Source organism: Peromyscus maniculatus, chromosome 11 (genome assembly GCF_049852395.1).
Source record: "Peromyscus maniculatus bairdii isolate BWxNUB_F1_BW_parent chromosome 11, HU_Pman_BW_mat_3.1, whole genome shotgun sequence".
NCBI classification, from domain to species: Eukaryota; Metazoa; Chordata; class Mammalia; order Rodentia; family Cricetidae; genus Peromyscus; species Peromyscus maniculatus.
Window position 1 is genome coordinate 1,601,917 of NC_134862.1, and position 72,089 is coordinate 1,674,005.

Below are 72,089 nucleotides of genomic sequence, written 5' to 3' on the forward strand. Positions count from 1 at the left end.
TATTGGACTGAAGAGAAGCTCCTGTTTTACTCAGTTTCCAATACTGAGTTGAACTAGATATGCCCCGTTTGTGTAGGAAGCACAGTTCTTTTGTTCTGAGCTAGCTCACTTACGTGCCCTATAGTTAACACAGCAGAGTGAAAGAATGCTGTTTTCTCTAAAACAGAGTGTTTTTCTTGCATGGCACACTAGGGTTTATAAACTTCCTAAACGGAGTTGAATCACGTTGAGCTTCATGTTCTAGCAGCAAGTGTACATTCAGGCTAAGAACAGCACTCTTGTGCTATTCTTGCTATAAACAGTGCAAATAGCATTCGCGTCTGTTCCCAGCCAGTACAGTGTATTGGACTGAAGAGAAGCTCCTGTTTTACTCAGTTTCCAATACTGAGTTGAACTAGATATGCCCCGTTTGTGTAGGAAGCACAGTTCTTTTGTTCTAAGCTAGCTCACAGTACGTGCCCTATAGGAAACACAGTAGAGGGAAAGAATGCTGTTATCTCTAAAACAGAGTGTTTTTCTTGCATGGAAAACTAGGGTTCAATTAAACATCCTAAACGGAGTTGAAACACGTTGAGATTCAAGTTCTAGCAGCAAGTGTTCATTCAGGCTAAGAACAGCACACTTGTGCTTTTCTGTCCATATACAGTGCAAATAGCATTCGCGTCTCTCCCAGGCAGTACAGTGTATTTGACTGAAGAGAAGCTCCTGTTTTACTCAGTTTCCAATACTGAGTTGAACTAGATATGCCCCGTTTGTGTAGGAAGCACAGTTCTTTTGTTCTGAGCTAGCTCACTGTACGTGCCCTATAGTTAACACAGCAGAGTGAAAGAATGCTGTTTTCTCTAAAACAGAGTGTTTTTCTTGCATGGCACACTAGGGTTTATAAACTTCCTAAACGGAGTTGAATCACGTGGAGCTTCATGTTCTAGCAGCAAGTGTTCATTCAGGCTAAGAACAGCACTCTTGTGCTATTCTGGCCATAAACAGTGCAAATAGCATTCGCGTCTGTTCCCAGCCAGTACAGTGTATTGGACTGAAGAGAAGCTCCTGTTTTACTCAGTTTCCAATACTGAGTTGAGCTAGATATGCCCCGTTTGTGTAGGAAGCACAGTTCTTTTGTTCTGAGCTAGCTCACAGTACGTGCCCTATAGGAAACACAGTAGAGGGAAAGAATGCTGTTTTCTCTAAAACAGAGTGTTTTTTTGCATGGAAAACTAGGGTTCAATTAAACATCCTAAACGGAGTTGAAACACGTTGAGATTCAAGTTCTAGCAGCAAGTGTTCATTCAGGCTAAGAACAGCACACTTGTGCTTTTCTGTCCATATACAGTGCAAATAGCATTCGCGTCTCTCCCAGGCAGTACAGTGTATTGGACTGAAGAGAAGCTCCTGTTTTACTCAGTTTCCAATACTGAGTTGAACTAGATATGCCCCGTTTGTGTAGGAAGCACAGTTCTTTTGTTCTGAGCTAGCTCACTTTCGGGCCCTATAGGAAACACAGTAGAGGGAAAGAATGCTGTTTTCTCTAAAACAGAGTGTTTTTCTTGCATGGCACACTAGGGTTCAATTAAACTTCCTAAACGGAGTTGAATCACGTTGAGATTCAAGTTCTAGCAGCAAGTGTTCATTTAGGCTAAGAACAGCACACTTGTGCTATTCTGGCCATATACAGTGCAAATAGCATTCGCTTCTGTTCCCAGCCAGTACAGTGTATTGGACTGATGAGAAGCTCCTGTTTTACTCAGTTTCCAATACTGAGTTGAACTAGATATGCTCCGTTTGTGTAGGAAGCACAGTTCTTTTGTTCTGAGCTAGCTCACTTACGGGCCCTATAGGAAACACAGTAGAGTGAAAGAATGCTGTTTTCTCTAAAACAGAGTGTTTTTCTTGCATGGCACACTAGGGTTCAATTAAACTTCCTAAATGGAGTTGAATCACATTGAGATTCAAGTTCTAGCAGTAAGTGTTCATTCAGGCTAAGAACAGCACACTTGTGCTATTCTGGCCATATACAGTGCAAATAGCATTCGCGTCTGTTCCCAGCCAGTACAGTGTATTGGACTGAAGAGAAGCTCCTGTTTTACTCAGTTTCCAATACTGAGTTGAACTAGTTATGCCCCGTTTGTGTAGGAAGCACAGTTCTTTTGTTCTGAGCTAGCTCACTGTACGTGCCCGATAGGAAACACAGTAGTGTGAAAGAATGCTGTTTTCTCTAAAACAGAGTGTTTTTCTTGCATGGCACACTAGGGTTCAATCAAACTTCCTAAACGGAGTGCTATCACGTTGAGATTCAAGTTCTAGCAGCAAGTGTTCATTCAGGCTAAGAACAGCACACTTGTGCTATTCTGGCCATATTCAGTGCAAATAGCATTCGTGTCTGTTCCCAGCCAGTACAGTATATTGGTCTGAAGAGAAGCTACTGTTTTACTCAGTTTCCAATACTGAGTTGAACTAGATATGCCCCGTTTGTGTAGGAAGCACAGTTCTTTTGTTCTGAGCTAGCTCATTGTACATGCCCTATAGGAAACACAGTAGAGTGAAAGAATGCTTTTTTCAATAAAACAGAGTGTTTTCTTGCATGGCACACTAGTTTTCAATTAAACTTCCTAAACGGAGTTGAATCACGTTGAGATTCACGTTCTAGCAGCAAGGGTTCATTCAGGCTAAGAACAGCACACTTGGCTTTTCTGGCCTAATGCAGTGCAAATAGCATTCGCGTCTCTCCCAGGCTGTACAGTGTATTGGACTTAAGAGAAGCTCCTGTTTTACTCAGTTTCCAATACTGAGTTGAACTAGATATGCCCCGTTTCTGTAGGAAGCACAGTTCTTTTGTTCTGAGCTAGCTCACATACGGGCCCTATAGGAAACACTGTAGAGGGAAAGAATGCTGTCTTCTCTAAAACAGAGTGTTTTTCTTGCATGGCACACTAGGGTTCAACTAAACTTCCTAAACGGAGTTGAAACACGTTGAGATTCAAGTTCTAGCAGCAAGTGTTCATTCAGGCTAAGAACAGCACACTTGTGCTATTCTGGCCATATACAGTGCAAATAGCATTCGCATCTGTTCCCAGCCAGTACAGTGTATTGGACTGAAGAGAAGCTTCTGTTTTACTCAGTTTCCAATACTGAGTTGAGCTAGATATGCCCCGTTTGTGTAGGAAGCACAGTTCTTTTGTTCTGAGCTAGCTCACTGTACGTGCCCTATAGGAAACACAGTAGAGTGAAAGAATGCTGTTTTCTCTAAAACAGTTTGTTTTTCTTGCATGGCACACTAGGGTTCAATTAAACTTCCTAAACGGAGTTGAATCACGTTGAGATTCAAGTTCTAGCAGCAAGTTTTCATTCAGGCTAAGAACAGCACACTTGGGCTTTTCTGGCCATATACAGTGCAAATAGCATTCGCGTCTGTTCCCAACCAGTACAGTGTATCGGACTGAAGAGAAGCTCCTGTGTTACTCAGTTTCCAATCCTGAGTTGAACTAGATATGCCCCGTTTGTGTAGGAAGCACAGTTCTTTTGTTCTGAGCTAGCTCACTGTACGTGCCCTATAGTTAACACTGCAGAGTGAAACAATGCTGTTTTCTCTAAAACAGAGTGTTTTTCTTGCATGGCACACTAGGGTTCAATTAAACTTCCTAAACGGAGTTGAATCACGTTGAGATTCAAGTTCTAGAAGCAAGTGTTCATTCAGGCTAAGAACAGCACACTTGTGCTATTCTGGCCATATACAGTGCAAATAGCATTCGCATCTGTTCCCAGCCAGTACAGTGTATTGGACTGAAGAGAAGCTTCTGTTTTACTCAGTTTCCAATACTGAGTTGAGCTAGATATGCCCCGTTTGTGTAGGAAGCACAGTTCTTTTGTTCTGAGCTAGCTCACTGTACGTGCCCTATAGGAAACACAGTAGAGTGAAAGAATGCTGTTTTCTCTAAAACAGTTTGTTTTTCTTGCATGGCACACTAGGGTTCAATTAAACTTCCTAAACGGAGTTGAATCACTTTGAGATTCAAGTTCTAGCAGCAAGTTTTCATTCAGGCTAAGAACAGCACACTTGGGCTTTTCTGGCCATATATAGTGCAAATAGCATTCGCGTCTGTTCCCAACCAGTACAGTGTATCGGACTGAAGAGAAGCTCCTGTGTTACTCAGTTTCCAATACTGAGTTGAACTAGATATGCCCCGTTTGTGTAGGAAGCACAGTTCTTTTGTTCTGAGCTAGCTCACTGTACGTGCCCTATAGTTAACACAGCAGAGTGAAACAATGCTGTTTTCTCTAAAACAGAGTGTTTTTCTTGCATGGCATACTAGGGTTCAATTAAACTTCCTAAACGGAGTTGAATCACGTTGAGATTCAAGTTCTAGCAGCAAGTGTTCATTCAGGCTAAGAACAGCACACTTGTGCTTTTCTGGACATATACAGTGCAAATAGCATTCGCGTCTCTCCCAGGCAGTACAGTGTATTGGACTGAAGAGAAGCTCCTGTTTTACTCAGTTTCCAATACTGAGTTGAACTAGATATGCCCCGTTTGTGTAGGAACCACAGTTCTTTTGTTCTGAGCTAGCTCACTGTACGTGCCCTAGAGGAAACACAGTAGAGTGCAAGAATGCTGTTTTCTCTAAAACAGAGCGTTTTTCTTGCATGGCACACTAGGGTTCAATTAAACTTCCTAAACGGAGTTGAATCACGTTGAGATTCAAGTTCTAGCAGCAAGTGTTCATTCAGGCTAAGAACAGCACACTTGTGCTTTTCTGGACATATACAGTGCAAATAGCATTCGCGTCTCTCCCAGGCAGTACAGTGTATTGGACTGAAGAGAAGCTCCTGTTTTACTCAGTTTCCAATACTGAGTTGAACTAGATATGCCCCGTTTGTGTAGGAAGAACAGTTCTTTTGTTCTGAGCTAGCTCACTGTACGTGCCCTATAGGAAACACAGCGGAGTGAAAGAATGCTGTTTTCTCTAAAACAGAGTGTTTTTCTTGCATGGCACAGTAGGGTACAATTAAACTTCCTAAACGGAGTTGAATCACGTTGAGATTCAAGTTCTAGCAGCAAGTGTTCATTCAGGCTAAGAACAGCACACTTGTGCTATTCTGGCCATATACAGTGCAAATAGCATTCGCGTCTGTTCCCAGCCAGTACAGTGTATTGGACTGAAGAGAAGCTCCTGTTTTACTCAGTTTCCAATACTGAGTTGAACTAGATATGCGCCGTTTGTGTAGGAAGCACAGTTCTTTTGTTCTGAGCTAGCTCACTGTACGTGCCCTATAGGAAACACAGCGGAGTGAAAGAATGCTGTTTTCTCTAAAACAGAGTGTTTTTCTTGCATGGCACACTAGGGTTCAATTAAACTTCCTAAACGGAGTTGAATCACGTTGAGATTCAAGTTCTAGCAGCAAGTGTTCATTCAGGCTAAGAACAGCACACTTGTGCTATTCTGGCCATATACAGTGCAAATAGCATTCGCGTCAATTTCCAGCCAGTACAGTGTATTGGAATGAAGAGAAGCTCCTGTTTTACTCAGTTTCCAATACTGAGTTGAGCTAGATATGCCCCGTTTGTGTAGGAAGCACAGTTCTTTTGTTCTGAGCTTGCTCACTGTACGTGCCCTATAGGAAACACAGTAGAGTGAAAGAATGCTGTTTTCTCTAAAACAGAGTGTTTTTCTTGCATGGCACACTAGGGTTCAATTAAACTTCCTAAACGGAGTTGAATCACGTTGAGATTCAAGTTCTAGCAGCAAGTGTTCATTCAGGCTAAGAGCAGCACACTTGTGCTTTTCTGGCCATATACAGTGCAAATAGCATTCGCGTCTGTTCCCAGCCAGTACAGTGTATTGGACTGAAGAGAAGCTCCTGTTTTACTCAGTTTCCAATACTGAGTTGAACTAGATAGGCCCCGTTTGGGTAGGAAGCACAGTTCTTTTGTTCTGAGCTAGCTCACTTACGTGCCCTATAGTTAACACAGCAGAGTGAAAGAATGCTGTTTTCTCTAAAACAGAGTGTTTTTCTTGCATGGCACACTAGGGTTTAATTAAACTTCCTAAACGGAGTTGAATCAAGTTGAGATTCATGTTCTAGCAGCAAGTGTTCATTCAGGCTAAGAACAGCACTCTTGTGCTATTCTGGCCATAAACAGTGCAAATAGCATTCGCGTCTGTTCCCAGTCAGTACAGTGTATTGGACTGAAGAGAAGCTCCTGTTTTACTCAGTTTCCAATACTGAGTTGAACTAGATATGCCCCGTTTGTGTAGGAAGCACAGTTCTTTTGTTCTGAGCTAGCTCACTTACGGGCCCTATAGGAAACACAGTAGAGGGAAAGAATGCTGTTTTCTCTAAAACAGAGTGTTTTTCTTGCATGGCACACTAGGGTTCAATTAAACTTCCTAAACGGCGTTGAAACACGTTGAGATTCAAGTTCTGTCAGCAAGTGTTCATTCAGGCTAAGAACAGCACACTTGTGCTTTTCTGTCCATATACAGTGCAAATAGCATTCGCGTCTCTCCCAGGCAGTACAGTGTATTGGACTGAAGAGAAGCTCCTGTTTTACTCAGTTTCCAATACTGAGTTGAACTAGATATGCCCCGTTTGTGTAGGAAGCACAGTTCTTTTGTTCTGAGCTAGCTCACTTACGTGCCCTATAGTTAACACAGCAGAGTGAAAGAATGCTGTTTTCTCTAAAACAGAGTGTTTTTCTTGCATGGCACACTAGGGTTTATAAACTTCCTAAACGGAGTTGAATCACGTGGAGCTTCATGTTCTAGCAGCAAGTGTTCATTCAGGCTAAGAACAGCACTCTTGTGCTATTCTGGCCATAAACAGTGCAAATAGCATTCGCGTCTGTTCCCAGCCCGTACAGTGTATTGGACTGAAGAGAAGCTCCTGTTTTACTCAGTTTCCAATACTGAGTTGAGCTAGATATGCCCCGTTTGTGTAGGAAGCACAGTTCTTTTGTTCTGAGCTAGCTCACAGTACGTGCCCTATAGAAAACACAGTAGAGGGAAAGAATGCTGTTTTCTCTAAAACAGAGTGTTTTTCTTGCATGGAAAACTAGGGTTCAATTAAACATCCTAAACGAAGTTGAAACACGTTGAGATTCAAGTTCTAGCAGCAAGTGTTCATTCAGGCTAAGAACAGCACACTTGTGCTTTTCTGTCCATATACAGTGCAAATAGCATTCGCGTCTCTCCCAGGCAGTACAGTGTATTGGACTGAAGAGAAGCTCCTGTTTTACTCAGTTTCCAATACTGAGTTGAACTAGATATGCCCCGTTTGTGTAGGAAGCACAGTTCTTTTGTTCTGAGCTAGCTCACTTACGGGCCCTATAGGAAACACAGTAGAGGGAAAGAATGCTGTTTTCTCTAAAACAGAGTGTTTTTCTTGCATGGCACACTAGGGTTTAATTAAACTTCCTAAACGGAGTTGAATCACGTTGAGATTCAAGTTCTAGCAGCAAGTGTTCATTTAGGCTAAGAACAGCACACTTGTGCTATTCTGGCCATATACAGTGCAAATAGCATTCGCTTCTGTTCCCAGCCAGTACAGTGTATTGGACTGATGAGAAGCTCCTGTTTTACTCAGTTTCCAATACTGAGTTGAACTAGATATGCTCCGTTTGTGTAGGAAGCACAGTTCTTTTGTTCTGAGCTAGCTCACTTACGGGCCCTATAGGAAACACAGTAGAGGGAAAGAATGCTGTTTTCTCTAAAACAGAGTGTTTTTCTTGCATGGCACACTAGGGTTCAATTAAACTTCCTAAATGGAGTTGAATCACGTTGAGATTCAAGTTCTAGCAGTAAGTGTTCATTCAGGCTAAGAATAACACACTTGTGCTATTCTGGCCATATACAGTGCAAATAGCATTCGCGTCTGTTCCCAGCCAGTACAGTGTATTGGACTGAAGAGAAGCTCCTGTTTTACTCAGTTTCCAATACTGAGTTGAACTAGATATGCCCCGTTTGTGTAGGAAGCACAGTTCTTTTGTTCTGAGCTAGCTCATTGTACGTGCCCGATAGGAAACACAGTAGTGTGAAAGAATGCTGTTTTCTCTAAAACAGAGTGTTTTTCTTGCATGGCACACTAGGGTTCAATTAAACTTCCTAAACGGAGTTGTATCACGTTGAGATTCAAGTTCTAGCAGCAAGTGTTCATTCAGGCTAAGAACAGCACACTTGTGCTATTCTGGCCATATTCAGTGCAAATAGCATTCGTGTCTGTTCCCAGCCAGTACAGTATATTGGACTGAAGAGAAGCTACTGTTTTACTCAGTTTCCAATACTGAGTTGAACTAGATAAGCCCCGTTTGTGTAGGAAGCACAGTTCTTTTGTTCTGAGCTAGCTCATTGTACATGCCCTATAGGAAACACAGTAGAGTGAAAGAATGCTGTTTTCAATAAAACAGAGTGTTTTTCTTGCATGGCACACTAGTTTTCAATTAAACTTCCTAAACGGAGTTGAATCACGTTGAGATTCACGTTCTAGCAGCAAGGGTTCATTCAGGCTAAGAACAGCACACTTGGCTTTTCTGGCCATATGCAGTGCAAATAGCATTCGCGTCTCTCCCAGGCTGTACAGTGTATTGGACTGAAGAGAAGCTCCTGTTTTACTCAGTTTCCAATACTGAGTTGAACTAGATATGCCCCGTTTGTGTAGGAAGCACAGTTCTTTTGTTCTGAGCTAGCTCACATACGGGCCCTATAGGAAACACTGTAGAGGGAAAGAATGCTGTCTTCTCTAAAACAGAGTGTTTTTCTTGCATGGCACACTAGGGTTCAACTAAACTTCCTAAACGGAGTTGAAACACGTTGAGATTCAAGTTCTAGCAGCAAGTGTTCATTCAGGCTAAGAACAGCACACTTGTGCTATTCTGGCCATATACAGTGCAAATAGCATTCGCATCTGTTCCCAGCCAGTACAGTGTATTGGACTGAAGAGAAGCTTCTGTACTCAGTTTCCAATACTGAGTTGAGCTAGATATGCCCCGTTTGTGTAGGAAGCACAGTTCTTTTGTTCTGAGCTAGCTCACTGTACGTGCCCTATAGGAAACACAGTAGAGTAAAAGAATGCTGTTTTCTCTAAAACAGTTTGTTTTTCTTGCATGGCACACTAGGGTTCAATTAAACTTCCTAAACGGAGTTGAATCACGTTGAGATTCAAGTTCTAGCAGCAAGTTTTCATTCAGGCTAAGAACAGCACACTTGGGCTTTTCTGGCCATATATAGTGCAAATAGCATTCGCGTCTGTTCCCAACCAGTACAGTGTATCGGACTGAAGAGAAGCTCCTGTGTTACTCAGTTTCCAATACTGAGTTGAACTAGATATGCCCCGTTTGTGTAGGAAGCACAGTTCTTTTGTTCTGAGCTAGCTCACTGTACGTGCCCTATGGTTAACACAGCAGAGTGAAACAATGCTGTTTTCTCTAAAACAGAGTGTTTTTCTTGCATGGCACACTAGGGTTCAATTAAACTTCCTAAACGGAGTTGAATCACGTTGAGATTCAAGTTCTAGCAGCAAGTGATCATTCAGGATAACAACAGCACACTTGTGCTATTCTGGTCATAAACAGTGCAAATAGCATTCGCTCTGTTCCCAGCCAGTACAGTGTATTGGACTGAAGAGAAGCTCTTGTTTTACTCTGTTTCCAATACTGAGTTGAACTAGATATGCCCCGTTTGTGTAGGAAGCACAGTTCTTTTGTTCTGAGCTAGCTCACTGTACGTGCCATATAGGAATCACAGTAGAGTGAAAGAATGCTGTTTTCTCTAAAACAGAGAGTTTTTCTTGCATGGCACACTAGGGTTCAATTAAACTTCCTAAACGGAGTTGAATCACGTTGAGTCAAGTTCTAGCAGCACGTGTTCATTCAGGCTAAGAACAGCACACTTGTGCTATTCTGGCCATATACAGTGCAAATAGCATTCGCGTCTGTTCCCAGCCAGTACAGTGTATTGGACTGAAGAGAAGCTCCTGTTTTACTCAGTTTCCAATACTGAGTTGAACTAGATATGCCCCGTTTGTGTAGGAACCACAGTTCTTTTGTTCTGAGCTAGCTCACTGTACGTGCCCTAGAGGAAACACAGTAGAGGGAAAGAATGCTGTTATCTCTAAAACAGAGTGTTTTTCTTGCATGGAAAACTAGGGTTCAATTAAACATCCTAAACGGAGTTGAAACACGTTGAGATTCAAGTTCTAGCAGCAAGTGTTCATTCAGGCTAAGAACAGCACACTTGTGCTTTTCTGTCCATATACAGTGCAAATAGCATTCGCGTCTCTCCCAGGCAGTACAGTGTATTTGACTGAAGAGAAGCTCCTGTTTTACTCAGTTTCCAATACTGAGTTGAACTAGATATGCCCCGTTTGTGTAGGAAGCACAGTTCTTTTGTTCTGAGCTAGCTCACTTACGTGCCCTATAGTTAACACAGCAGAGTGAAAGAATGCTGTTTTCTCTAAAACAGAGTGTTTTTCTTGCATGGCACACTAGGGTTTATAAACTTCCTAAACGGAGTTGAATCACGTGGAGCTTCATGTTCTAGCAGCAAGTGTTCATTCAGGCTAAGAACAGCACTCTTGTGCTATTCTGGCCATAAACAGTGCAAATAGCATTCGCGTCTGTTCCCAGCCAGTACAGTGTATTGGACTGAAGAGAAGCTCCTGTTTTACTCAGTTTCCAATACTGAGTTGAGCTAGATATGCCCCGTTTGTGTAGGAAGCACAGTTCTTTTGTTCTGAGCTAGCTCACAGTACGTGCCCTATAGGAAACACAGTAGAGGGAAAGAATGCTGTTTTCTCTAAAACAGAGTGTTTTTCTTGCATGGAAAACTAGGGTTCAATTAAACATCCTAAACGGAGTTGAAACACGTTGAGATTCAAGTTCTAGCAGCAAGTGTTCATTCAGGCTAAGAACAGCACACTTGTGCTTTTCTGTCCATATACAGTGCAAATAGCATTCGCGTCTCTCCCAGGCAGTACAGTGTATTGGACTGAAGAGAAGCTCCTGTTTTACTCAGTTTCCAATACTGAGTTGAACTAGATATGCCCCGTTTGTGTAGGAAGCACAGTTCTTTTGTTCTGAGCTAGCTCACTTTCGGGCCCTATAGGAAACACAGTAGAGGGAAAGAATGCTGTTTTCTCTAAAACAGAGTGTTTTTCTTGCATGGCACACTAGGGTTCAATTAAACTTCCTAAACGGAGTTGAATCACGTTGAGATTCAAGTTCTAGCAGCAAGTGTTCATTTAGGCTAAGAACAGCACACTTGTGCTATTCTGGCCATATACAGTGCAAATAGCATTCGCTTCTGTTCCCAGCCAGTACAGTGTATTGGACTGATGAGAAGCTCCTGTTTTACTCAGTTTCCAATACTGAGTTGAACTAGATATGCTCCGTTTGTGTAGGAAGCACAGTTCTTTTGTTCTGAGCTAGCTCACTTACGGGCCCTATAGGAAACACAGTAGAGGGAAAGAATGCTGTTTTCTCTAAAACAGAGTGTTTTTCTTGCATGGCACACTAGGGTTCAATTAAACTTCCTAAATGGAGTTGAATCACGTTGAGATTCAAGTTCTAGCAGTAAGTGTTCATTCAGGCTAAGAACAGCACACTTGTGCTATTCTGGCCATATACAGTGCAAATAGCATTCGCGTCTGTTCCCAGCCAGTACAGTGTATTGGACTGAAGAGAAGCTCCTGTTTTACTCAGTTTCCAATACTGAGTTGAACTAGTTATGCCCCGTTTGTGTAGGAAGCACAGTTCTTTTGTTCTGAGCTAGCTCACTGTACGTGCCCGATAGGAAACACAGTAGTGTGAAAGAATGCTGTTTTCTCTAAAACAGAGTGTTTTTCTTGCATGGCACACTAGGGTTCATTCAAACTTCCTAAACGGAGTGCTATCACGTTGAGATTCAAGTTCTAGCAGCAAGTGTTCATTCAGGCTAAGAACAGCACACTTGTGCTATTCTGGCCATATTCAGTGCAAATAGCATTCGTGTCTGTTCCCAGCCATTACAGTATATTGGTCTGAAGAGAAGCTACTGTTTTACTCAGTTTCCAATACTGAGTTGAACTAGATATGCCCCGTTTGTGTAGGAAGCACAGTTCTTTTGTTCTGAGCTAGCTCATTGTACATGCCCTATAGGAAACACAGTAGAGTGAAAGAATGCTGTTTTCAATAAAACAGAGTGTTTTCTTGCATGGCACACTAGTTTTCAATTAAACTTCCTAAACGGAGTTGAATCACGTTGAGATTCACGTTCTAGCAGCAAGGGTTCATTCAGGCTAAGAACAGCACACTTGGCTTTTCTGGCCTAATGCAGTGCAAATAGCATTCGCGTCTCTCCCAGGCTGTACAGTGTATTGGACTTAAGAGAAGCTCCTGTTTTACTCAGTTTCCAATACTGAGTTGAACTAGATATGCCCCGTTTCTGTAGGAAGCACAGTTCTTTTGTTCTGAGCTAGCTCACATACGGGCCCTATAGGAAACACTGTAGAGGGAAAGAATGCTGTCTTCTCTAAAACAGAGTGTTTTTCTTGCATGGCACACTAGGGTTCAACTAAACTTCCTAAACGGAGTTGAAACACGTTGAGATTCAAGTTCTAGCAGCAAGTGTTCATTCAGGCTAAGAACAGCACACTTGTGCTATTCTGGCCATATACAGTGCAAATAGCATTCGCATCTGTTCCCAGCCAGTACAGTGTATTGGACTGAAGAGAAGCTTCTGTTTTACTCAGTTTCCAATACTGAGTTGAGCTAGATATGCCCCGTTTGTGTAGGAAGCACAGTTCTTTTGTTCTGAGCTAGCTCACTGTACGTGCCCTATAGGAAACACAGTAGAGTGAAAGAATGCTGTTTTCTCTAAAACAGTTTGTTTTTCTTGCATGGCACACTAGGGTTCAATTAAACTTCCTAAACGGAGTTGAATCACGTTGAGATTCAAGTTCTAGCAGCAAGTTTTCATTCAGGCTAAGAACAGCACACTTGGGCTTTTCTGGCCATATACAGTGCAAATAGCATTCGCGTCTGTTCCCAACCAGTACAGTGTATCGGACTGAAGAGAAGCTCCTGTGTTACTCAGTTTCCAATCCTGAGTTGAACTAGATATGCCCCGTTTGTGTAGGAAGCACAGTTCTTTTGTTCTGAGCTAGCTCACTGTACGTGCCCTATAGTTAACACTGCAGAGTGAAACAATGCTGTTTTCTCTAAAACAGAGTGTTTTTCTTGCATGGCACACTAGGGTTCAATTAAACTTCCTAAACGGAGTTGAATCACGTTGAGATTCAAGTTCTAGAAGCAAGTGTTCATTCAGGCTAAGAACAGCACACTTGTGCTATTCTGGCCATATACAGTGCAAATAGCATTCGCATCTGTTCCCAGCCAGTACAGTGTATTGGACTGAAGAGAAGCTTCTGTTTTACTCAGTTTCCAATACTGAGTTGAGCTAGATATGCCCCGTTTGTGTAGGAAGCACAGTTCTTTTGTTCTGAGCTAGCTCACTGTACGTGCCCTATAGGAAACACAGTAGAGTGAAAGAATGCTGTTTTCTCTAAAACAGTTTGTTTTTCTTGCATGGCACACTAGGGTTCAATTAAACTTCCTAAACGGAGTTGAATCACTTTGAGATTCAAGTTCTAGCAGCAAGTTTTCATTCAGGCTAAGAACAGCACACTTGGGCTTTTCTGGCCATATATAGTGCAAATAGCATTCGCGTCTGTTCCCAACCAGTACAGTGTATCGGACTGAAGAGAAGCTCCTGTGTTACTCAGTTTCCAATACTGAGTTGAACTAGATATGCCCCGTTTGTGTAGGAAGCACAGTTCTTTTGTTCTGAGCTAGCTCACTGTACGTGCCCTATAGTTAACACAGCAGAGTGAAACAATGCTGTTTTCTCTAAAACAGAGTGTTTTTCTTGCATGGCACACTAGGGTTCAATTAAACTTCCTAAACGGAGTTGAATCACGTTGAGATTCAAGTTCTAGCAGCAAGTGTTCATTCAGGCTAAGAACAGCACACTTGTGCTTTTCTGGACATATACAGTGCAAATAGCATTCGCGTCTCTCCCAGGCAGTACAGTGTATTGGACTGAAGAGAAGCTCCTGTTTTACTCAGTTTCCAATACTGAGTTGAACTAGATATGCCCCGTTTGTGTAGGAAGAACAGTTCTTTTGTTCTGAGCTAGCTCACTGTACGTGCCCTATAGGAAACACAGCGGAGTGAAAGAATGCTGTTTTCTCTAAAACAGAGTGTTTTTCTTGCATGGCACAGTAGGGTACAATTAAACTTCCTAAACGGAGTTGAATCACGTTGAGATTCAAGTTCTAGCAGCAAGTGTTCATTCAGGCTAAGAACAGCACACTTGTGCTATTCTGGCCATATACAGTGCAAATAGCATTCGCGTCTGTTCCCAGCCAGTACAGTGTATTGGACTGAAGAGAAGCTCCTGTTTTACTCAGTTTCCAATACTGAGTTGAACTAGATATGCGCCGTTTGTGTAGGAAGCACAGTTCTTTTGTTCTGAGCTAGCTCACTGTACGTGCCCTATAGGAAACACAGCGGAGTGAAAGAATGCTGTTTTCTCTAAAACAGAGTGTTTTTCTTGCATGGCACACTAGGGTTCAATTAAACTTCCTAAACGGAGTTGAATCACGTTGAGATTCAAGTTCTAGCAGCAAGTGTTCATTCAGGCTAAGAACAGCACACTTGTGCTATTCTGGCCATATACAGTGCAAATAGCATTCGCGTCAATTTCCAGCCAGTACAGTGTATTGGAATGAAGAGAAGCTCCTGTTTTACTCAGTTTCCAATACTGAGTTGAGCTAGATATGCCCCGTTTGTGTAGGAAGCACAGTTCTTTTGTTCTGAGCTTGCTCACTGTACGTGCCCTATAGGAAACACAGTAGAGTGAAAGAATGCTGTTTTCTCTAAAACAGAGTGTTTTTCTTGCATGGCACACTAGGGTTCAATTAAACTTCCTAAACGGAGTTGAATCACGTTGAGATTCAAGTTCTAGCAGCAAGTGTTCATTCAGGCTAAGAGCAGCACACTTGTGCTTTTCTGGCCATATACAGTGCAAATAGCATTCGCGTCTGTTCCCAGCCAGTACATTGTATTGGACTGAAGAGAAGCTCCTGTTTTACTCAGTTTCCAATACTGAGTTGAACTAGATAGGCCCCGTTTGGGTAGGAAGCACAGTTCTTTTGTTCTGAGCTAGCTCACTTACGTGCCCTATAGTTAACACAGCAGAGTGAAAGAATGCTGTTTTCTCTAAAACAGAGTGTTTTTCTTGCATGGCACACTAGGGTTTAATTAAACTTCCTAAACGGAGTTGAATCAAGTTGAGATTCATGTTCTAGCAGCAAGTGTTCATTCAGGCTAAGAACAGCACTCTTGTGCTATTCTGGCCATAAACAGTGCAAATAGCATTCGCGTCTGTTCCCAGTCAGTACAGTGTATTGGACTGAAGAGAAGCTCCTGTTTTACTCAGTTTCCAATACTGAGTTGAACTAGATATGCCCCGTTTGTGTAGGAAGCACAGTTCTTTTGTTCTGAGCTAGCTCACTTACGGGCCCTATAGGAAACACAGTAGAGTGAAAGAATGCTGTTTTCTCTAAAACAGAGAGTTTTTCTTGCATGGCACACTAGGGTTCAATTAAACTTCCTAAACGGCATTGAATCACGTTGAGATTCAAGTTCTAGCAGCACGTGTTTATTCAGGCTAAGAACAGCACACTTGTGCTTTTCTGGCCATATACAGTGCAAATAGCATTCGCGTCTGTTCCCAGCCAGTACAGTGTATTGGACTAAAGAGAAGCTCCTGTTTTACTCAGTTTCCAATACTGAGTTGAACTAGATATGCCCCGTTTGTGTAGGAAGCACAGTTCTTTTGTTCTGAGCTAGCTTACTTACGTGCCCTATAGTTAACACAGCAGAGTGAAAGAATGCTGTTTTCTCTAAAACAGAGTGTTTTTCTTGCATGGCACACTAGGGTTTAATTAAACTTCCTAAACGGAGTTGAATCACGTTGAGATTCATGTTCTAGCAGCAAGTGTTCATTCAAGCTAAGAACAGCACTCTTGTGCTATTCTGGCCATAAACAGTGCAAATAGCATTCGCGTCTGTATCCAGTCAGTACAGTGTATTGGACTGAAGAGAAGCTCCTGTTTTACTCAGTTTCCAATACTGAGTTGAACTAGATATGCCCCGTTTGTGTAGGAAGCACAGTTCTTTTGTTCTGAGCTAGCTCACTTACGGGCCCTATAGGAAACACAGTAGAGGGAAAGAATGCTGTTTTCTCTAAAACAGAGTGTTTTTCTTGCATGGCACACTAGGGTTCAATTAAACTTCCTAAACGGCGTTGAAACACGTTGAGATTCAAGTTCTGTCAGCAAGTGTTCATTCAGGCTAAGAACAGCACACTTGTGCTGTTCTGTCCATATACAGTGCAAATAGCATTCGCGTCTCTCCCAGGCAGTACAGTGTATTGGACTGAAGAGAAGCTCCTGTTTTACTCAGTTTCCAATACTGAGTTGAACTAGATATGCCCCGTTTGTGTAGGAAGCACAGTTCTTTTGTTCTGAGCTAGCTCACTTACGTGCCCTATAGTTAACACAGCAGAGTGAAAGAATGCTGTTTTCTCTAAAACAGAGTGTTTTTCTTGCATGGCACACTAGGGTTTATAAACTTCCTAAACGGAGTTGAATCACGTGGAGCTTCATGTTCTAGCAGCAAGTGTTCATTCAGGCTAAGAACAGCACTCTTGTGCTATTCTGGCCATAAACAGTGCAAATAGCATTCGCGTCTGTTCCCAGCCAGTACAGTGTATTGGACTGAAGAGAAGCTCCTGTTTTACTCAGTTTCCAATACTGAGTTGAGCTAGATATGCCCCGTTTGTGTAGGAAGCACAGTTCTTTTGTTCTGAGCTAGCTCACAGTACGTGCCCTATAGGAAACACAGTAGAGGGAAAGAATGCTGTTTTCTCTAAAACAGAGTGTTTTTCTTGCATGGAAAACTAAGGTTCAATTAAACATCCTAAACGGAGTTGAAACACGTTGAGATTCAAGTTCTAGCAGCAAGTGTTCATTCAGGCTAAGAACAGCACACTTGTGCTTTTCTGTCCATATACAGTGCAAATAGCATTCGCGTCTCTCCCAGGCAGTACAGTGTATTGGACTGAAGAGAAGCTCCTGTTTTACTCAGTTTCCAATACTGAGTTGAACTAGATATGCCCCGTTTGTGTAGGAAGCACAGTTCTTTTGTTCTGAGCTAGCTCACTTACGGGCCCTATAGGAAACACAGTAGAGGGAAAGAATGCTGTTTTCTCTAAAACAGAGTGTTTTTCTTGCATGGCACACTAGGGTTTAATTAAACTTCCTAAACGGAGTTGAATCACGTTGAGATTCAAGTTCTAGCAGCAAGTGTTCATTTAGGCTAAGAACAGCACACTTGTGCTATTCTGGCCATATACAGTGCAAATAGCATTCGCTTCTGTTCCCAGCCAGTACAGTGTATTGGACTGATGAGAAGCTCCTGTTTTACTCAGTTTCCAATACTGAGTTGAACTAGATATGCTCCGTTTGTGTAGGAAGCACAGTTCTTTTGTTCTGAGCTAGCTCACTTACGGGCCCTATAGGAAACACAGTAGAGGGAAAGAATGCTGTTTTCTCTAAAACAGAGTGTTTTTCTTGCATGGCACACTAGGGTTCAATTAAACTTCCTAAATGGAGTTGAATCACGTTGAGATTCAAGTTCTAGCAGTAAGTGTTCATTCAGGCTAAGAATAACACACTTGTGCTATTCTGGCCATATACAGTGCAAATAGCATTCGCGTCTGTTCCCAGCCAGTACAGTGTATTGGACTGAAGAGAAGCTCCTGTTTTACTCAGTTTCCAATACTGAGTTGAACTAGATATGCCCCGTTTGTGTAGGAAGCACAGTTCTTTTGTTCTGAGCTAGCTCATTGTACGTGCCCGATAGGAAACACAGTAGTGTGAAAGAATGCTGTTTTCTCTAAAACAGAGTGTTTTTCTTGCATGGCACACTAGGGTTCAATTAAACTTCCTAAACGGAGTTGTATCACGTTGAGATTCAAGTTCTAGCAGCAAGTGTTCATTCAGGCTAAGAACAGCACACTTGTGCTATTCTGGCCATATTCAGTGCAAATAGCATTCGTGTCTGTTCCCAGCCAGTACAGTATATTGGACTGAAGAGAAGCTACTGTTTTACTCAGTTTCCAATACTGAGTTGAACTAGATATGCCCCGTTTGTGTAGGAAGCACAGTTCTTTTGTTCTGAGCTAGCTCATTGTACATGCCCTATAGGAAACACAGTAGAGTGAAAGAATGCTGTTTTCAATAAAACAGAGTGTTTTTCTTGCATGGCACACTAGTTTTCAATTAAACTTCCTAAACGGAGTTGAATCACGTTGAGATTCACGTTCTAGCAGCAAGGGTTCATTCAGGCTAAGAACAGCACACTTGGCTTTTCTGGCCATATGCAGTGCAAATAGCATTCGCGTCTCTCCCAGGCTGTACAGTGTATTGGACTGAAGAGAAGCTCCTGTTTTACTCAGTTTCCAATACTGAGTTGAACTAGATATGCCCCGTTTGTGTAGGAAGCACAGTTCTTTTGTTCTGAGCTAGCTCACATACGGGCCCTATAGGAAACACTGTAGAGGGAAAGAATGCTGTCTTCTCTAAAACAGAGTGTTTTTCTTGCATGGCACACTAGGGTTCAACTAAACTTCCTAAACGGAGTTGAAACACGTTGAGATTCAAGTTCTAGCAGCAAGTGTTCATTCAGGCTAAGAACAGCACACTTGTGCTATTCTGGCCATATACAGTGCAAATAGCATTCGCATCTGTTCCCAGCCAGTACAGTGTATTGGACTGAAGAGAAGCTTCTGTTTTACTCAGTTTCCAATACTGAGTTGAGCTAGATATGCCCCGTTTGTGTAGGAAGCACAGTTCTTTTGTTCTGAGCTAGCTCACTGTACGTGCCCTATAGGAAACACAGTAGAGGGAAAGAATGCTGTTTTCTCTAAAACAGTTTGTTTTTCTTGCATGGCACACTAGGGTTCAATTAAACTTCCTAAACGGAGTTGAATCACGTTGAGATTCAAGTTCTAGCAGCAAGTTTTCATTCAGGCTAAGAACAGCACACTTGGGCTTTTCTGGCCATATACAATGCAAATAGCATTCGCGTCTGTTCCCAGCCAGTACAGTGTATCGGACTGAAGAGAAGCTCCTGTGTTACTCAGTTTCCAATCCTGAGTTGAACTAGATATGCCCCGTTTGTGTAGGAAGCACAGTTCTTTTGTTCTGAGCTAGCTCACTGTACGTGCCCTATAGTTAACACAGCAGAGTGAAACAATGCTGTTTTCTCTAAAACAGAGTGTTTTTCTTGCATGGCACACTAGGGTTCAATTAAACTTCCTAAACGGAGTTGAATCACGTTGAGATTCAAGTTCTAGCAGCAAGTGTTCATTCAGGCTAAGAACAGCACACTTGTGCTATTCTGGCCATATACAGTGCAAATAGCATTCGCATCTGTTCCCAGCCAGTACAGTGTATTGGACTGAAGAGAAGCTCCTGTTTTACTCAGTTTCCAATACTGAGTTGAACTAGATATGCCCCGTTTGTGTAGGAAGCACAGTTCTTTTGTTCTGAGCTAGCTCACTTACGGGCCCTATAGGAAACACAGTAGAGTGAAAGAATGCTGTTTTCTCTAAAACAGAGAGTTTTTCTTGCATGGCACACTAGGGTTCAATTAAACTTCCTAAACGGCATTGAATCACGTTGAGATTCAAGTTCTAGCAGCACGTGTTTATTCAGGCTAAGAACAGCACACTTGTGCTTTTCTGGCCATATACAGTGCAAATAGCATTCGCGTCTGTTCCCAGCCAGTACAGTGTATTGGACTGAAGAGAAGCTCCTGTTTTACTCAGTTTCCAATACTGAGTTGAACTAGATATGCCCCGTTTGTGTAGGAAGCACAGTTCTTTTGTTCTGAGCTAGCTTACTTACGTGCCCTATAGTTAACACAGCAGAGTGAAAGAATGCTGTTTTCTCTAAAACAGAGTGTTTTTCTTGCATGGCACACTAGGGTTTAATTAAACTTCCTAAACGGAGTTGAATCACGTTGAGATTCATGTTCTAGCAGCAAGTGTTCATTCAAGCTAAGAACAGCACTCTTGTGCTATTCTGGCCATAAACAGTGCAAATAGCATTCGCGTCTGTATCCAGTCAGTACAGTGTATTGGACTGAAGAGAAGCTCCTGTTTTACTCAGTTTCCAATACTGAGTTGAACTAGATATGCCCCGTTTGTGTAGGAAGCACAGTTCTTTTGTTCTGAGCTAGCTCACTTACGGGCCCTATAGGAAACACAGTAGAGGGAAAGAATGCTGTTTTCTCTAAAACAGAGTGTTTTTCTTGCATGGCACACTAGGGTTCAATTAAACTTCCTAAACGGCGTTGAAACACGTTGAGATTCAAGTTCTGTCAGCAAGTGTTCATTCAGGCTAAGAACAGCACACTTGTGCTTTTCTGTCCATATACAGTGCAAATAGCATTCGCGTCTCTCCCAGGCAGTACAGTGTATTGGACTGAAGAGAAGCTCCTGTTTTACTCAGTTTCCAATACTGAGTTGAACTAGATATGCCCCGTTTGTGTAGGAAGCACAGTTCTTTTGTTCTGAGCTAGCTCACTTACGTGCCCTATAGTTAACACAGCAGAGTGAAAGAATGCTGTTTTCTCTAAAACAGAGTGTTTTTCTTGCATGGCACACTAGGGTTTATAAACTTCCTAAACGGAGTTGAATCACGTGGAGCTTCATGTTCTAGCAGCAAGTGTTCATTCAGGCTAAGAACAGCACTCTTGTGCTATTCTGGCCATAAACAGTGCAAATAGCATTCGCGTCTGTTCCCAGCCAGTACAGTGTATTGGACTGAAGAGAAGCTCCTGTTTTACTCAGTTTCCAATACTGAGTTGAGCTAGATATGCCCCGTTTGTGTAGGAAGCACAGTTCTTTTGTTCTGAGCTAGCTCACAGTACGTGCCCTATAGGAAACACAGTAGAGGGAAAGAATGCTGTTTTCTCTAAAACAGAGTGTTTTTCTTGCATGGAAAACTAGGGTTCAATTAAACATCCTAAACGGAGTTGAAACACGTTGAGATTCAAGTTCTAGCAGCAAGTGTTCATTCAGGCTAAGAACAGCACACTTGTGCTTTTCTGTCCATATACAGTGCAAATAGCATTCGCTTCTCTCCCAGGCAGTACAGTGTATTGGACTGAAGAGAAGCTCCTGTTTTACTCAGTTTCCAATACTGAGTTGAACTAGATATGCCCCGTTTGTGTAGGAAGCACAGTTCTTTTGTTCTGAGCTAGCTCACTTACGGGCCCTATAGGAAACACAGTAGAGGGAAAGAATGCTGTTTTCTCTAAAACAGAGTGTTTTTCTTGCATGGCACACTAGGGTTTAATTAAACTTCCTAAACGGAGTTGAATCACGTTGAGATTCAAGTTCTAGCAGCAAGTGTTCATTTAGGCTAAGAACAGCACACTTGTGCTATTCTGGCCATATACAGTGCAAATAGCATTCGCTTCTGTTCCCAGCCTGTACAGTGTATTGGACTGATGAGAAGCTCCTGTTTTACTCAGTTTCCAATACTGAGTTGAACTAGATATGCTCCGTTTGTGTAGGAAGCACAGTTCTTTTGTTCTGAGCTAGCTCACTTACGGGCCCTATAGGAAACACAGTAGAGGGAAAGAATGCTGTTTTCTCTAAAACAGAGTGTTTTTCTTGCATGGCACACTAGGGTTCAATTAAACTTCCTAAATGGAGTTGAATCACGTTGAGATTCAAGTTCTAGCAGTAAGTGTTCATTCAGGCTAAGAATAACACACTTGTGCTATTCTGGCCATATACAGTGCAAATAGCATTCGCGTCTGTTCCCAGCCAGTACAGTGTATTGGACTGAAGAGAAGCTCCTGTTTTACTCAGTTTCCAATACTGAGTTGAACTAGATATGCCCCGTTTGTGTAGGAAGCACAGTTCTTTTGTTCTGAGCTAGCTCATTGTACGTGCCCGATAGGAAACACAGTAGTGTGAAAGAATGCTGTTTTCTCTAAAACAGAGTGTTTTTCTTGCATGGCACACTAGGGTTCAATTAAACTTCCTAAACGGAGTTGTATCACGTTGAGATTCAAGTTCTAGCAGCAAGTGTTCATTCAGGCTAAGAACAGCACACTTGTGCTATTCTGGCCATATTCAGTGCAAATAGCATTCGTGTCTGTTCCCAGCCAGTACAGTATATTGGACTGAAGAGAAGCTACTGTTTTACTCAGTTTCCAATACTGAGTTGAACTAGATATGCCCCGTTTGTGTAGGAAGCACAGTTCTTTTGTTCTGAGCTAGCTCATTGTACATGCCCTATAGGAAACACAGTAGAGTGAAAGAATGCTGTTTTCAATAAAACAGAGTGTTTTTCTTGCATGGCACACTAGTTTTCAATTAAACTTCCTAAACGGAGTTGAATCACGTTGAGATTCACGTTCTAGCAGCAAGGGTTCATTCAGGCTAAGAACAGCACACTTGGCTTTTCTGGCCATATGCAGTGCAAATAGCATTCGCGTCTCTCCCAGGCTGTACAGTGTATTGGACTGAAGAGAAGCTCCTGTTTTACTCAGTTTCCAATACTGAGTTGAACTAGATATGCCCCGTTTGTGTAGGAAGCACAGTTCTTTTGTTCTGAGCTAGCTCACATACGGGCCCTATAGGAAACACTGTAGAGGGAAAGAATGCTGTCTTCTCTAAAACAGAGTGTTTTTCTTGCATGGCACACTAGGGTTCAACTAAACTTCCTAAACGGAGTTGAAACACGTTGAGATTCAAGTTCTAGCAGCAAGTGTTCATTCAGGCTAAGAACAGCACACTTGTGCTATTCTGGCCATATACAGTGCAAATAGCATTCGCATCTGTTCCCAGCCAGTACAGTGTATTGGACTGAAGAGAAGCTTCTGTTTTACTCAGTTTCCAATACTGAGTTGAGCTAGATATGCCCCGTTTGTGTAGGAAGCACAGTTCTTTTGTTCTGAGCTAGCTCACTGTACGTGCCCTATAGGAAACACAGTAGAGTAAAAGAATGCTGTTTTCTCTAAAACAGTTTGTTTTTCTTGCATGGCACACTAGGGTTCAATTAAACTTCCTAAACGGAGTTGAATCACGTTGAGATTCAAGTTCTAGCAGCAAGTTTTCATTCAGGCTAAGAACAGCACACTTGGGCTTTTCTGGCCATATATAGTGAAAATAGCATTCGCGTCTGTTCCCAACCAGTACAGTGTATCGGACTGAAGAGAAGCTCCTGTGTTACTCAGTTTCCAATACTGAGTTGAACTAGATATGCCCCGTTTGTGTAGGAAGCACAGTTCTTTTGTTCTGAGCTAGCTCACTGTACGTGCCCTATAGTTAACACAGCAGAGTGAAACAATGCTGTTTTCTCTAAAACAGAGTGTTTTTCTTGCATGGCACACTAGGGTTCAATTAAACTTCCTAAACGGAGTTGAATCACGTTGAGATTCAAGTTCTAGCAGCAAGTGATCATTCAGGATAACAACAGCACACTTGTGCTATTCTGGTCATAAACAGTGCAAATAGCATTCGCTCTGTTCCCAGCCAGTACAGTGTATTGGACTGAAGAGAAGCTCTTGTTTTACTCTGTTTCCAATACTGAGTTGAACTAGATATGCCCCGTTTGTGTAGGAAGCACAGTTCTTTTGTTCTGAGCTAGCTCACTGTACGTGCCATATAGGAATCACAGTAGAGTGAAAGAATGCTGTTTTCTCTAAAACAGAGAGTTTTTCTTGCATGGCACACTAGGGTTCAATTAAACTTCCTAAACGGAGTTGAATCACGTTGAGTCAAGTTCTAGCAGCACGTGTTCATTCAGGCTAAGAACAGCACACTTGTGCTATTCTGGCCATATACAGTGCAAATAGCATTCGCGTCTGTTCCCAGCCAGTACAGTGTATTGGACTGAAGAGAAGCTCCTGTTTTACTCAGTTTCCAATACTGAGTTGAACTAGATATGCCCCGTTTGTGTAGGAACCACAGTTCTTTTGTTCTGAGCTAGCTCACTGTACGTGCCCTAGAGGAAACACAGTAGAGTGAAAGAATGCTGTTTTCTCTAAAACAGAGCGTTTTTCTTGCATGGCACACTAGGGTTCAATTAAACTTCCTAAACGGAGTTGAATCACGTTGAGATTCAAGTTCTAGCAGCAAGTGTTCATTCAGGCTAAGAACAGCACACTTGTGCTTTTCTGGACATATACAGTGCAAATAGCATTCGCGTCTCTCCCAGGCAGTACAGTGTATTGGACTGAAGAGAAGCTCCTGTTTTACTCAGTTTCCAATACTGAGTTGAACTAGATATGCCCCGTTTGTGTAGGAAGAACAGTTCTTTTGTTCTGAGCTAGCTCACTGTACGTGCCCTATAGGAAACACAGCGGAGTGAAAGAATGCTGTTTTCTCTAAAACAGAGTGTTTTTCTTGCATGGCACAGTAGGGTACAATTAAACTTCCTAAACGGAGTTGAATCACGTTGAGATTCAAGTTCTAGCAGCAAGTGTTCATTCAGGCTAAGAACAGCACACTTGTGCTATTCTGGCCATATACAGTGCAAATAGCATTCGCGTCTGTTCCCAGCCAGTACAGTGTATTGGACTGAAGAGAAGCTCCTGTTTTACTCAGTTTCCAATACTGAGTTGAACTAGATATGCGCCGTTTGTGTAGGAAGCACAGTTCTTTTGTTCTGAGCTAGCTCACTGTACGTGCCCTATAGGAAACACAGCGGAGTGAAAGAATGCTGTTTTCTCTAAAACAGAGTGTTTTTCTTGCATGGCACACTAGGGTTCAATTAAACTTCCTAAACGGAGTTGAATCACGTTGAGATTCAAGTTCTAGCAGCAAGTGTTCATTCAGGCTAAGAACAGCACACTTGTGCTATTCTGGCCATATACAGTGCAAATAGCATTCGCGTCTGTTTCCAGCCAGTACAGTGTATTGGAATGAAGAGAAGCTCCTGTTTTACTCAGTTTCCAATACTGAGTTGAGCTAGATATGCCCCGTTTGTGTAGGAAGCACAGTTCTTTTGTTCTGAGCTAGCTCACTTACGGGCCCTATAGGAAACACAGTAGAGGGAAAGAATGCTGTTTTCTCTAAAACAGAGTGTTTTTCTTGCATGGCACACTAGGGTTCAATTAAACTTCCTAAACGGAGTTGAATCACGTTGAGATTCAAGTTCTAGCAGCAAGTGTTCATTCAGGCTAAGAGCAGCACACTTGTGCTTTTCTGGCCATATACAGTGCAAATAGCATTCGCGTCTGTTCCCAGCCAGTACAGTGTATTGGACTGAAGAGAAGCCCCTGTTTTACTCAGTTTCCAATACTGAGTTGAACTAGATATGCCCCGTGTGTGTAGGAAGCACAGTTCTTTTGTTCTGAGCTAGCTCACTTACGGGCCCTATAGGAAACACAGTAGAGGGAAAGAATGCTGTTTTCTCTAAAACAGAGTGTTTTTCTTGCATGGCACACTAGTGTTCAATTAAACTTCCTAAAAGGAATTGAAACACGTTGAGATTCAAGTTCTAGCAGCAAGTGTGCATTCAGGCTAAGAACAGCACACTTGTGCTATTCTGGCCATATACAGTGCAAACAGCATTCGCGTCTGTTTCCAGCCAGTACAGTGTATTGGACTGATGAGAAGCTCCTGTTTTAATCAGTTTCCAATACTGAGATGAACTAGATATGCCCCGTTTGTGTAGGAAGCACAGTTCTTTTGTTCTGAGCTAGCTCACTTACAGGACCTATGGAAACACAGTAGAGGGAAAGAATGCTGTTTTATCTAAAACAGATTGTTTTTCTTGCATGGCACACTAGGGTTCAATTAAACTTCCTAAACGGAGTTGAATCACGTTGAGATTCAAGTTCTAGCAGCAAGTGTTCATTCAGGCTAAGAGCAGCACACTTGTGCTATTCTGGCCATATACAGTGCAAATAGCATTCGCGTCTGTTCCCAAAAAGTACAGTGTATTGGACTGAAGAGAAGCTCCTGTTTTACTCAGCTTCCAATACTGAGTTGAGCTAGATATGCCCTGTTTGTGTAGGAAGCACAGTTCTTTTGTTCTGAGCTAGCTCACTGTACATGCCCTATAGGAAACACAGTAGAGTGAAAGAATGCTGTTTTCTCTAAAACAGAGTGTTTTTCTTGCATGGCACACTAGGGTTTAATTAAACTTCCTAAACGGAGTTGAATCAGGTTGAGATTCAAGTTCTAGCAGCAAGTGTTCATTCAGGCTAAGAACAGCACTCTTGTGCTATTCTGGCCATAAACAGTGCAAATAGCATTCGCGTCTGTTCCCAGCCAGTACAGTGTATTGGACTGAAGAGAAGCTCCTGTTTTACTCAGTTTCCAATACTGAGTTGAACTAGATATGCCCCGTTTGTGTAGGAAGCACAGTTCTTTTGTTCTGAGCTAGCTCACTTACGGGCCCTATAGGAAACACAGTAGAGTGAAAGAATGCTGTTTTCTCTAAAACAGAGAGTTTTTCTTGCATGGCACACTAGGGTTCAATTAAACTTCCTAAACGGAGTTGAATCACGTTGAGATTCAAGTTCTAGCAGCAAGTGTTCATTCAGGCTAAGAACAGCACACTTGTGCTTTTCTGTCCATATACAGTGCAAATAGCATTCGCGTCTCTCCCAGGCAGTACAGTGTATTGGACTGAAGAGAAGCTCCTGTTTTACTCAGTTTCCAATACTGAGTTGAACTAGATATGCCCTGTTTGTGTAGGAAGCACAGTTCTTTTGTTCTGAGCTAGCTCACTGTACGTGCCCTATAGGAAACAGAGTAGAGTGAAAGAATGCTGTTTTCTCTAAAACAGAGTGTTTTTCTTGCATGGAAAACTAGGTTTCAATTAAACATCCTAAACGGAGTTGAAACACGTTGAGATTCCAGTTCTAGCAGCAAGTGTTCATTCAGGCACAGAACAGCACACTTGTGCTTTTCTGGCCATATACAGTGCAAATAGCATTCGCGTCTCTCCCAGGCAGTACAGTGTATTGGACTGAAGAGAAGCTCCTGTTTTACTCAGTTTCCAATACTGAGTTGAACTAGATATGCCCCGTTTGTGTAGGAAGCACAGTTCTTTTGTTCTGAGCTAGATCACTTACGGGCCCTATTGGAAACACAGTAGAGGGAAAGAATGCTGTTTTCTCTCAAACAGAGTGTTTTTCTTGCATGGCACACTAGGGTTCAATTAAACTTCCTAAACGGAGTTGAATCACGTTGAGATTCAAGTTCTAGCAGCAAGTGTTCATTTAGGCTAAGAACAGCACACTTGTGCTATTCTGGCCATATACAGTGCAAATAGCATTCGTGTCTGTTCCCAGCCAGTACAGTGTATTGGACTGATGAGAAGCTCCTGTTTTACTCAGTTTCCAATACTGAGTTGAACTAGATATGCCCCGTTTGTGTAGGAAGCACAGTTCTTTTGTTCTGAGCTAGCTCACTTACGGGCCCTATAGTTAACACAGCAGAGTGAAAGAATGCTGTTTTCTCTAAAACAGAGTGTTTTTCTTGCATGGCACACTAGGGTTTATAAACTTCCTAAACGGAGTTGAATCACATGGAGCTTCATGTTCTAGCAGCAAGTGTTCATTCAGGCTAAGAACAGCACTCTTGTGCTATTCTGGCCATAAACAGTGCAAATAGCATTCGCGTCTGTTCCCAACCAGTACAGTGTATTGGACTGAAGAGAAGCTCCTGTTTTACTCAGTTTCCAATACTGAGTTGAGCTAGATATGCCCCGTTTGTGTAGGAAGCACAGTTCTTTTGTTCTGAGCTAGCTCACAGTACGTGCCCTATAGGAAACACAGTAGAGGGAAAGAATGCTGTTTTCTCTAAAACAGAGAGTTTTTCTTGCATGGCACACTAGGGTTCAATTAAACTTCCTAAACGGAGTTGAAACACGTTGAGATTCAAGTTCTAGCAGCAAGTGTTCATTCAGGCTAAGAACAGCACACTTGTGCTTTTCTGTCCATATACAGTGCAAATAGCATTCGCGTCTCTCCCAGGCAGTATAGTGTATTGGACTGAAGAGAAGCTCCTGTTTTACTCAGTTTCCAATACTGAGTTGAACTAGATATGCCCCGTTTGTGTAGGAAGCACAGTTCTTTTGTTCTGAGCTAGCTCACTTACGTGCCCTATAGTTAACACAGCAGAGTGAAAGAATGCTGTTTTCTCTAAAACAGAGTGTTTTTCTTGCATGGCACACTAGGGTTTATAAACTTCCTAAACGGAGTTGAATCACGTTGAGCTTCATGTTCTAGCAGCAAGTGTACATTCAGGCTAAGAACAGCACTCTTGTGCTATTCTTGCTATAAACAGTGCAAATAGCATTCGCGTCTGTTCCCAGCCAGTACAGTGTATTGGACTGAAGAGAAGCTCCTGTTTTACTCAGTTTCCAATACTGAGTTGAACTAGATATGCCCCGTTTGTGTAGGAAGCACAGTTCTTTTGTTCTGAGCTAGCTCACTGTACGTGCCCTATAGGAAACACAGTAGAGGGAAAGAATGCTGTTTTCTCTAAAACAGAGTGTTTTTCTTGCATGGCACACTAGTGTTCAATTAAACTTCCTAAAAGGAATTGAAACACGTTGAGATTCAAGTTCTAGCAGCAAGTGTGCATTCAGGCTAAGAACAGCACACTTGTGCTATTCTGGCCATATACAGTGCAAACAGCATTCGCGTCTGTTTCCAGCCAGTACAGTGTATTGGACTGATGAGAAGCTCCTGTTTTAATCAGTTTCCAATACTGAGATGAACTAGATATGCCCCGTTTGTGTAGGAAGCACAGTTCTTTTGTTCTGAGCTAGCTCACTTACAGGACCTATGGAAACACAGTAGAGGGAAAGAATGCTGTTTTATCTAAAACAGATTGTTTTTCTTGCATGGCACACTAGGGTTCAATTAAACTTCCTAAACGGAGTTGAATCACGTTGAGATTCAAGTTCTAGCAGCAAGTGTTCATTCAGGCTAAGAGCAGCACACTTGTGCTATTCTGGCCATATACAGTGCAAATAGCATTCGCGTCTGTTCCCAAAAAGTACAGTGTATTGGACTGAAGAGAAGCTCCTGTTTTACTCAGCTTCCAATACTGAGTTGAGCTAGATATGCCCTGTTTGTGTAGGAAGCACAGTTCTTTTGTTCTGAGCTAGCTCACTGTACATGCCCTATAGGAAACACAGTAGAGTGAAAGAATGCTGTTTTCTCTAAAACAGAGTGTTTTTCTTGCATGGCACACTAGGGTTTAATTAAACTTCCTAAACGGAGTTGAATCAGGTTGAGATTCAAGTTCTAGCAGCAAGTGTTCATTCAGGCTAAGAACAGCACTCTTGTGCTATTCTGGCCATAAACAGTGCAAATAGCATTCGCGTCTGTTCCCAGCCAGTACAGTGTATTGGACTGAAGAGAAGCTCCTGTTTTACTCAGTTTCCAATACTGAGTTGAACTAGATATGCCCCGTTTGTGTAGGAAGCACAGTTCTTTTGTTCTGAGCTAGCTCACTTACGGGCCCTATAGGAAACACAGTAGAGTGAAAGAATGCTGTTTTCTCTAAAACAGAGAGTTTTTCTTGCATGGCACACTAGGGTTCAATTAAACTTCCTAAACGGAGTTGAAACACGTTGAGATTCAAGTTCTAGCAGCAAGTGTTCATTCAGGCTAAGAACAGCACACTTGTGCTTTTCTGTCCATATACAGTGCAAATAGCATTCGCGTCTCTCCCAGGCAGTACAGTGTATTGGACTGAAGAGAAGCTCCTGTTTTACTCAGTTTCCAATACTGAGTTGAACTAGATATGCCCCGTTTGTGTAGGAAGCACAGTTCTTTTGTTCTGAGCTAGCTCACTGTACGTGCCCTATAGGAAACAGAGTAGAGTGAAAGAATGCTGTTTTCTCTAAAACAGAGTGTTTTTCTTGCATGGAAAACTAGGTTTCAATTAAACATCCTAAACGGAGTTGAAACACGTTGAGATTCCAGTTCTAGCAGCAAGTGTTCATTCAGGCACAGAACAGCACACTTGTGCTTTTCTGGCCATATACAGTGCAAATAGCATTCGCGTCTCTCCCAGGCAGTACAGTGTATTGGACTGAAGAGAAGCTCCTGTTTTACTCAGTTTCCAATACTGAGTTGAACTAGATATGCCCCGTTTGTGTAGGAAGCACAGTTCTTTTGTTCTGAGCTAGATCACTTACGGGCCCTATTGGAAACACAGTAGAGGGAAAGAATGCTGTTTTCTCTCAAACAGAGTGTTTTTCTTGCATGGCACACTAGGGTTCAATTAAACTTCCTAAACGGAGTTGAATCACGTTGAGATTCAAGTTCTAGCAGCAAGTGTTCATTTAGGCTAAGAACAGCACACTTGTGCTATTCTGGCCATATACAGTGCAAATAGCATTCGTGTCTGTTCCCAGCCAGTACAGTGTATTGGACTGATGAGAAGCTCCTGTTTTACTCAGTTTCCAATACTGAGTTGAACTAGATATGCCCCGTTTGTGTAGGAAGCACAGTTCTTTTGTTCTGAGCTAGCTCACTTACGGGCCCTATAGTTAACACAGCAGAGTGAAAGAATGCTGTTTTCTCTAAAACAGAGTGTTTTTCTTGCATGGCACACTAGGGTTTATAAACTTCCTAAACGGAGTTGAATCACATGGAGCTTCATGTTCTAGCAGCAAGTGTTCATTCAGGCTAAGAACAGCACTCTTGTGCTATTCTGGCCATAAACAGTGCAAATAGCATTCGCGTCTGTTCCCAACCAGTACAGTGTATTGGACTGAAGAGAAGCTCCTGTTTTACTCAGTTTCCAATACTGAGTTGAGCTAGATATGCCCCGTTTGTGTAGGAAGCACAGTTCTTTTGTTCTGAGCTAGCTCACAGTACGTGCCCTATAGGAAACACAGTAGAGGGAAAGAATGCTGTTTTCTCTAAAACAGAGAGTTTTTCTTGCATGGCACACTAGGGTTCAATTAAACTTCCTAAACGGAGTTGAAACACGTTGAGATTCAAGTTCTAGCAGCAAGTGTTCATTCAGGCTAAGAACAGCACACTTGTGCTTTTCTGTCCATATACAGTGCAAATAGCATTCGCGTCTCTCCCAGGCAGTATAGTGTATTGGACTGAAGAGAAGCTCCTGTTTTACTCAGTTTCCAATACTGAGTTGAACTAGATATGCCCCGTTTGTGTAGGAAGCACAGTTCTTTTGTTCTGAGCTAGCTCACTTACGTGCCCTATAGTTAACACAGCAGAGTGAAAGAATGCTGTTTTCTCTAAAACAGAGTGTTTTTCTTGCATGGCACACTAGGGTTTATAAACTTCCTAAACGGAGTTGAATCACGTTGAGCTTCATGTTCTAGCAGCAAGTGTACATTCAGGCTAAGAACAGCACTCTTGTGCTATTCTTGCTATAAACAGTGCAAATAGCATTCGCGTCTGTTCCCAGCCAGTACAGTGTATTGGACTGAAGAGAAGCTCCTGTTTTACTCAGTTTCCAATACTGAGTTGAACTAGATATGCCCCGTTTGTGTAGGAAGCACAGTTCTTTTGTTCTGAGCTAGCTCACTGTACGTGCCCTATAGGAAACACAGTAGAGGGAAAGAATGCTGTTTTCTCTAAAACAGAGTGTTTTTCTTGCATGGAAAACTAGGGTTCAATTAAACATCCTAAACGGAGTTGAAACACGTTGAGATTCCAGTTCTAGCAGCAAGTGTTCATTCAGGCTAAGAACAGCACACTTGTGCTTTTCTGGCCATATACAGTGCAAATAGCATTCGCGTCTCTCCCAGGCAGTACAGTGTATTGGACTGAAGAGAAGCTCCTGTTTTACTCAGTTTCCAATACTGAGTTGAACTAGATATGCCCCGTTTGTGTAGGAAGCACAGTTCTTTTGTTCTGAGCTAGCTCACTTACGGGCCCTATTGGAAACACAGTAGAGGGAAAGAATGCTGTTTTCTCTCAAACAGAGTGTTTTTCTTGCATGGCACACTAGGGTTCAATTAAACTTCCTAAACGGAGTTGAATCACGTTGAGATTCAAGTTCTAGCAGCAAGTGTTCATTCAGGCTAAGAAGAGCACACTTGTGCTATTCTGGCCATATACAGTGCAAATAGCATTCGTGTCTGTTCCCAGCCAGTACAGTGTATTGGACTGAAGAGAAGCTCCTGTTTTACTCAGTTTCCAATACTGAGTTGAACTATATATGCCCCGTTTGTGTAGGAAGCACAGTTCTTTTGTTCTGAGCTAGCTCACTTACGGGCCCTATAGGAAACACAGTAGAGTGAAAGAATGCTGTTTTCTCTAAAACAGAGAGTTTTTCTTGCATGGCACACTAGGGTTCAATTAAACTTCCTAAACGGCATTGAATCACGTTGAGATTCAAGTTCTAGCAGCACGTGTTTATTCAGGCTAAGAACAGCACACTTGTGCTATTCTGGCCATATACAGTGCAAATAGCATTCGCGTCTGTTCCCAGCCAGTACAGTGTATTGGACTGAAGAGAAGCTCCTGTTTTACTCAGTTTCCAATACTGAGTTGAACTAGATATGCCCCGTTTGTGTAGGAAGCACAGTTCTTTTGTTCTGAGCTAGCTCACTTACGTGCCCTATAGTTAACACAGCAGAGTGAAAGAATGCTGTTTTCTCTAAAACAGAGTGTTTTTCTTGCATGGCACACTAGGGTTTATAAACTTCCTAATCGGAGTTGAATCACGTGGAGCTTCATGTTCTAGCAGCAAGTGTTCATTCAGGCTAAGAACAGCACTCTTGTGCTATTCTGGCCATAAACAGTGCAAATAGCATTCGCGTCTGTTCCCAGCCAGTACAGTGTATTTGACTGAAGAGAAGCTCCTGTTTTACTCAGTTTCCAATACTGAGTTGAGCTAGATATGCCCCGTTTGTGTAGGAAGCACAGTTCTTTTGTTCTGAGCTAGCTCACAGTACGTGCCCTATAGGAAACACAGTAGAGGGAAAGAATGCTGTTATCTCTAAAACAGAGTGTTTTTCTTGCATGGAAAACTAGGGTTCAATTAAACATCCTAAACGGAGTTGAAACACGTTGAGATTCAAGTTCTAGCAGCAAGTGTTCATTCAGGCTAAGAACAGCACACTTGTGCTTTTCTGTCCATATACAGTGCAAATAGCATTCGCGTCTCTCCCAGGCAGTACAGTGTATTGGACTGAAGAGAAGCTCCTGTTTTACTCAGTTTCCAATACTGAGTTGAACTAGATATGCCCCGTTTGTGTAGGAAGCACAGTTCTTTTGTTCTGAGCTAGCTCACTTACGTGCCCTATAGTTAACACAGCAGAGTGAAAGAATGCTGTTTTCTCTAAAACAGAGTGTTTTTCTTGCATGGCACACTAGGGTTTATAAACTTCCTAAACGGAGTTGAATCACGTGGAGCTTCATGTTCTAGCAGCAAGTGTTCATTCAGGCTAAGAACAGCACTCTTGTGCTATTCTGGCCATAAACAGTGCAAATAGCATTCGCGTCTGTTCCCAGCCAGTACAGTGTATTGGACTGAAGAGAAGCTCCTGTTTTACTCAGTTTCCAATACTGAGTTCATCTAGATATGCCACGTTTGTGTAGGAAGCACAGTTCTTTTGTTCTGAGCTAGCTCACTTACGGGCCCTATAGGAAACACAGTAGAGGGAAAGAATGCTGTTTTCTCTAAAACAGAGTGTTTTTCTTGCATGGCACACTAGGGTTCAATTAAACTTCCTAAATGGAGTTGAATCACGTTGAGATTCAAGTTCTAGCAGCAAGTGTTCATTCAGGCTAAGAACAGCACACTTGTGCTATTCTGGCCATATACAGTGCAAATAGCATTCGCGTCTGTTCCCAGCCAGTACAGTGTATTGTACTGAAGAGAAGCTCCTGTTTTACTCAGTTTCCAATACTGAGTTGAACTAGATATGCCCCGTTTGTGTAGGAAGCACAGTTCTTTTGTTCTGAGCTAGCTCACTGTACGTGCCCGATAGGAAACACAGTAGTGTGAAAGAATGCTCTTTTCTCTAAAACAGAGTGTTTTTCTTGCATGGCACACTAGGGTTCAATCAAACTTCCTAAACGGAGTGCTATCACGTTGAGATTCAAGTTCTAGCAGCAAGTGTTCATTCAGGCTAAGAACAGCACACTTGTACTATTCTGGCCATATTCAGTGCAAATAGCATTCGTGTCTGTTCCCAGCCAGTACAGTATATTGGACTGAAGAGAAGCTACTGTTTTACTCAGTTTCCAATACTGAGTTGAACTAGATATGCCCCGTTTGTGTAGGAAGCACAGTTCTTTTGTTCTGAGCTAGCTCACTTACAGGACCTATGGAAACACAGTAGAGGGAAAGAATGCTGTTTTATCTAAAACAGATTGTTTTTCTTGCATGGCACACTAGGGTTCAATTAAACTTCCTAAACGGAGTTGAATCACGTTGAGATTCAAGTTCTAGCAGCAAGTGTTCATTCAGGCTAAGAGCAGCACACTTGTGCTATTCTGGCCATATACAGTGCAAATAGCATTCGCGTCTGTTCCCAAACAGTACAGTGTATTGGACTGAAGAGAAGCTCCTGTTTTACTCAGCTTCCAATACTGAGTTGAGCTAGATATGCCCTGTTTGTGTAGGAAGCACAGTTCTTTTGTTCTGAGCTAGCTCACTGTACATGCCCTATAGGAAACACAGTAGAGTGAAAGAATGCTGTTTTCTCTAAAACAGAGTGTTTTTCTTGCATGGCACACTAGGGTTTAATTAAACTTCCTAAACGGAGTTGAATCAGGTTGAGATTCAAGTTCTAGCAGCAAGTGTTCATTCAGGCTAAGAACAGCACTCTTGTGCTATTCTGGCCATAAACAGTGCAAATAGCATTCGCGTCTGTTCCCAGCCAGTACAGTGTATTGGACTGAAGAGAAGCTCCTGTTTTACTCAGTTTCCAATACTGAGTTGAACTAGATATGCCCCGTTTGTGTAGGAAGCACAGTTCTTTTGTTCTGAGCTAGCTCACTTACGGGCCCTATAGGAAACACAGTAGAGTGAAAGAATGCTGTTTTCTCTAAAACAGAGAGTTTTTCTTGCATGGCACACTAGGGTTCAATTAAACTTCCTAAACGGAGTTGAATCACGTTGAGATTCAAGTTCTAGCAGCAAGTGTTCATTCAGGCTAAGAACAGCACACTTGTGCTATTCTGGCCATATACAGTGCAAATAGCATTCGCTTCTGTTCCCAGCCAGTACAGTGTATTGGACTGATGAGAAGCTCCTGTTTTACTCAGTTTCCAATACTGAGTTGATCTAGATATGCCCTGTTTGTGTAGGAAGCACAGTTCTTTTGTTCAGAGCTAGCTCACTTACGGGCCCTATAGGAAACACAGTAGAGGGAAAGAATGCTGTTTTATCTAAAACAGATTGTTTTTCTTGCATGGCACACTAGGGTTCAATTAAACTTCCTAAACGGAGTTGAATCACGTTGAGATTCAAGTTCTAGCAGCAAGTGTTCATTCAGGCTAAGAACAGCACACTTGTGCTTTTCTGTCCATATACAGTGCAAATAGCATTCGCGTCTCTCCCAGGCAGTACAGTGTATTGGACTGAAGAGAAGCTCCTGTTTTACTCAGTTTCCAATACTGAGTTGAACTAGATATGCCCCGTTTGTGTAGGAAGCACAGTTCTTTTGTTCTGAGCTAGCTCACTGTACGGGCCCTATAGGAAACACAGTAGAGTGAAAGAATGCTGTTTTCTCTAAAACAGAGTGTTTTTCTTGCATGGAAAACTAGGTTTCAATTAAACATCCTAAACGGAGTTGAAACACGTTGAGATTCCAGTTCTAGCAGCAAGTGTTCATTCAGGCACAGAACAGCACACTTGTGCTTTTCTGGCCATATACAGTGCAAATAGCATTCGCGTCTCTCCCAGGCAGTACAGTGTATTGGACTGAAGAGAAGCTCCTGTTTTACTCAGTTTCCAATACTGAGTTGAACTAGATATGCCCCGTTTGTGTAGGAAGCACAGTTCTTTTGTTCTGAGCTAGCTCACTTACGGGCCCTATTGGAAACACAGTAGAGGGAAAGAATGCTGTTTTCTCTCAAAGAGAGTGTTTTTCTTGCATGGCACACTAGGGTTCAATTAAACTTCCTAAACGGAGTTGAATCACGTTGAGATTCAAGTTCTAGCAGCAAGTGTTCATTTAGGCTAAGAACAGCACACTTGTGCTATTCTGGCCATATACAGTACAAATAGCATTCGTGTCTGTTCCCAGCCAGTACAGTGTACTGGACTGATGAGAAGCTCCTGTTTTACTCAGTTTCCAATACTGAGTTGAACTAGATATGCCCCGTTTGTGTAGGAAGCACAGTTCTTTTGTTCTGAGCTAGCTCACTTAGGGGCCCTATAGGAATCACAGTAGAGTGAAAGAATGCTGTTTTCTCTAAAACAGAGAGTTTTTCTTGCATGGCACACTAGGGTTCAATTAAACTTCCTAAACGGCATTGAATCACGTTGAGATTCAAGTTCTAGCAGCACGTGTTTATTCAGGCTAAGAACAGCACACTTGTGCTATTCTAGCCATATACAGTGCAAATAGCATTCGCGTCTGTTCCCAGCCAGTACAGTGTATTGGACTGAAGAGAAGCTCCTGTTTTACTCAGTTTCCAATACTGAGTTGAACTAGATATGCCCCGTTTGTGTAGGAAGCACAGTTCTTTTGTTCTGAGCTAGCTCACTTACGTGCCCTATAGTTAACACAGCAGAGTGAAAGAATGCTGTTTTCTCTAAAACAGAGTGTTTTTCTTGCATGGCACACTAGGGTTTAATTAAACTTCCTAAACGGAGTTGAATCACGTTGAGATTCATGTTCTAGCAGCAAGTGTTCATTCAGGCTAAGAACAGCACTCTTGTGCTATTCTGGCCATAAACAGTGCAAATAGCATTCGCGTCTGTTCCCAGTCAGTACAGTGTATTGGACTGAAGAGAAGCTCCTGTTTTACTCAGTTTCCAATACTGAGTTGAACTAGATATGCCCCGTTTGTGTAGGAAGCACAGTTCTTTTGTTCTGAGCTAGCTCACTTACGGGCCCTATAGGAAACACAGTAGAGTGAAAGAATGCTGTTTTCTCTAAAACAGAGAGTTTTTCTTGCATGGCACACTAGGGTTCAATTAAACTTCCTAAACGGCATTGAATCACGTTGAGATTCAAGTTCTAGCAGCACGTGTTTATTCAGGCTAAGAACAGCACACTTGTGCTATTCTGGCCATATACAGTGCAAATAGCATTCGCGTCTCTCCCAGGCAGTACAGTGTATTGTACTGAAGAGAAGCTCCTGTTTTACTCAGTTTCCAATACTGAGTTGAACTAGATATGCCCCGTTTGTGTAGGAAGCACAGTTCTTTTGTTCTGAGCTAGCTCACTTACGTGCCCTATAGTTAACACAGCAGAGTGAAAGAATGCTGTTTTCTCTAAAACAGAGTGTTTTTCTTGCATGGCACACTAGGGTTTATAAACTTCCTAAACGGAGTTGAATCACGTGGAGCTTCATGTTCTAGCAGCAAGTGTTCATTCAGGCTAAGAACAGCACTCTTGTGCTATTCTGGCCATAAACAGTGCAAATAGCATTCGCGTCTGTTCCCAGCCAGTACAGTGTATTGGACTGAAGAGAAGCTCCTGTTTTACTCAGTTTCCAATACTGAGTTGAGCTAGATATGCCCCGTTTGTGTAGGAAGCACAGTTCTTTTGTTCTGAGCTAGCTCACAGTACGTGCCCTATAGGAAACACAGTAGAGGGAAAGAATGCTGTTTTCTCTAAAACAGAGTGTTTTTCTTGCATGGCACACTAGGGTTCAATTAAACTTCCTAAACGGAGTTGAAACACGTTGAGATTCAAGTTCTAGCAGCAAGTGTTCATTCAGGCTAAGAACAGCACACTTGTGCTTTTCTGTCCATATACAGTGCAAATAGCATTCTCGTCTCTCCCAGGCAGTATAGTGTATTGGACTGAAGAGAAGCTCCTGTTTTACTCAGTTTCCAATACTGAGTTGAACTAGATATGCCCCGTTTGTGTAGGAAGCACAGTTCTTATGTTCTGAGCTAGCTCACTTACGTGCCCTATAGTTAACACAGCAGAGTGAAAGAATGCTGTTTTCTCTAAAACAGAGTGTTTTTCTTGCATGGCACACTAGGGTTTATAAACTTCCTAAACGGAGTTGAATCACGTTGAGCTTCATGTTCTAGCAGCAAGTGTACATTCAGGCTAAGAACAGCACTCTTGTGCTATTCTTGCTATAAACAGTGCAAATAGCATTCGCGTCTGTTCCCAGCCAGTACAGTGTATTGGACTGAAGAGAAGCTCCTGTTTTACTCAGTTTCCAATACTGAGTTGAACTAGATATGCCCCGTTTGTGTAGAAAGCACAGTTCTTTTGTTCTGAGCTAGCTCACTGTACGTGCCCTATAGGAAACACAGTAGAGGGAAAGAATGCTGTTTTCTCTAAAACAGAGTGTTTTTCTTGCATGGAAAACTAGGGTTCAATTAAACATCCTAAACTGAGTTGAAACACGTTGAGATTCCAGTTCTAGCAGCAAGTGTTCATTCAGGCTAAGAACAGCACACTTGTGCTTTTCTGGCCATATACAGTGCAAATAGCATTCGCGTCTCTCCCAGGCAGTACAGTGTATTGGACTGAAGAGAAGCTCCTGTTTTACTCAGTTTCCAATACTGAGTTGAACTAGATATGCCCCGTTTGTGTAGGAAGCACAGTTCTTTTGTTCTGAGCTAGCTCACTTACGGGCCCTATTGGAAACACAGTAGAGGGAAAGAATGCTGTTTTCTCTCAAACAGAGTGTTTTTCTTGCATGGCACACTAGGGTTCAATTAAACTTCCTAAACGGAGTTGAATCACGTTGAGATTCAAGTTCTAGCAGCAAGTGTTCATTCAGGCTAAGAAGAGCACACTTGTGCTATTCTGGCCATATACAGTGCAAATAGCATTCGCGTCTGTTCCCAGTCAGTACAGTGTATTGGACTGAAGAGAAGCTCCTGTTTTACTCAGTTTCCAATACTGAGTTGAACTAGATATGCCCCGTTTGTGTAGGAAGCACAGTTCTTTTGTTCTGAGCTAGCTCACTTACGGGCCCTATAGGAAACACAGTAGAGTGAAAGAATGCTCTTTTCTCTAAAACAGAGTGTTTTTCTTGCATGGCACACTAGGGTTCAATCAAACTTCCTAAACGGAGTGCTATCACGTTGAGATTCAAGTTCTAGCAGCAAGTGTTCATTCAGGCTAAGAACAGCACACTTGTGCTATTCTGGCCATATTCAGTGCAAATAGCATTCGTGTCTGTTCCCAGCCAGTACAGTATATTGGACTGAAGAGAAGCTACTGTTTTACTCAGTTTCCAATACTGAGTTGAACTAGATATGCCCCGTTTGTGTAGGAAGCACAGTTCTTTTGTTCTGAGCTAGCTCACTTACAGGACCTATGGAAACACAGTAGAGGGAAAGAATGCTGTTTTATCTAAAACAGATTGTTTTTCTTGCATGGCACACTAGGGTTCAATTAAACTTCCTAAACGGAGTTGAATCACGTTGAGATTCAAGTTCTAGCAGCAAGTGTTCATTCAGGCTAAGAGCAGCACACTTGTGCTATTCTGGCCATATACAGTGCAAATAGCATTCGCGTCTGTTCCCAAACAGTACAGTGTATTGGACTGAAGAGAAGCTCCTGTTTTACTCAGCTTCCAATACTGAGTTGAGCTAGATATGCCCTGTTTGTGTAGGAAGCACAGTTCTTTTGTTCTGAGCTAGCTCACTGTACATGCCCTATAGGAAACACAGTAGAGTGAAAGAATGCTGTTTTCTCTAAAACAGAGTGTTTTTCTTGCATGGCACACTAGGGTTTAATTAAACTTCCTAAACGGAGTTGAATCAGGTTGAGATTCAAGTTCTAGCAGCAAGTGTTCATTCAGGCTAAGAACCGCACTCTTGTGCTATTCTGGCCATAAACAGTGCAAATAGCATTCGCGTCTGTTCCCAGCCAGTACAGTGTATTGGACTGAAGAGAAGCTCCTGTTTTACTCAGTTTCCAATACTGAGTTGAACTAGATATGCCCCGTTTGTGTAGGAAGCACAGTTCTTTTGTTCTGAGCTAGCTCACTTACGGGCCCTATAGGAAACACAGTAGAGTGAAAGAATGCTGTTTTCTCTAAAACAGAGAGTTTTTCTTGCATGGCACACTAGGGTTCAATTAAACTTCCTAAACGGAGTTGAATCACGTTGAGATTCAAGTTCTAGCAGCAAGTGTTCATTCAGGCTAAGAACAGCACACTTGTGCTATTCTGGCCATATACAGTGCAAATAGCATTCGCTTCTGTTCCCAGCCAGTACAGTGTATTGGACTGATGAGAAGCTCCTGTTTTACTCAGTTTCCAATACTGAGTTGATCTAGATATGCCCTGTTTGTGTAGGAAGCACAGTTCTTTTGTTCTGAGCTAGCTCACTTACGGGCCCTATAGGAAACACAGTAGAGGGAAAGAATGCTGTTTTATCTAAAACAGATTGTTTTTCTTGCATGGCACACTAGGGTTCAATTAAACTTCCTAAACGGAGTTGAATCACGTTGAGATTCAAGTTCTAGCAGCAAGTGTTCATTCAGGCTAAGAACAGCACACTTGTGCTTTTCTGGCCATATACAGTGCAAATAGCATTCGCGTCTGTTCCCAACCAGTACAATGTATTGGACTGCAGAGAAGCTCCTGTGTTACTCACTTTCCAATACTGAGTTGAACTAGATATGCCCCGTTTGTGTAGGAAGCACAGTTCTTTTGTTCTGAGCTAGCTCACTGTACGTGCCCTATAGTTAACACAGCAGAGTGAAAGAGTGCTGTTTTCTCTAAAACAGAGTGTTTTTATTGCATGGCACACTAGGGTTTAATTAAACTTCCTAAACGGAGTTGAATCACGTTGAGATTCATGTTCTAGCAGCAAGTGTTCATTCAGGCTAAGAACAGCACTCTTGTGCTATTCTTGCTAAAAACAGTGCAAATAGCATTCGCGTCTGTTCCCAGCCAGTACAGTGTATTGGACTGAAGAGAAGCTCCTGTTTTACTCAGTTTCCAATACTGAGTTGAACTAGATATGCCCCGTTTGTGTAGGAAGCACAGTTCTTTTGTTCTGAGCTAGCTCACTGTACGTGCCCTATAGGAAACACAGTAGAGTGAAAGAATGCTGTTTTCTCTAAAACAGAGTGTTTTTCTTGCATGGAAAACTAGGTTTCAATTAAACATCCTAAACGGAGTTGAAACACGTTGAGATTCCAGTTCTAGCAGCAAGTGTTCATTCAGGCACAGAACAGCACACTTGTGCTTTTCTGGCCATATACAGTGCAAATAGCATTCGCGTCTCTCCCAGGCAGTACAGTGTATTGGACTGAAGAGAAGCTCCTGTTTTACTCAGTTTCCAATACTGAGTTGAACTAGATATGCCCCGTTTGTGTAGGAAGCACAGTTCTTTTGTTCTGAGCTAGCTCACTTACGGGCCCTATTGGAAACACAGTAGAGGGAAAGAATGCTGTTTTCTCTCAAAGAGAGTGTTTTTCTTGCATGGCACACTAGGGTTCAATTAAACTTCCTAAACGGAGTTGAATCACGTTGAGATTCAAGTTCTAGCAGCAAGTGTTCATTTAGGCTAAGAACAGCACACTTGTGCTATTCTGGCCATATACAGTGCAAATAGCATTCGTGTCTGTTCCCAGCCAGTACAGTGTACTGGACTGATGAGAAGCTCCTGTTTTACTCAGTTTCCAATACTGAGTTGAACTAGATATGCCCCGTTTGTGTAGGAAGCACAGTTCTTTTGTTCTGAGCTAGCTCACTTACGGGCCCTATAGGAATCACAGTAGAGTGAAAGAATGCTGTTTTCTCTAAAACAGAGAGTTTTTCTTGCATGGCACACTAGGGTTCAATTAAACTTCCTAAACGGCATTGAATCACGTTGAGATTCAAATTCTAGCAGCACGTGTTTATTCAGGCTAAGAACAGCACACTTGTGCTATTCTAGCCATATACAGTGCAAATAGCATTCGCGTCTGTTCCCAGCCAGTACAGTGTATTGGACTGAAGAGAAGCTCCTGTTTTACTCAGTTTCCAATACTGAGTTGAACTAGATATGCCCCGTTTGTGTAGGAAGCACAGTTCTTTAGTTCTGAGCTAGCTCACTTACGTGCCCTATAGTTAACACAGCAGAGTGAAAGAATGCTGTTTTCTCTAAAACAGAGTGTTTTTCTTGCATGGCACACTAGGGTTTAATTAAACTTCCTAAACGGAGTTGAATCACGTTGAGATTCATGTTCTAGCAGCAAGTGTTCATTCAGGCTAAGAACAGCACTCTTGTGCTATTCTGGCCATAAACAGTGCAAATAGCATTCGCGTCTGTTCCCAGTCAGTACAGTGTATTGGACTGAAGAGAAGCTCCTGTTTTACTCAGTTTCCAATACTGAGTTGAACTAGATATGCCCCGTTTGTGTAGGAAGCACAGTTCTTTTGTTCTGAGCTAGCTCACTTACGGGCCCTATAGGAAACACAGTAGAGTGAAAGAATGCTGTTTTCTCTAAAACAGAGAGTTTTTCTTGCATGGCACACTAGGGTTCAATTAAACTTCCTAAACGGCATTGAATCACGTTGAGATTCAAGTTCTAGCAGCACGTGTTTATTCAGGCTAAGAACAGCACACTTGTGCTATTCTGGCCATATACAGTGCAAATAGCATTCGCGTCTCTCCCAGGCAGTACAGTGTATTGTACTGAAGAGAAGCTCCTGTTTTACTCAGTTTCCAATACTGAGTTGAACTAGATATGCCCCGTTTGTGTAGGAAGCACAGTTCTTTTGTTCTGAGCTAGCTCACTTACGTGCCCTATAGTTAACACAGCAGAGTGAAAGAATGCTGTTTTCTCTAAAACAGAGTGTTTTTCTTGCATGGCACACTAGGGTTTATAAACTTCCTAAACGGAGTTGAATCACGTGGAGCTTCATGTTCTAGCAGCAAGTGTTCATTCAGGCTAAGAACAGCACTCTTGTGCTATTCTGGCCATAAACAGTGCAAATAGCATTCGCGTCTGTTCCCAGCCAGTACAGTGTATTGGACTGAAGAGAAGCTCCTGTTTTACTCAGTTTCCAATACTGAGTTGAGCTAGATATGCCCCGTTTGTGTAGGAAGCACAGTTCTTTTGTTCTGAGCTAGCTCACAGTACGTGCCCTATAGGAAACACAGTAGAGGAAAGAATGCTGTTTTCTCTAAAACAGAGTGTTTTTCTTGCATGGCACACTAGGGTTCAATTAAACTTCCTAAACGGAGTTGAAACACGTTGAGATTCAAGTTCTAGCAGCAAGTGTTCATTCAGGCTAAGAACAGCACACTTGTGCTTTTCTGTCCATATACAGTGCAAATAGCATTCGCGTCTCTCCCAGGCAGTATAGTGTATTGGACTGAAGAGAAGCTCCTGTTTTACTCAGTTTCCAATACTGAGTTGAACTAGATATGCCCCGTTTGTGTAGGAAGCACAGTTCTTTTGTTCTGAGCTAGCTCACTTACGTGCCCTATAGTTAACACAGCAGAGTGAAAGAATGCTGTTTTCTCTAACACAGAGTGTTTTTCTTGCATGGCACACTAGGGTTTATAAACTTCCTAAACGGAGTTGAATCACGTTGAGCTTCATGTTCTAGCAGCAAGTGTACATTCAGGCTAAGAACAGCACTCTTGTGCTATTCTTGCTATAAACAGTGCAAATAGCATTCGCGTCTGTTCCCAGCCAGTAAAGTGTATTGGACTGAAGAGAAACTCCTGTTTTACTCAGTTTCCAATACTGAGTTGAACTAGATATGCCCCGTTTGTGTAGGAAGCACAGTTCTTTTGTTCTGAGCTAGCTCACTGTATGTGCCCTATAGGAAACACAGTAGAGGGAAAGAATGCTGTTTTCTCTAAAACAGAGTGTTTTTCTTGCATGGAAAACTAGGGTTCAATTAAACATCCTAAACGGAGTTGAAACACGTTGAGATTCCAGTTCTAGCAGCAAGTGTTCATTCAGGCTAAGAACAGCACACTTGTGCTTTTCTGGCCATATACAGTGCAAATAGCATTCGCGTCTCTCCCAGGCAGTACAGTGTATTGGACTGAAGAGAAGCTCCTGTTTTACTCAGTTTCCAATACTGAGTTGAACTAGATATGCCCCGTTTGTGTAGGAAGCACAGTTCTTTTGTTCTGAGCTAGCTCACTTACGGGCCCTATTGGAAACACAGTAGAGGGAAAGAATGCTGTTTTCTCTCAAACAGAGTGTTTTTCTTGCATGGCACACTAGGGTTCAATTAAACTTCCTAAACGGAGTTGAATCACGTTGAGATTCAAGTTCTAGCAGCAAGTGTTCATTCAGGCTAAGAAGAGCACACTTGTGCTATTCTGGCCATATACAGTGCAAATAGCATTCGCGTCTGTTCCCAGCCAGTACAGTGTATTGGACTGAAGAGAAGCTCCTGTTTTACTCAGTTTCCAATACTGAGTTGAACTAGATATGCCCCGTTTGTGTAGGAAGCACAGTTCTTTTGTTCTGAGCTAGCTCACTTACGGGCCCTATAGGAAACACAGTAGAGTGAAAGAATGCTGTTTTCTCTAAAACAGAGAGTTTTTCTTGCATGGCACACTAGGGTTCAATTAAACTTCCTAAACGGCATTGAATCACGTTGAGATTCAAGTTCTAGCAGCACGTGTTTATTCAGGCTAAGAACAGCACACTTGTGCTATTCTGGCCATATACAGTGCAAATAGCATTCGCGTCTGTTCCCAGCCAGTACAGTGTATTGGACTGAAGAGAAGCTCCTGTTTTACTCAGTTTCCAATACTGAGTTGAACTAGATATGCCCCGTTTGTGTAGGAAGCACAGTTCTTTTGTTCTGAGCTAGCTCACTTACGTGCCCTATAGTTAACACAGCAGAGTGAAAGAATGCTGTTTTCTCTAAAACAGAGTGTTTTTCTTGCATGGCACACTAGGGTTTATAAACTTCCTAATCGGAGTTGAATCACGTGGAGCTTCATGTTCTAGCAGCAAGTGTTCATTCAGGCTAAGAACAGCACTCTTGTGCTATTCTGGCCATAAACAGTGCAAATAGCATTCGCGTCTGTTCCCAGCCAGTACAGTGTATTGGACTGAAGAGAAGCTCCTGTTTTACTCAGTTTCCAATACTGAGTTGAGCTAGATATGCCCCGTTTGTGTAGGAAGCACAGTTCTTTTGTTCTGAGCTAGCTCACAGTACGTGCCCTATAGGAAACACAGTAGAGGGAAAGAATGCTGTTATCTCTAAAACAGAGTGTTTTTCTTGCATGGAAAACTAGGTTTCAATTAAACATCCTAAACGGAGTTGAAACACGTTGAGATTCAAGTTCTAGCAGCAAGTGTTCATTCAGGCTAAGAACAGCACACTTGTGCTATTCTGGCCATAAACAGTACAAATAGCATTCGCGTGTGTTCCCAGACAGTACAGTGTATTGGACGGAAGAAAAGCTCCTGTTTTACTCAGTTTCCAATACTGAGTTGAACTAAATATGCCCCGTTTGTGTAGGAAGCACAGTTCTTTTGTTCTGAGCTAGCTCACTTACGGGCCCTATAGGAAACACAGTAGAGGGAAAGAATGCTGTTTTCTCTAAAACAGAGTGTTTTTCTTGCATGGCACACTAGGGTTCAATTAAACTTCCTAAACGGAGTTGAAACACGTTGAGATTCAAGTTCTAGCAGCAAGTGTTCATTCAGGCTAAGAACAGCACACTTGTGCTTTTCTGGCCATATACAGTGCAAATTGCATTCGCGTCTCTCCCAGCCAGTACAGTGTATTGGACTGAAGAGAAGCTCCTGTTTTACTCAGTTTCCAATACTGAGTTGAACTAGATATGCCCCGTTTTGTAGGAAGCACAGTTCTTTTGTTCTGAGCTAGCTCACTTACGGGCCCTATAGGAAACACAGTAGAGGGAAAGAATGCTGTTATCTCTAAAACAGAGAGTTTTTCTTGCAGGGCACACTAGGGTTCAATTAAACTTCCTAAACGGAGTTGAATCACGTTGAGATTCAAGTTCTAGCAGCAAGTGTTCATTCAGGCTAAGAACAGCACACTTGTGCTATTCTGGCCATACACAGTGCAAATAGCATTCGCGTCTGTTCCCAGCCAGTACAGTGTATTGGACTGAAGAGAAGCTCCTGTTTTACTCAGTTTCCAATACTGAGTTGAACTAGATATGCCCCGTTTGTGTAGGAACCACAGTTCTTTTGTTTTGAGCTAGCTCACTTACGGGCCCTATAGGAAACACAGTAGAGTGAAAGAATGCTGTTTTCAATAAAACAGAGTGTTTTTCTTGCATGGCACACTAGTTTTCAATTAAACTTCCTAAACGGAGTTGAATCACGTTGAGATTCAAGTTCTAGCAGCAAGGGTTCATTCAGGCTAAGAACAGCACACTTGGCTTTTCTGGCCATATGCAGTGCAAATAGCATTCGCGTCTCTCCCAGGCTGTACAGTGTATTGGACTGAAGAGAAGCTCCTGTTTGACTCAGTTTCCAATACTGAGTTGAACTAGATATGCCCCGTTTGTGTAGGAAGCACAGTTCTTTTGTTCTGAGCTAGCGCACTTACAGGCCCTATAGGAAACACAGTAGAGTGAAAGAATGCTGTTTTCTCTAAAACAGAGTGTTTTTCTTGCATGGCAAACTAGGGTTCAATTAAACTTCCTAAACGGAGTTGAATCACGTTGAGATTCAAGTTCTAGCAGCAAGTGTTCATTCAGGCTAAGAACAGAACACTTGTGCTTTTCTGGCCATAAACAGTACAAATAGCATTCGCGTCTGTTCCCAAACTGTACAGTGTATTGGACTGAAGAGAAGCTCCTGTTTTACTCAGTTTCCAATACTGAGTTGAGCTAGTTTTGCCCTGTTTGTGTAGGAAGCACAGTTCTTTTGTTCTGAGCTAGCTCACTGTATGTGCCCTATAGGAAACACAGTAGAGTGAAAGAATGCTGTTTTCTCTAAAACAGAGCGTTTTTTTTGCATGGCACACTATGGTTCAATTAAACTTCCTAATCGGAGTTGAATCACGTTGAGATTCAAGTTCTAGCAGCAAGTGTTCATTCAGGGTAAGAACAGCACACTTGTGCTATTCTGGCCATATACAGTGCGAATAGCATTCGCTTCTGTTCCCAGCCAGTACAGTGTATTGGACTGATGAGAAGCTCTTATTTTACTCAGTTTCCAATACTGAGTTTAACTAGATATGCCCCGTTTGTGTAGGAAGCACAGTTCTTTTGTTCTGAGCAAGCTCACTGTACATGCCCTATAGGAAACACAGTAGAGTGAAAGAATGCTGTTTTCTCTAAAACAGAGTGTTTTTTTGCATGGCACACTAGGGTTCAATTAAACTTCCTAAACGGAGTTGAATCACGTTGAGATTCAAGTTCTAGCAGCAAGTGTTCATTCAGGCTAAGAACAGCACACTAGGCTTTTCTGGCCATATACAGTGCAAATAGCATTCGCGTCTGTTCCCAACCAGTACAGTGTATTGGACTGAAGAGAAGCTCCTGTTTTACTCAGTTTCCAATACTGAGTTGAACCCGATATGCCCCGTTTGTGTAGGAAGCACAGTTCTTTTGTTCTGAGCTAGCTCACTGTACGTGCCCTATAGGAAACACAGTAGAGTGAATTAATGCTGTTTTCTCTAAAACAGAGCGTTTTTTTTTGCATGGCACACTAGGGTTCAATTAAACTTCCTAAACGGAGTTGAATCACCTTGAGATTCAAGTTCTAGCAGCAAGTGTTCATTCAGGCTAAGAACAGCACACTTGTGCTATTCTGGCCATATACAGTGGGAATAGCATTCGCGTCTCTTCCCAGCCAGTACAGTGTATTGGACTGAAGAGAAGTTCCTGTTTTACTCAGTTTCCAATACTGAGTTGAACTAGATATGCCCCGTTTGTGTAGGAAGCACAGTTCTTTTGTTCTGAGCTAGCTCACTTACCGGCCCTATAGGAAACACAATAGTGTGAAAGAATGCTATTTTCTCTAAAACAGAGTGTTTTTCTTGCATGGCACACTAGGGTTCAATTAAACTTCCTAAACGGAGTGGAATCACGTTGAGATTCAAGTTCTAGCAGCAAGTGTTCATTCAGGCTAAGAACAGCACTCTTGTGCTTTTCTGGCCATGTACAGTGCAAATAGCATTCGCGTCTCTTCCCAGCCAGTACAGTGTATTGGACTGATGAGAAGCTCCTGTTTTACTCAGTTTCCAATACTGAGTTGAACTAGATATGCCCGGTTTGTGTAGGAAGCACAGTTCTTTGGTTCTGAGCTAGCTCACTGTACGTGCCCTATAGGAAACACAATAGAGGGAAAGAATGCTGTTTTCTCTAAAACAGAGTGTTTTTCTTGCATGGCACACTAGGGTTCAATTAAACTTCCTAAACGGAGTTGAATCACGTTGAGATTCAAGTTCTAGCAGCAAGTGTTCATTCAGGCTAAGAATAGCACACTTGGCTTTTCTGGCCATATACAGTGCAAATTGCATTCGCGTCTCTCCCAGCCAGTACAGTGTATTGGACTGAAGAGAAGCTCCTGTGTTACTCAGTTTCCAATACTGAGTTGAACTAGATATGCCCCATTTGTGTAGGAAGCACAGTTCTTTTGTTCTGATCTAGCTCACTGTACGTGCCCTATAGTTAAGACAGCAGAGTGAAAGAATACTGTTTTCTCTAAAACAAAGTGTTTTTCTTGCATGGCACACTAGGGTTCAATTAAACTTCCTAAACGGAGTTGAATCACGTTGAGATACAAGTTCTAGCTGCAAGTGTTCATTCAGGCTAAGAACAGCACACTTGTGCTATTTTGGCCATATACAGTGCAAATAGCATTCGCGTCTGTTCCCAGCCAGTACAGTGTATTGGACTGAAGAGAAGCTCCTGTTTTTATCAGTTTCCAATACTGAGTTGAACTAGATTTGCCCCGTTTCTGTAGGAAGCACAGTTCTTTTGTTCTGAGCTAGCTCACTGTACGTGCCATATAGGAAACACAGTAGATTGCAAGAATGCTATTTTCTCTAAAACAGAGTGTTTTTCTTGCATGGCACACTAGGGTTCAATTAAACTTCCTAAACGGAGTGGAATCACGTTGAGATTCAAGTTCTAGCAGCAAGTGTTCATTCAGGCTAAGAGCAGCACACTTGTGTTTTTCTGGCCGTAAACAGTACAAATTGCATTCGTGTCTGTTCCCAAACAGTACAGTGTATTGGACTGAAGAGAAGCTCCTGTTTTACTCAGTTTCCAATACTGAGTTGAGCTAGTTTTGCCCCGTTTGTGTAGGAAGCACAGTTCTTTTGTTCTGAGCTAGCTCACTGTACGTGCCCTATAGGAAACACAGTAGAGGGAAAGAATGCTGTTTTCTCTAAAACAGAGTGTTTTTCTTGCATGGCACACTAGGGTTCAATTAAACTTCCTAAACGGAGTTGAATCACGTTGAGATTCAAGTTCTAGCAGCAAGTGTTCATTCAGGCTAAGAACAGCACACATTTTTTTTCTGGCATATACAGTGCAAATAGCATTCGCGTCTGTTCCCAGCCAGTACAGTGTATTGGACTGAAGAGAAGCTCCTGTTTTACTCAGTTTCCAATACTGAGTTGAACTAGATATGCCCCTTTTTTTTGGAAGCACTGTTCTTTTGTTCTGAGCTAGCTCACTTACAGGCCCTATAGGAAACACAGTAGTGTGAAAGAATGCTGTTTTCTCTAAAACAGAGTGTTTTTCTTGCATGGCACACTAGGGTTCAATTAAACTTCCTAAACGGAGTTGAATCACGTTGAGATTCAAGTTCTAGCAGCAAGTGTTCATTCAGGCTAACAACAGCACACTTGTGCTATTCTGGCCATATACAATGCAAATAGCATTCGCGTTTGTTCCCAGCCAGTACAGTGTATTGGACTGAAGAGAATCTCCTGTTTTACTCATTTTCCAATACTGAGTTGAGCTAGATATGCCCCGTTTTTGTAGGAAGCACAGTTCTTTTGTTCTGAACTAGCTCACTGTACGTGCCCTATAGTTAACACAGCAGAGTGAAAGAATGCTGTTTTCTCTAAAACAGAGTGTTTTTATTGCATGGCACACTAGGGTTTAATTAAACTTCCTAAACGGAGTTGAATCACGTTGAGATTCAAGTTCTAGCAGCAAGTTTTCATTCAGGCTAAGAACAGCACACTTGTGCTATTCTGGCCATAAACAGTACAAATAGCATTCGCGTGAGTTCCCAGCCAGTACAGTGTATTGGACTGAAGAAAAGCTCCTGTTTTACTCAGTTTCCAATACTGAGTTGAACTAGATATGCCCCGTTTTGTAGGAAGCACAGTTCTTTTGTTCTGAGCTAGCTCACATAAGGGCCCTATAGGAAACACAGTAGAGTGAAAGAATGCTGTTATCTCTAAAACAGAGAGTTTTTCTTGCAGGGCACACTAGGGTTCAATTAAACTTCCTAAACGGAGTTGAATCACGTTGAGATTCAAGTTCTAGCAGCAAGTGTTCATTCAGGCTAAGAGCAGCACACTTGTGCTATTCTGGCCATACACAGTGCAAATAGCATTCGCGTCTGTTCCCAGCCAGTACATTGTATTGTACTGGTGAGAAGCTCCTGTTTTACTCAGTTTCCAATACTGAGTTGAACTAGATATGCCCGGTTTATGTAGGAAGCACAGTTCTTTTGTTGTGATCTAGCTCACTGTACGTGCCCTATAGGAAACACAATAGAGGGAAAGAATGCTATTTTCTCTAAAACAGAGTGTTTTTCTTGCATGGCACACTAGGGTTCAATTAAACTTCCTAAACAGAGTTGAATCACGTTGAGATTCAAGTTCTAGCAGCAAGTGTTCATTCAGGCTAACAACAGCACACTTGTGCTATTCTGGCCATATACAATGCAAATAGCATTCGCGTCTGTTCCCAGCCAGTACAGTGTATTGGACTGAAGAGAAGCTCCTGTTTTACTCATTTTCCAATACTGAGTTGAGCTAGATATGCCCCGTTTTTGTAGGAAGCACAGTTCTTTTGTTCTGAACTAGCTCACTGTACGTGCCCTATAGTTAACACAGCAGAGTGAAAGAATGCTGTTTTCTCTAAAACAGAGTGTTTTTATTGCATGGCACACTAGGGTTTAATTAAACTTCCTAAACGGAGTTGAATCACGTTGAGATTCAAGTTCTAGCAGCAAGTTTTCATTCAGGCTAAGAACAGCACACTTGTGCTATTCTGGCCATAAACAGTACAAATAGCATTCGCGTGTGTTCCCAGCCAGTACAGTGTATTGGACTGAAGAAAAGCTCCTGTTTTACTCAGTTTCCAATACTGAGTTGAACTAGAATTGCCCCGTTTGTGTAGGAAGCACAGTTCTTTTGTTCTGAGCTAGCTCACTTACGGGCCCTATAGGAAACACAGTAGAGGGAAAGAATGCTGTTTTCTCTAAAACAGAGTTTTTTTCTTGCATGGCACACTAGGGTTCAATTAAACTTCCTAAACGGAGTTGAAACACGTTGAGATTCAAGTTCTAGCAGCAAGTGTTCATTCAGGCTAAGAACAGCACACTTGTGCTTTTCTGGCCATATACAGTGCAAATAGCATTCGCGTCTCTCCCAGGCAGTACAGTGTATTGGACTGAAGAGAAGCTTCTGTTTTACTCAGTTTCCAATACTGAGTTGAACTAGATATGCCCCGTTTGTGTAGGAAGCACAGTTCTTTTGTTCTGAGCTAGCTCACTGTGTGTACCCTATAGGAAACACAGTAGAGTGAATGAATGCTGTTTTCAATAAAACAGAGTGTTTTTCTTGCATTGCACACTAGTTTTCAATTAAACTTCCTAAACGGAGTTGAATCACGTTGAGATTCAAGTTCTACCCGCAAGGGTTCATTCAGGCTAAGAACAGCACACTTGGCTTTTCTGGCCATATGCCGTGCAAATAGCATTCGCGTCTCTCCCAGGCTGTACAGTGCATTGGACTGAAGAGAAGCTCCTGTTTGACTCAGTTTCCAATACTGAGTTGAACTAGATATGCCCCGTTTGTGTAGGAAGCACAGTTCTTTTGTTCTGAGCTAGCGCACTTACAGGCCCTATAGGAAACACAGTAGAGTGAAAGAATGCTGTTTTCTCTAAAACAGAGTGTTTTTCTTGCATGGCAATCTAGGGTTCAATTAAACTTCCTAAACGGAGTTGAATCACGTTGAGATTCAAGTTCTAGCAGCAAGTGTTCATTCAGGCTAAGAACAGCACACTAGGCTTTTCTGTCCATATACAGTACAAATAGCATTCGCGTCTGTTCCCAACCAGGACATTGTATTGGACTGAAGAAAAGCTCCTGTTTTACTCAGTTTCCAATACTGAGTTGAACCCGATATGCCCCGTTTGTGTAGGAAGCACAGTTCTTTTGTTCTGAGCTAGCTCACTGTACGTGCCCTATAGGAAACACAGTAGAGTGAAAGAATGCTGTTTTCTCTAAAACAGAGCGTTTTTTTTTGCATGGCACACTAGGGTTCAATTAAACTTCCTAAACGGAGTTGAATCACCTTGAGATTCAAGTTCTAGCAGCAAGTGATCATTCAGGGTAAGAAGAGCACACTTGTGCTATTCTGGCCATATACAGTGCGAATAGCATTCGCGTCTGTTCCCAGCCAGTACAGTGTATTGGACTGAAGAGAAGCTCCTGTTTTACTCAGTTTCCAATACTGAGTTGAACTAGATATGCCCCGTTTGTGTAGGAAGCACAGTTCTTGTGTTCTGAGCTAGCTCACTTACCGGCCCTATAGGAAACACAGTAGTGTGAAAGAATGCTGTTTTCTCTAAAACAGAGTGTTTTTCTTGCATGGCACACTAGGGTTCAATTAAACTTCCTAAACGGAGTGGAATCACGTTGAGATTCAAGTTCTAGCAGCAAGTGTTCATTCAGGCTAAGAACAGCACTCTTGTGCTTTTCTGGCCATGTACAGTGCAAATAGCATTCGCGTCTCTTCCCAGCCAGTACAGTGTATTGGACTGATGAGAAGCTCCTGTTTTACTCAGTTTCCAATACTGAGTTGAACTAGATATGCCCGGTTTGTGTAGGAAGCACAGTTCTTTTGTTCTGAGCTAGCTCACTGTACGTGCCCTATAGGAAACACAATAGAGGGAAAGAATGCTGTTTTCTCTAAAACAGAGTGTTTTTCTTGCATGGCACACTAGGGTTCAATTAAACTTCCTAAACGGAGTTGAATCACGTTGAGATTCAAGTTCTAGCAGCAAGTGTTCATTCAGTCTAAGAATAGCACACTTGGCTTTTCTGGCCATATACAGTGCAAAAAGCATTCGCGTCTGTTCACAGCCAGTACAGTGTATTGGACTGAAGAGAAGCTCCTGTGTTACTCAGTTTCCAATACTGAGTTGAGCTAGATATGCCCCGTTTTTGTAGGAAGCACAGTTCTTTTGTTCTGAACTAGCTCACTGTAAGTGCCCTATAGTTAACACAGCAGAGTGAAAGAATGCTGTTTTCTCTAAAACAGAGTGTTTTTATTGCATGGCACACTAGGGTTTAATTAAACTTCCTAAACGGAGTTGAATCACGTTGAGAATCAAGTTCTAGCAGCAAGTGTTCATTCAGGCTAAGAACAGCACACTTGTGCTATTCTGGCCATAAACAGTACAAATAGCATTCGCGTGTGTTCCCAGCCAGTACAGTGTATTGGACTGAAGAAAAGCTCCTGTTTTACTCAGTATCCAATACTGAGTTGAACTAGATATGCCCCGTTTGTGTAGGAAGCACAGTTCTTTTGTTCTGAGGTAGCTCACTTACCGGCCCTATAGGAAACACAGTAGAGTGAAAGAATGCTGTTTTCTCTAAAACAGAGTGTTTTTCTTGCATGGCACACTAGGGTTCAATTAAACTTCCTAGGCAGAGTTGAATCACGTTGAGATTCAAGTTCTAGCAGCAAGTGTTCATTCAGGCTAAGAACAGCACACTTGTGCTATTCTGGCCATATACAGTGCAAATAGCATTCACGTCTGTTCCCAGCCAGTACAGAGTATTGGACTGATGAGAAGCTCCTGTTTTACTCAGTTTCCAATACTGAGTTGAACTAGATATGCCTCGTTTGTGTAAGAAGCACAGTTCTTTTGTTCTGAGCTAGCTCACTTACGGGCCCTATAGGAAACACAGTAGAGTGAAAGAATGCTGTTTTCTCTAAAACACAGTGTTTTTCTTGTATGGCACACTAGGGTTCAATTAAACTTCCTAAACGGAGTTGAATCACGTTGAGATACAAGTTCTAGCAGCAAGTGTTCATTCAGTCTAAGAACAGCACACTTGTGCTATTCTGGTCATATACAGTGTAAATAGCATTCGCGTCTGTTCCAAGCCAGTACAGTGTATTGGACTGAAGAGAAGCTCCTGTTTTTCTCAGTTTCCAATACTGAGTTGAACTAGATATGCCCGGTTTGTGTAGGAAGCACAGTTCTTTTGTTCTGAGCTAGCTCACTGTACGTGCCATATAGGAAACACAGTAGAGTGAAAGAATGCTATTTTCTCTAAAACAGAGTGTTTTTCTTGCATGGCACACTTGGGTTCAATTAAACTTCCTAAACGGAGTTGAATCACGTTCAGAATCAAGTTCTAGCAGCAAGTGTTCATTCAGGCTAAGAACAGGACACTTGTGCTTTTCTGGCATATACAGTGCAAATAGCATTCGCGTCTGTTCCCAGCCAGTACAGTGTATTGGATTGAAGAGAAGCTCCTGTTTTTCTCAGTTTCCAATACTGAGTTGAACTAGATATGCCCCGTTTGTGTAGGAAGCACAGTTCTTGTGTTCTGAGCTAGCTCACTTACCGGCCCTATAGGAAACACAGTAGTGTGAAAGAATGCTGTTTTCTCTAAAACAGAGTGTTTTTCTTGCATGGCACACTAGGGTTCAATTAAACTTCCTAAACGGAGTGGAATCACGTTGAGATTCAAGTTCTAGCAGCAAGTGTTCATTCAGGCTAAGAACAGCACTCTTGTGCTTTTCTGGCCATGTACAGTGCAAATAGCATTCGCGTCTCTTCCCAGCCAGTACAGTGTATTGGACTGATGAGAAGCTCCTGTTTTACTCAGTTTCCAATACTGAGTTGAACTAGATATGCCCGGTTTGTGTAGGAAGCACAGTTCTTTTGTTCTGAGCTAGCTCACTGTACGTGCCCTATAGGAAATACAATAGAGGGAAAGAATGCTGTTTTCTCTAAAACAGAGTGTTTTTCTTGCATGGCACACTAGGGTTCAATTAAACTTCCTAAACGGAGTTGAATCACGTTGAGATTCAAGTTCTAGCAGCAAGTGTTCATTCAGTCTAAGAATAGCACACTTGGCTTTTCTGGCCATATACAGTGCAAAAAGCATTCGCGTCTGTTCACAGCCAGTACAGTGTATTGGACTGAAGAGAAGCTCCTGTGTTACTCAGTTTCCAATACTGAGTTGAGCTAGATATGCCCCGTTTTTGTAGGAAGCACAGTTCTTTTGTTCTGAACTAGCTCACTGTAAGTGCCCTATAGTTAACACAGCAGAGTGAAAGAATGCTGTTTTCTCTAAAACAGAGTGTTTTTCTTGCATGGCACACTAGGGTTCAATTAAACTTCCTAGGCAGAGTTGAATCACGTTGAGATTCAAGTTCTAGCAGCAAGTGTTCATTCAGGCTAACAACAGCACACGTGTGCTATTATGGCCATATACAGTGCAAATAGCATTCGCGTCTGATCCCAGCCAGTACAGTGTATTGGACTGATGAGAAGCTCCTGTTTTACTCAGTTTCCAATACTGAGTTGAACTAGATATGCCCGGTTTGTGTAGGAAGCACAGTTCTTTTGTTCTGAGCTAGCTCACTGTACGTGCCCTATAGGAAACACAATAGAGGGAAAGAATGCTGTTTTCTCTAAAACAGAGTGTTTTTCTTGCATGGCACACTAGGGTTCAATTAAACTTCCTAAACGGAGTTGAATCACGTTGAGATTCAAGTTCTAGCAGCAAGTGTTCATTCAGGCTAACAACAGCACACGTGTGCTATTATGGCCATATACAGTGCAAATAGCATTCGCGTCTGTTCCCAGCCAGTACAGTGTATTGGACTGAAGAGAAGCTACTGTTTTACTCAGTTTCCAATACTGAGTTGAACTAGATATGCCCCGTTCGTGTAGGAAGCACAGTTCTTTTGTTCTGAGCTAGCTCACTGTACTTGCCATATAGGAAACACAGTAGAGTGAAAGAATGCTGTTTTCTCTAAAACAGAGTGTTTTTCTTGCATGGCACACTAGGGTTCAATTAAACTTCCTAAACGGAGTGGAATCACGTTGAGATTCAAGTTCTAGCAGCAAGTGTTCATTCAGGCTAAGAACAGCACTCTTGTGCTTTTCTGGCCATATACAGTGCAAATAGCATTCGCGTCTGTTCCCAGCCAGTACAGTGTATTGGACTGATGAGAAGCTCCTGTTTTACTCAGTTTCCAATTCTGAGTTGAACTAGATATGCCCGGTTTGTGTAGGAAGCACAGTTCTTTTGTTCTGAACTAGCTCACTGTACGAGCCTATAGGAAACACAATAGAGGGAAAGAATGTTGTTTTCTCTAAAACAGAGTGTTTTTTTTTGCATGGCACACTAGGGTTCAATTAAACTTCCTAAACGGAGTTGAATCACGTTGAGATTCAAGTTCTAGCAGCAAGTGTTCATTCAGGCTAACAACAGCACACATGTGCTATTCTGGCCATATACAGTGCAAATAGCATTCGCGTCTGTTACCAGCCAGTACAGTGTATTGGACTGATGAGAAGCTCCTGTTTTACTCAGTTTCCAATACTGAGTTGAGCTAGATATGCCCCGTTTGTGTAGGAAGCACAGTTCTTTTGTTTTGAGCTAGCTCACTGTACGTGCCATATAGGAAACACAGGAGAGTGAAAGAATGCTGTTTTCACTAAAACAGAGCGATTTTCTTGCATGGCACACTAGTGTTCAATTAAACTTCCTAAACGGAGTTGAATCACGTTGAGATTCAAGTTCTAGCAGAAAGTGTTCATTCAGGCTAAGAACAGCACACTTGTGCTTTTCTGGCCTTATACAGTGCAAATAGCATTTGTGTCTGTTCCCAGCCAGTACAGTGTATTGGACTGAAGAGAAGCTCCTGTTTTACTCAGTTTCCAATACTGAGTTGAACTAGATATGCCCCGTTTATGTAGGAAGCACAGTTCTTTTGTTCTGAGCTAGCTCACTGTACATGCCCTATAGGAAACACAGTAGAGTGAAAGAATGCTGTTTTCTCTAAGCCAGAGCGTTTTTCTTGCATGGCACACTAGGGTTCAATTAAACTTCCTAAACGGAGTTGAATCACGTTGAGATTCAAGTTATAGCAGCAAGTGTTCATTCAGGCTAAGAACAGCACACTTGTGCTTTTCTGGCCATATACAGTGCAAATAGCATTCGCGTATGTTCCCAAACAGTACAGTGTATTGGACTGAAGAGAAGCTCCTGTGTTACTCACTTTCCAATACTGAGTTGAACTAGATATGCCCCATTTGTGTAGGAAGCGCAGTTCTTTTGTTCTGAGCTAGCTCACTTACGGGCCCTCTAGGAAACACAGTAGAGTGAAAGAATGCTGTTTTCTCTAAAACAGAGTGTTTTTCTTGCATGGCACACTAGGGTTCAATTAAACTTCCTAAACGGAGTGGAATCACGTTGAGATTCAAGTTCTAGCAGCATGTGTTCATTCAGGCTAAGAACAGCACTCTTGTGCTTTTCTGGCCATATACAGTGCAAATAGCATTCGTGTCTGTTCCCAGCCAGTACAGTGTATTGGACTGAAGAGAAGCTCCTGTTTTACTCAGTTTCCAATACTGAGTTGAACTAGATATGCCCCGTTTGTGTAGGAAGCACAGTTCTTTTGTTCTGAGCTAGCTCACTTACGGGCCCTATAGGAAACACAGTAGAGGGAAAGAATGCTGTTTTCTCTAAAACAGAGTGTTTTTCTTGCATGGCACACTAGGGTTCAATTAAACTTCCTAAACGGAGTTGAAACACGTTGAGATTCAAGTTCTAGCAGCAAGTGTTCATTCAGGCTAAGAACAGCACACTTGTGCTATTCTGGCCATATACAGTGCAAATAGCATTCGCGTCTGTTCCCAAAGTACAGTGTATTGGACTGAAGAGAAGCTCCTGTTTTATTCAGTTTCCAATACTGAGTTGAACTAGATATGCCCCGTTTGTGTAGGAAGCACAGTTCTTTTGTTCTGAGCTAGCTCACTTATGGGCCCTCTAGGAAACACAGTAGAGGGAAAGAATGCTGTTTTCTCTAAAACAGAGTGTTTTTCTTGCATGGCACACTAGGGTTCAATTAAACTTCCTAAACGGATTGAAACACGTTGAGATTCAAGTTCTAGCAGCAAGTGTTCATTCAGGCTAAGAAGAGCACACTTGTGCTATTCTGGCCATATACAGTGCAAATAGCATTCGCGTCTGTTCCCAGCCAGTACAGTGTATTGGACTGATGAGAAGCTCCTGTTTTACTCAGTTTCCAATACTGAGTTGAACTAGAATTGCCCCGTTTTTGTAGGAAGCACAGTTCTTTTGTTCTGAGCTAGCTCACTGTATGTGCCCTATAGGAAACACAGTAGAGTGAAAGAATGCTGTTTTCTCTAAAACAGAGTGTTTTTTTTCATGGCACACTATGGTTCAATTAAACTTCCTAAACGGAGTTGTATCCCGTTGAGATTCAAGTTCTAGCAGCAAGTGTTCATTCAGGATAAGAACAGCACACTTTTGCTATTCTGGCCATATACAGTGCAAATAGCATTCGCGTCTGTTCCCAGCCAGTACAGTGTATTGGACTGAAGAGAAGCTCCTGTTTTACTCAGTTTCCAATACTGAGTTCAACTAGATATGCCCCGTTTGTGTAGGAAGCACAGTTCTTTTGTTCTGAGCTAGCTCACTTATGGGCCCTATAGGAAACACAGTAGAGGGAAAGAATGCTGTTTTCTCTAAAACAGAGTGTTTTTCTTGCATGGAACACTAGGGTTCAATTAAACTTCCTAAACGGAGTTGAATCACGTTGAGATTCAAGTTCTTGCAGCAAGTGTTCATTCAGGCTAAGAACAGCACACTTGTGCTTTTCTGGCCATATACAGTGCAAATAGCATTCCCGTGTGGTCCCAACCAGTACAGTGTATTGGACTGAAGAGAAGCTCCTGTTTTACTGAGTTTCCAATACTGAGTTGAACTAGATATGCCCCGTTTGTGTAGGAAGCACAGTTCTTTTGTTCTGAGCTAGCTCACTATACGTCCCCTATAGTTAACACAGCAGAGTGAAAGAATGTTGTTTTCTCTAAAACAGAGTGTTTTTCTTGCATGGCACACTAGGGTTTAATTAAACTTCCTAAACGGAATTGAATCACGTTGAGATTCAAGTTCTAGCACTAAGTGTTTTATTCAGGCTAAGAACAGCACACTTGTACTATTTTGGCCATACTGTGCAAATAGCATTTGCGTCTGTTCCCAGCCAGTACAGTGTATTGTACTGAAGAGAAGCTCCTGTTTTACTCAGTTTCCAATACTGAGTTGAACTAGATATGCCCCGTTTTTGTAGGAAGCACAGTTCTTTTGTTCTGAGCTAGCTCACTGTACGTGCCCTATAGGAAACACAGTAAAGTGAAAGAATGCTGTTTTCTCTAAAACACAGTGTTTTTTTTCATGGCACACTATGGTTCAATTAAACTTCCTAAACGGAGTTGTATCCCGTTGAGATTCAAGTTATAGCAGCAAGTGTTCATTCAGGCTAAGAACAGCACACTTGTGCTATTCTGGCCATATAGAGTGCAAATAGCATTCGCGTCTGTTCCCAGCCAGTACAGTGTATTGGACTGAAGATTAGCTCCTGTTTTACTCAGTTTCCAATACTGAGTTCAACTAGATATGCCCCGTTTGTGTAGGAAGCACAGTTCTTTTGTTCTGAGCTAGCTCACTTATGGGCCCTATAGGAAACACAGTAGAGGGAAAGAATGGTGTTTTCTCTAAAACAGAGTGTTTATCTTGCATGGCACACTAGGGTTCAATTAAACTTCCTAAACGGAGTTGAAACACGTTGAGATTCATGTTCTAGCAGCAAGTGTTCATTCAGGCTAAGAACAGCACACTTGTGCTTTTCTGGACATATACAGTGCAAATAGCATTCGCGTCTGTTCCCAGCCAGTACAGTGTATTGTACTGAAGAGAAGCTCCTGTTTTACTCAGTTTCCAATACTGAGTTGAACTAGATAAGCCCCGTTTGTGTAGAAAGCACAGTTCTTTTGTTCTGAGCTAGCTTACTGTACGTACCCTATAAGAATCACAGTAGAGTGAAAGAATGCTGTTTTCTCTAAAAGAGAGTGTTTTTCTTGGATGGCACACTAGGGTTCAATTAAACTTCCTAAACGGAGTTGAATCACGTTGAGATTCAAGTTCTTGCAGCAAGTGTTCATTCAGGCTAAGAACAGCACACTTGTGCTATTCTGGCCATACTTTGCAAATAGCATTTGCGTCTGTTCCCAGCCAGTACAGTGTATTGGACTGAAGAGAAGCTCCTGTATTACTCAGTTTCCAATACTGAGTTGAACTAGATATGCCCCGTTTGTGTAGGAAGCACAGTTCTTTTGTTCTGAGCTAGCTCACTTACGGGCCGTATAGGAAACACAGTAGAGGGAAAGAATGCTGTTTTCTCTAAAACAGAGTGGTTTTCTTGCATGGCACACTAGGGTTCAATTAAACTTCCTAAACGGAGTTGAATCACGTTGAGATTCAAGTTCTAGCAGCAAGTATTCATTAAGGCTAAGAACTACACACTTGTGCTATACTGGCCTTATACAGTGCAAATAGCATTTGCGTCTGTTTCCAGCCAGTACAGTGTATTGGACTGAAGAGAAGCTCTTCTTTTACTCAGTTTCCAATACTGAGTTGAACTAGATATGCCCCGTTTGTGTAGGAAGCACAGTTCTTTTGTTCTGAGCTAGCTCACTTATGAGCCCTATAGGAAACACAGTAGAGGGAAAGAATGCTGTTTTCTCTAAAACAGAGTATTATTCTTGCATGGCACACTAGGGTTCAATTAAACTTCCTAAACGGAGTTGTATCACGTTGAGATTCAAGTTCTAGCAGCAAGTGTTCATTCAGGCTAAGAACAGCACACTTGTGCGATTCAGGCCATATACAGTGCAAATAGCATTCGCGTCTGTTCCCAGCCAGTACAGTGTATTGGACTGATGAGAAGCTCCTGTTTTACTCAGTTTCCAATACTGAGTTGAACTAGATATGCCCCGTTTGTGTAGGAAGCACAGTTCTTTTGTTCTGAGCTAGCTCACTGTACATGCCCTATAGGAAACACAGTAGAGTGAAAGAATGCTGTTTTCTCTAAAACAGAGTGTTTTTCTTGCATGGCACTCTAGGGTTCAATTAAACTTCCTAGGCGGAGTTGAATCACGTTGAGATTCAAGTTCTAGCAGCATGTGTTCATTCAGGCTAAGAACAGCACACTTGTGCTATTCTGGCCATATACAGTGCAAATAGCATTCGCGTCTGTTCCCAGCCAGTACAGTGTATTGGACTGAAGAGAAGCTCCTGTTTTACTCAGTTTCCAATACTGAGTTGAACTAGATATGCCCCGTTTGTGTAGGAAGGAGAGTTCTTTTGTTCTGAGCTAGCTCACTTACGGGCCCTCTAGGAAACACAGTAGAGTGCAAGAATGCTGTTTTCTCTAAAACAGAGTGTTTTTCTTGCATGGCACACTAGGGATCAATTAAACTTCCTAAACGGAGTTGAATCACGTTGAGATTCAAGTTCTAGCAGCAAGTGTTCATTCAGGCTAAGAACAGCACACTTGTACTTTACTGGCCATATACAGTGCAAATAGCATTCGCGTCTGTTCCCAACCAGTACAGTGTATTGGACTGAAGAGAAGCTCCTGTTTTACTCAGGTTCCAATACTGAGTTGAACTAGATATGCCCTGTTTGTGTAGGAAGCACAGTTCTTTTGTTCTGAGCTAGCTCACTTACGTGCCCTATAGGAAACAAAGTAGAGTGAAAGAATGCTGTTTTCTCTAAAACAGAGTGTTTTTCTTTCATGGCACACTAGGGTTCAATTAAACTTCATAAACAGAGTTGAATCACGTTGAGATTCAAGTTCTAGCAGCAAGTGTTCATTCAGGCTTATTACAGCACACTTGTGCTATTCTGGCCATATACAGTGCAAATAGCATTCGCGTCTTTTCCCAGCCAGTACAGTGTATTGGACTGAAGAGAAGCTCCTGTTTTACTCAGTTTCCAATACTGAGTTGAACTAGATATGCCCCGTTTGTGTAGGAAGCACAGTTCTTTTGTTCTGAGCTAGCTCACTTACAGGCCCTATAGGAAACACAGTAGAGGGAAAGAATGCTGTTTTCTCTAAAACAGAGTGTTTTTCTTGCATGGCACACTAGGGTTCAATTAAACTTCCTAAACGGAGTTGAAACACATTGAGATTCAAGTTATAGCAGCAAGTGTTCATTCAGGCTAAGAACAGCACACTTGTGCTATTCTGGCCATATTCAGTGCAAATAGCATTCGCGTCTGTTCCCAGCCAGTACAGTGTATTGGACTGATGAGAAGCTCCTGTTTTACTCAGTTTCCAATACTGAGTTGAACTAGATATGCCCCGTTTGTGTAGGAAGCACAGTTCTTTTGTTCTGAGCTAGCTCACTGTACGTGCCCTATAGGAAACACAGTAGAGTGAAAGAATGCTGTTTTCTCTAAAACAGAGTGTTTTTCTTGCATGGCACACTAGGGTTCAATTAAACTTCCTAGGCGGTGTTGAATCACGTTGAGATTCAAGTTCTAGCAGCATGTGTTCATTCAGGCTAAGAACAGCACACTTGTGCTATTCTGGCCATATACAGTGCAAATAGCATTCGCGTCTGTTCCCAGCCAGTACAGTGTATTGGACTGAAGAGAACCTCCTGTTTTACTCAGTTTCCAATACTGAGTTGAACTAGATATGCCCCGTTTGTGTAGGAAGCACAGTTCTTTTGTTCTGAGCTAGCTCACTTACGGGCCCTCTAGGAAACACAGTAGAGGGAAAGAATGCTGTTTTCTCTAAAACAGAGTGTTTTTCTTGCATGGCACACTAAGGATCAATGAAACTTCCTAAACGGAGTTGAAACACGTTGAGATTCAAGTTCTAGCAGCAAGTGTTCATTCAGGCTAAGAACAGCACACTTGTACTTTACTGGCCATATACAGTGCAAATAGCATTCGCGTCTGTTCCCAACCAGTACAGTGTATTGGACTGAAGAGAAGCTCCTGTTTTATTCAGTTTCCAATACTGAGTTGAACTAGATATGCCCCGTTTGTGTAGGAAGCACAGTTCTTTTGTTCTGAGCTAGCTCACTTACGTGCCCTATAGGAAACACAGTAGAGTGAAAGAATGCTGTTTTCTCTAAAACAGAGTGTTTTTCTTTCATGGCACACTAGGGTTCAATTAAACTTCCTAAACAGAGTTGAATCACGTTGAGATTCAAGTTCTAGCAGCAAGTGTTCATTCAGGCTAAGAATAGCACACTTGTGCTTTTCTGGCCATATACAGTGCAAATAGCATTCGCGTCTGTTCCCAGCCAGTACAGTGTATTGGACTGAAGAGAAGCTCCTGTTTTACTCAGTTTCCAATACTGAGTTGAACTAGATATGCCCTGTTTGTGTAGGAAGCACAGTTCTTTTGTTCTGAGCTAGCTCACTTACGGGCCCTATAGGAAACACAGTAGAGGGAAAGAATGCTGTTTTCTCTAAAACAGAGTGTTTTTCTTGCATGGCACACTAGGGTTCAATTAAACTTCCTAAACGGAGTTGAATCACGTTGAGATTCAAGTTCTAGCAGCAAGTATTCATTAAGGCTAAGAACAGCACACTTGTGCTATACTGGCCATATACAGTGCAAATAGCATTCGCGTCTGTTGACAGCCAGTACAGTGTATTGGACTGATGAGAAGCTCCTGTTTTACTCAGTTTCCAATACTAAGTTGAACTAGATATGCCCCGTTTGTGTAGGAAGCACAGTTCTTTTGTTCTGAGGTAGCTCACTTACCGGCCCTATAGGAAACACAGTAGAGGGAAAGAATGCTGTTTTTTCTAAAACAGAGTGTTTTTCTTGCATGGCACACTAGGGTTCAATTAAATTTCCTAAACGGAGTTGAATCACGTTGAGATTCAAGTTCTAGCAGCAAGTCTTCATTCAGTTTAAGCACAGCACACTTGTGCTTTTCTGGCTAATTACAGTGCTAATAGCATTCGCGTCTGTTTCCAGCCAGTACAGTGTATTGGACTGAAGAGAAGCTCCTGTTTTACTCAGTTTCCAATACTGAGTTGAACTAGATATGCCCCGTTTGTGTAGGAAGCACAGTTCTTTTGTTCTGAGCTAGCTCACTGTACGTGCCCTATAGGAAACACAGTAGAGTGAAAGAATGCTGTTTTGCTAAAACAGAGTGTTTTTCTTGCATGGCACACTAGGGTTCAATTAAATTTCCTAAACGGAGTTGAATCACGTTGAGATTCAAGTTCTAGCAGCAAGTGTTCATTCAGTTTAAGCACAGCACACTTTTGCTATTATGGCCATATACAGTGCAAATAGCATTCGCGTCTGTTCCCAAAGTACAGTGTATTGGACTGAAGAGAAGCTCCTGTTTTACTCCGATTCCAATCCTGAGTTGAACTAGATATGCCCCGTTTGTGTAGGAAGCACAGTTCTTTTGTTCTGAGCTAGCTCACTTATGGGCCCTATAGGAAACACAGTAGAGGGAAAGAATGCTGTTTTCTCTAAAACAGAGTGTTTTTCTTGCATGGCACACTAGGGTTCAATTAAACTTCCTAAACTGATTGAAACACGTTGAGATTCAAGTTCTAGCAGCAAGTGTTCATTCAGGCTAAGAACAGCACACTTGTGCTATTCTGGCCATATACAGTGCAAATAGCATTCGCATCTGTTCAAAGCCAGTACAGTGTATTGGACTGAAGAGAAGCTCCTGTTTTACTCAGTTTCCAATACTGAGTTGAACTAGATATGCCGCGTTTGTGTAGGAAGCACAGTTCTTTTGTTCTGAGCTAGCTCACTTATGGGCCCTATAGGAAACACAGTAGAGGGAAAGAATGCTGTTTTCTCTAAAACAGAGTGTTTTTCTTGCATGGCACACTAGGGTTCAATTAAACTTCCTAAACGGAGTTGAAACACGTTGAGATTCATGTTCTAGCAGCAAGTGTTCATTCAGGCTAAGAACAGCACACTTGTGCTTTTCTGTCTATATACAGTGCAAATAGCATTCGCGTCTGTTCCCAGCCAGTACAGTGTATTGGACTGAAGAGAAGCCCCTGTTTTACTCAGTTTCCAATACTGAGTTGAACTAGATAAGCCCCGTTTGTGTAGGAAGCACAGTTCTTTTGTTCTGAACTAGCACACTGTACGTGCCCTATAGGAAGCACAGTAGACTGAAAGAATGCTGTTTTCTCTAAAAGAGAGTGTTTTTCTTGCATGGCACACTAGGGTTCAATTAAACTTCCTAAACGGAGTTTAATCACGTTGAGATTCAAGTTCTTGCAGCAAGTGTTCATTCAGGCTAAGAACAGCACACTTGTGCTTTTCTGTCCATATACAGTGCAAATAGCATTCGCGTCTGTTTCTAACCAGTACAGTGTATTGGACTGAAGAGAAGCTCCTGTTTTACTGAGTTTCCAATACTGAGTTGAACTAGATATGCCCCGTTTGTGTAGGAAGCACAGTTCTTTTGTTCTGAGCTAGCTCACTGTACGTGCCCTATAGTTAACACAGCAGAGTGAAAGAATGCTGTTTTCTCTAAAACAGAGTGTTTTTCTTGCATGGCACACTAGGGTTTAATTAAACTTCCTAAACGGAGTTGAATCACGTTGAGATTCAAGTTCTAGCACTAAGTGTTCATTCAGGCTAAGAACAGCACACTTGTGCTATTCTGGTCATAAACAGTGCAAATAGCATTCGCGTCTGTTCCCAGCCAGTACAGTGTATTGGACTGAAGAGAAGCTCCTGTTTTACTCAGTTTGCAATACTGAGTTGAACTAGATATGCCCCGTTTGTGTAGGAAGCACAGTTCTTTTGTTCTGAGCTAGCTCACTGTACGTGCCCTCTAGGAAACACAGTAGAGGGAAAGAATGCTGTTTTCTCTAAAACAGAGTGTTTTTCTTGCATGGCACACTAGGGTTCAATTAAACTTCCTAAACGGATTGAAACACGTTGAGATTCAAGGTCTAGCAGCAAGTGTTCATTCAGGCTAAGAAGAGCACACTTGTGCTATTCTGGCCATATACAGTGCAAATAGCATTCGCGTCTGTTCCCAGCCAGTACAGTGTATTGGACTGATGAGAAGCTCCTGTTTTACTCAGTTTCCAATACTGAGTTGAACTAGATATGCCCCGTTTGTGTAGGAAGCACAGTTCTTTTGTTCTGAGCTAGCTCACTGTACGTGCCCTATAGGAAACACAGTAGAGTGAAAGAATGCTGTTTTCTCTAAAACAGAGTGTTTTTTTTCATGGCAAACTATGGTTCAATTAAACTTCCTAAACGGAGTTGTATCCCGTTGAGATTCAAGTTCTAGCAGCAAGTGTTCATTCAGGCTAAGAACAGCACACTTGTGCTATTCTGGCCATATACAGTGCAAATAGCATTCGCGTCTGTTCCCAGCCAGTACAGTGTATTGGACTGAAGAGAAGCTCCTGTTTTACTCAGTTTCCAATACTGAGTTCAAGTAGATATGCCCCGTTTGTGTAGGAAGCACAGTTCTTTTGTTCTGAGCTAGCTCACTTATGGGCCCTATAGGAAACACAGTAGACGGAAAGAATGCTGTTTTCTCTAAAACAGAGTGTTTATCTTGCATGGCACACTAGGGTTCAATTAAACTTCCTAAACGGAGTTGAAACACGTTGAGATTCATGTTCTAGCAGCAAGTGTTCATTCAGGCTAAGAACAGCACACTTGTGCTTTTCTGGCCATATACAGTGCAAATAGCATTCGCGTCTGTTCCCAGCCAGTACAGTGTATTGGACTGAAGAGAAGCTCCTGTTTTACTCAGTTTCCAATACTGAGTTGAACTAGATATGCCCCGTTTGTGTAGGAAGCACAGTTCTTTTGTTCTGAGCTAGCTAACTGTACGTACCCTATGGGAATCACAGTAGAGTGAAAGAAGGCTGTTTTCTCTAAAAGAGAGTGTTTTTCTTGCATGGCACACTAGGGTTCAATTAAACTTCCTAAACGGAGTTGAATCACGTTGAGATTCAAGGTCTTGCAGCAAGTGTTCATTCAGGCTAAGAACAGCACACTTGTGCTTTTCTGGCCATATACAGTGCAAATAGCATTCCCGTCTGGTCCCAACCAGTACAGTGTATTGGACTGAAGAGAAGCTCCTGTTTTACTGAGTTTCCAATACTGAGTTGAACTAGATATGCCCCGTTTGTGTAGGAAGCACAGTTCTTTTGTTCTGAGCTAGCTCACTGTACGTGCCCTATAGTTAACACAGCAGAGTGAAAGAATGTTGTTTTCTCTAAAACAGAGTGTTTTTCTTGCATGGCACACTAGGGTTTAATTAAACTTCCTAAACGGATTTGAATCACGTTGAGATTCAAGTTCTAGCACTAGGTGTTTTATTCAGGCTAAGAACAGCACACTTGTGCTATTCTGGCCATACTGTGAAAATAGCATTTGCGTCTGTTCCCAGCCAGTACAGTGTATTGGACTGAAGAGAAGCTCCTGTATTACTCAGTTTCCAATACTGAGTTGAACTAGATATGCCCCGTTTGTGTAGGAAGCACAGTTCTTTTGTTCTGAGCTAGCTCACTTACGGGCCCTACAGGAAACACAGTAGAGGGAAAGAATGCTGTTTTCTCTAAAACAGAGTGTTTTTCTTGCATGGCACACTAGGGTTCAATTAAATTTCCTAAACGGAGTTGAATCACGTTGAGATTCAAGTTCTAGCAGCAAGTGTTCATTCAGTATAAGCACAGCACACTTGTGCTTTTCTGGGTAAATACAGTGCAAATAGCATTCGCGTCTGTTTCCAGCCAGTACAGTGTATTGGACTGAAGAGAAGCTCCTGATTTACTCAGTTTCCAATACTGAGTTGAACTAGATATGCCCCGTTTGTGTAGGAAGCACAGTTCTTTTGTTCTGAGCTAGCTCACTGTACGTTCCCTATAGGAAACACAGTAGAGTGAAAGAATGCTGTTTTATCTAAAACAGAGTGTAATTCTTGCATGGCACACTAGGGTTCAATTAAATTTCCTAAACGGAGTTGAATCACGTTGAGATTCAAGTTCTAGCAGCAAGTGTTCATTCAGTTTAAGCACAGCACACTTTTGCTATTATGGCCATATACAGTGCAAATAGCATTCGCGTCTGTTCCCAGCCAGTACAGTGTATTGGACTGATGAGAAGCTCCTGTTTTACTCAGTTTCCAATACTGAGTTCAACTAGATATGCACAGTTTGTGTAGGAAGCACAGTTCTTTTGTTCTGAGCTAGCTCTCTGTACGTGCCCTATAGTTAACACAGCAGAGTGAAAGAATGCTGTTTTCTCTAAAACAGAGTGTTTTTCTTGCATGGCACACTAGGGTTCAATTAAACTTCCTAAACGGAGTTGAAACACGTTGAGATTCATGTTCTAGCAGCAAGTGTTCATTCAGGCTAAGAACAGCACACTTGTGCTTTTCTGTCTATATACAGTGCAAATAGCATTCGCGTCTGTTCCCAGCCAGTACAGTGTATTGGACTGAAGAGAAGCTCCTGTTTTACTCAGTTTCCAATACTGAGTTGAACTAGATAAGCCCCGTTTGTGTAGGAAGCACAGTTCTTTTGTTCTGAGCTAGCACACTGTATGTGCCCTATAGGAAGCACAGTAGACTGAAAGAATGCTGTTTTCTCTAAAAGAGAGTGTTTTTCTTGCATGGCACACTAGGGTTCAATTAAACTTCCTAAACGGAGTTTAATCACGTTGAGATTCAAGTTCTTGCAGCAAGTGTTCATTCAGGCTAAGAACAGCACACTTGTGCTTTTCTGGCCATATACAGTGCAAATAGCATTCGCGTCTGTTCCTAACCAGTACAGTGTATTGGACTGAAGAGAAGCTTCTGTTTTATTGAGTTTCCAATACTGAGTTGAACTAGATATGCCCCGTTTGTGTAGGAAGCACAGTTCTTTTGTTCTGAGCTAGCTCACTGTACGTGCCCTATAGTTAACACAGCAGAGTGAAAGAATGCTGTTTTCTCTAAAACAGAGTGTTTTTCTTGCATGGCACACTAGGGTTTAATTAAACTTCCTAAACGGAGTTGAATCACGTTGAGATTCAAGTTCTAGCACTAAGTGTTCATTCAGGCTAAGAACAGCACACTTGTGCTATTCTGGTCATAAACAGTGCAAATAGCATTCGCGTCTGTTCCCAGCCAGTACAGTGTATTGGACTGAAGAGAAGCTCCTGTTTTACTCTGTTTCCAATACTGAGTTGAACCTGATATGCCCCGTTTGTGTAGGAAGCACAGTTCTTTTGTTCTGAGCTAGCTCACTTACGGGCCCTATAGGAAACACAGTAGAGGGAAAGAATGCTGTTTTCTCTAAAACAGAGTGTTTTTCTTGCATGGCACACTAGGGTTCAATTAAACTTCCTAAACGGAGTTGAAACACGTTGAGATTCAAGTTCTAGCAGCAAGTGTTCATTCAGGCTAAGAACAGAACACTTGTGCTATTCTGGCCATATACAGTGCAAATAGCATTCGCGTCTGTTCCCAGCCAGTACAGTGTATTGGACTGAAGAGAAGCTCCTCTTTTACTCAGTTTCCAATACTGAGTTCAAGTAGATATGCCCCGTTTGTGTAGGAAGCACAGTTCTTTTGTTCTGAGCTAGCTCACTTATGGGCCCTATAGGAAACACAGTAGAGGGAAAGAATGCTGTTTTCTCTAAAACAGAGTGTTTTTCTTGCATGGCACACTAGGGTTCAATTAAATTTCCTAAACGGAGTTGAATCACGTTGAGATTCAAGTTCTAGCAGCAAGTGTTCATTCAGTTTAAGCACAGCACACTTGTGCTATTCTGGCTAAATACAGTGCAAATAGCATTCGCGTCTGTTTCCAGCCAGTACAGTGTATTGGACTGAAGAGAAGCTCCTGTTTTACTCAGTTTCCAATACTGAGTTGAACTAGATATGCCCCGTTTGTGTAGGAAGCACAGTTCTTTTGTTCTGAGCTAGCTCACTGTACGTGCCCTATAGGAAACAAAGTAGAGTGAAAGAATGCTGTTTTATCTAAAACAGAGTGTTTTTCTTGCATGGCACACTAGGGTTCAATTAAATTTCCTAAACGGAGTTGAATCACGTTGAGATTCAAGTTCTAGCAGCAAGTGTTCATTCAGTTTAAGCACAGCACACTTTTGCTATTATGGCCATATACAGTGCAAATAGCATTCGCGTCTGTTCCCAGCCAGTACAGTGTATTGGACTGATGAGAAGCTCCTGTTTTACTCAGTTTCCAATACTGAGTTCAACTAGATATGCACCGTTTGTGTAGGAAGCACAGTTCTTTTGTTCTGAGCTAGCTCACTTACGGGCCCTATTGGAAACATAGTAGAAGGAGAGAATGCTGTTTTCTCTAAAACAGAGTGTTTTTCTTGCATGGCACACTAGGGTTCAATTAAACTTCCTAAACGGAGTTGAATCACGTTGAGATTCAAGTTCTAGCAGCAAGTGTTCATTCAGGCTAAGAACAGCACACTTGTTCTTTTCTGGCCATATACAGTGCAAATAGCATTCGCGTCTGTTGACAGCCAGTACAGTGTATTGGACTGAAGAGAAGCTCCTGTTTTACTCAGTTTCCAATACTGAGTTGAACTAGATATGCCCCGTTTGTGTAGGAAGCACAGTTCTTTTGTTCTGAGGTAGCTCACTTACCGGCCCTATAGGAAACACAGTAGAGGGAAAGAATGCTGTTTTTTCTAAAACAGAGTGTTTTTCTTGCATGGCACACTAGGGTTCAATTAAATTTCCTAAACGGAGTTGAATCACGTTGAGATTCAAGTTCTAGCAGCAAGTCTTCATTCAGTTTAAGCACAGCACACTTGTGCTTTTCTGGCTAATTACAGTGCTAATAGCATTCGCGTCTGTTTCCAGCCAGTACAGTGTATTGGACTGAAGAGAAGCTCCTGTTTTACTCAGTTTCCAATACTGAGTTGAACTAGATATGCCCCGTTTGTGTAGGAAGCACAGTTCTTTTGTTCTGAGCTAGCTCACTGTACGTGCCCTATAGGAAACACAGTAGAGTGAAAGAATGCTGTTTTGCTAAAACAGAGTGTTTTTCTTGCATGGCACACTAGGGTTCAATTAAATTTCCTAAACGGAGTTGAATCACGTTGAGATTCAAGTTCTAGCAGCAAGTGTTCATTCAGTTTAAGCACAGCACACTTTTGCTATTATGGCCATATACAGTGCAAATAGCATTCGCGTCTGTTCCCAAAGTACAGTGTATTGGACTGAAGAGAAGCTCCTGTTTTACTCCGTTTCCAATCCTGAGTTGAACTAGATATGCCCCGTTTGTGTAGGAAGCACAGTTCTTTTGTTCTGAGCTAGCTCACTTATGGGCCCTATAGGAAACACAGTAGAGGGAAAGAATGCTGTTTTCTCTAAAACAGAGTGTTTTTCTTGCATGGCACACTAGGGTTCAATTAAACTTCCTAAACTGATTGAAACACGTTGAGATTCAAGTTCTAGCAGCAAGTGTTCATTCAGGCTAAGAACAGCACACTTGTGCTATTCTGGCCATATACAGTGCAAATAGCATTCGCGTCTGTTCCTAACCAGTACAGTGTATTGGACTGAAGAGAAGCTTCTGTTTTATTGAGTTTCCAATACTGAGTTGAACTAGATATGCCCCGTTTGTGTAGGAAGCA